This window comes from Protopterus annectens, chromosome 2.part2, assembly GCF_019279795.1.
Source record: "Protopterus annectens isolate FY-2018-M chromosome 2.part2, PAN1.0, whole genome shotgun sequence".
Lineage (NCBI taxonomy): Eukaryota > Metazoa > Chordata > Ceratodontiformes > Protopteridae > Protopterus > Protopterus annectens.
Window position 1 is genome coordinate 107,243,890 of NC_056730.1, and position 72,089 is coordinate 107,315,978.

Consider the following 72,089-nt stretch of genomic DNA (forward strand, 5'->3'; position numbering starts at 1 on the left):
AACTCCGCCCCTGTATGTGTCTTGTTTGTCTTGTCTGTTTACCTCCCCAACCTACCTCCCAAATATACCTACATCCTCAACCTCACATTCCACTCTCACCTGAAAAAAAAATAATAAAACAAAAGGGCAATCTGTTCCCACAAAAAAATTATGCCCCATACATAACTGCCCAATTCACACACATGTCCGCTGGACATGTAAACTGATAATTCTAATTGGCAGTACTCACCCCTCTCTCAGGGGTGGAAGGTTTCAAATTTCACACCAAATTTCATACATATGCACAGCTGTTGCTGGTAAAGAAATGAGCAGCTATGGACCTTCCCTACACCCATCCTGCACATCCTGAGCTGATTTCCCTACTGTCTTTCCCCCTTTGTGCCCCCTTTTTCATCACTTTCCTATCTCCCCATTTTCTTTTCTTTAAAAGAAATTAGTGCGGGGGTTAGCGAGAGTAAGCACTTTTAAGCAGTAGTTAGCGGGTTTAAGTGAGTGTGCGCATGTGTGCACTTAGCTAAGCATTGCTAAGCATCACACAAACCCACGCAAACCCACTTACAACTGCTTAAAAGTGCCTTAGTCACTCTGTTTGACAAGGCCCTTGTATTGCTCAGCAGCAAAATAAAATACCCTTGTCAGTCTCGAACTCAGGACCTTGGACTCACCAGTCTGCATGAAGTACCACTACACCTCAACAGATATACAATAACTTAGTGCTGAAAGCAATATATCATGCATTACCATGAGTGAATGTAAAGGGAAAATAGGAATGGCATAACACAAATCTTGTTCTGTTGGCCTTAACCAGCAGGTGTTGTGGAATTGCATGACATGACTATGAAAAGAGAATCAGCCATGCTAGTAGGGAAGAAGGTTACAGTAGCACCTTACAAACCCCACACAGTATCAGAGCAGGATAAACACTGGCATATTTGCATAGGTCACAGGCCAGACCTCCCAACAGTGACTGCTCTACAGTGATGACCCTGATTTGTAAACAAATGTTAGCTGTGCCCCTCTGACTTCCTGTGGAATGTACTAACAGTAGGCAGAAAGGTGTTGAATCTCACTTAATGACAAATGTCAATAAGTGAGAGTAGACACCGCTTGCACATCAGAAAAGGTGTAGTAATACATATGCTCTGAATCCCCCAAAGTCTGAACTGCAAAATGTCTGAAATATATCACAGGTGTATCCCAGTTATATGTACCTTTCCCTGAGGCTGTTCAAATATATACGTGAGAGTATCTGAGGCCTGGAAGAGTCAGAAACACACAGGGATATCAGCTTGTCTGTTGTTACACACGCTGCAAATACATGTAGAATGAATCCCACAAGCATGCCCTTATGTAGAAGTACAACACAGAAATATCAAAGGATGTAGCCATGTACTGCTAGCAACCACCTGCGACAATGCTATTGTTCAGGTGCTGAAAAGACTGCTGTGGTGCACAGTCAAAGAATACTAGGCTGACCTCTGTCTACCATCTGGATATGTCCACAGGTGGGAGCTACTCAGACAGACTACCAGCCTTCATAGACTTACAGGTACACAGCAACTCTGTATGTTCAGTAAGATAAACATCACACGATAATAAATAATGCACTCTGCACTTCTGAACCCCTACCCAAAGGTACTATATACCCGTGTAGTCAGGCACAACCAAGGGTTTAGGAAGGCATACACAGTAGTGAAATATGTCCAGTTGTCCTGAGCAGACTGTGCTAATGTCAACACAAACAAACCACAAACTGTTCAGAAGTGAGTAATGTACTAATGACAGTGTAGCAGTTCACAAACAGTGCATGTGCCTGATATTCATAATTGGTAGTACAACACACTTAGTTGTCCTCACCCCTCTCTCTGGGTTGGAAGGTTTCAAATATCCCTCCTAATGTATTGCATATGCACAGCTGTTGCTGGTAAAGAAATGGGCAGCTATGGACCCTCTCCACACCCATCCTGTACATCCCGAGCTGGTTTCCCTACTATATTCCTCTCTTTGTGCACCCTTTATCACCACATTCCTATCTCCCCATTTACTTTTCTGTCAAAGAAATGAGCGCAGGGGTTAGCGGGCGTGAGCACTTGTAAACAGCAGTAAGCGGGTTTGCACCAGTGTGCACATGTGTGCGCTTAGCTTAGCATTGCTAAGATATGATAAGCTAAGCCAAGCTTGGCTTTGTATTGCTAAAATAAAACCAGCTAAGCTAAGCTTAGCTTAGCATTGCTAAGTGTCGTGCAAACATGCGCAAACTTGCTTACAACTGCTTAAAAGTGCCTTAGTCACTTTGCATGACAAGGCCCTTGTACTACTCAGCAGCAAAATAAAAAAAAACTTGTCAGTCTCGAACCCAGGACCTTGGACTCACCAGTCTGCATGAAGTACTAGTACACCACAGCAAAGATACAATAACTTGGTGCTGAAAGACATATAACATGCATTACAATGAGTGAATTTAAAGGGAAAATAGGAAAGCCATAGGAATACATTGCAATAACTACTGTTGTATGCCAGTTAATTCACTAATTGGAAAATAAAGTACATACTCCCATGTATTCAGTGTTAGCATTAGGAGGTGTGAGTAAACCTACACACTGAAAAGAGTGTTCTGGAAGAAACAACAGTCAGGTTTCAGTATAACATGCATTTCACTGGCTACAATCCAGCTTCAGATATGAGACATATACCAACCTTCTGACTGAGACAACAGTGTCCACAGCAAACAAGCATGGTCCCCACTTTGCAAAACTGAAAGGGCTATGCCTACCGAACCTATCATTTTATAGCAGTGTCCTGAAATCACAGTGAGAACTGCAATTACCACACAGCAGGCTGCATGCAATTACTAAATGGTGGGCACCAATTGGTGCAGAGGCCATCACATGCACATGTGCAGATACCTAGAAAAGCAGACTGTATCTGCTGTCCACACATGCAATAATATCATTGCAACAACTGGGAGAGAGAGAGCACGAGCGAGAGAGACAGACAAAGACAGACAGACACAAACAGGTAGAAGGAGACAGACACTGAAAACAAACAGTAACACTCAGAGGAAACAAAACCAAAAAAAATAATAAAAAAAATAAAAAATAAAAAAACAACACCTACAACAGACAGAGGTGAGGAATACAAAGGTAAGGTATGTAACAGATATGTATTTGGTGACATCTGAAAGATGTGTCTGAAGGGTACTCTACATACTGTGAATCATCCATATGTGGCAGCAGTCCATATCTATATGTACATGCACATTTGCATAGGGCAAGGGACATACTGCAACTGTTAGTGAAGGCTGGACATAAGTATGTTGTTGAAGGCTGCTATGTGCACATATGTATGTAGGTTGTAGTGTGTGGCATTGCAGAAAGCAAGCAGTGCCAGTATATGTCATGTGGTGTTAAACGCTGCGGGACTGAGCTACAGGCAGTGAGGCCTGCAACAGCTATACGGCCTGAGGACAGCAGAATGCATTCTGCACAACATTGTGCAATAGTATTACATAACCTTATGTCTCACAACTGTTGCATAATTGACATCCCCACCATGAAAGGTGGGCAGTATATGTGCCTATATGTGCAGCTATATGTACAGCAATGGATGTTTACATGTATGTGTATATATACATGTATATATACATATATATGTGTGTGTGTGTGTATATATATATATATATATATATATATATATATATGTATGGATATATGTAGATATATATGGATATATATGGATAAATATAGATATATATCGATATATATGGACATATATATATATATATATATATATATATATATATATATATATCTATATATATATATAGATATATATGGACATATATATGGATATATGTAGATAGATATATATATATATATATATATATATAAATATATATAAATATATATATATATATATACAGATATATAGAAATATATAGATATGTATGGATATGTATGGATATGGATATGGATATGGATAGATATGGATAGATACGGATAGATATGTATATATGTATGTATGTGTACATATATATATATATATATATATATATATATATATATATATATATATATATATATATATATATATATAAATATATATATATGAGAGTGAGGGAGACATGGGGTCATATGTACTGCAACAGGTGCCTGTTGTCCAAGGCATGAACTGAACACTAGTGTTGATACCGCAGTGCCATACCCCATTCAAAAACACCTTATGCAGTAACTGCCACATATGTGGTAGCCTGCCTAACGCTGAAGGTGTCAGAAGGGTACATGGGACACAGGTGGACAGTAGGCTCCCTTTGACAATGACAGTGACAACAGTAGTAATGTAATCTGTCTATGTGGTACATGTCATCACAAAAGTATGTAATCTAGGGAAATATAGGTCGGTGTTCCCCTCTACTCATCACAATGCCCAATGTGGTATGTACCTCACATGACAGCTACAGCAAGTGAAAAGGCCACAGACATACCTAACAAAGAGTAATACTGCCCTCAAACACATGCCCTATGCAGACTGACTCACAAACCACAGCTAGAGTGCGTTGCATACCGGCCACCCAGAGCTTACCACTGCCGGGCATGCAGAGGTATGTCACACACACAGCAGTCAGCCAACCACCATGACAACACCTCACGATCTCTCTGGGCTACATGACCTAGGGCCATAATCCTTGTCACCTCACTAAACAGCACATGCTGGAGGTACCGGTTCCTATCCAAAAATATGCCATCCTCTGGACTAAACCACCCAGCATGAACAAACAAGGTTCCTCATTAGCAGATGTCATACATACCCCTGATGATTATTTTGGAGACAGGTAATATGCCCTGGGAGTCACCTCTGTGTATCTGGTTGACAGGAGCAAGTGAAATCACATTACATGTGTGTCAAAGGCCAGGGTAGCATATGGCTAGGCTGCTCTAGGCCCTAGGGCCAATAGCGTATTACCTACCTATGACACAATGCACACACACATGTACTCAGTGCAATACCTGCTGTGTGAGGTGGAATGAGTGTGACAGTGACTGTGTGCAAGGTTTGTAAAGGTGTGATAGCTTAGTGTGAGGTTGTGTCTGTCATGGTAGTTTGTATCCTAGGTGTGAGGCCGGTGAAAGATGTGTCAGTTATTGGGATGCAGACATAGTAGGATGGCATATGTTGTGATGTAGTTCCTTGTGTACGACTGTAGTGTCCCAATGTAGGCTGAAGCAATACATGTATGCTCAGTACGTGGTACTGCTGCTGACTCCAGCTCACATATGAACTGTTGTACTACCTGAAGCTGTAGGCCTAAACAGCACAGTATGGTGTATGTTCACAGTCCCTGGTAACACTGTCTTATGTGTTTCCTGTAGTCTGCACAGATTACATACTACAGGCATAGGTATCTGTAAGTAGGGGCACACAGTACTATAAGGTACACAGGTAATGCTCATCTGTGTTGGCATACATCTGTGTGTTGTATGTATGGCTGATGTGTGTTTAATGATGCCTGTACCATGCCCGCAATGACATGTGTGTCACAGGGTATGTGTGTGTACCTAGCAACATGTATACTCTGTTACAGCAGTATGCCAGCTATATTAACAACCGTGCACATATGTTAGGTAGGGGTATGGCATCAAAGACTAGGGTGGTTTACCGGTAATACTGTAAATGTATTTAGCGCGATTTAGCACGATTTAGCGCGGAGTTGCCACTGTTGCACACTAGGGCAGCGCCGGGTAAGCAGGTTTAAACTATTCGGGCTACCTAAAGTCCACTCTTCAAATTTTCCCTTAAAACTACCTTCCTCGAACTATACTACTGATCTAATCAGCGTATCCTATAACTAAAAAGATCATCTCTACTTGACTCCAAGTAGACTATTCTCTATCTGTTAAACCTAGCACTTGCTCCTACAGTACTTATCACCTTGATACAGCACTCTTGTCATAGATAGTACCCCAAAAGGCAAACCCCATTTCTCGGTCACCCACATCCCGAATCTCTTTTAAAGTTTTTGTCTATTCCTTCTAGCATGTCGAGGATCAGTTGCTAGTGTCCTCTCCTGCTCAGCTGGTGAACCTGGGAATATTGAGGCAATGTTACAATTGCCTCATGTACACAGACAACCCTCTCCTCCTCCCACAAAACACAAATACATGTGAGCGATGCAACTATACGGCCAAACTGGAGGCTGAGCTCTCTCAACATAGGACTGGCAAGACCAGACAGGAGGAGAAGGTTACCACACACACTATAGACCCAGTCTCACATAGTACCATCACAACCTCGAATCATACACATAAACACACAAAGACATACTCGGAAGCTCTGATCAAAAATCTACCAAAACAGCAGAGGCCACCAAAGCAGACACCCAAACAACCATCACCTCAGAACACAACACCTGCAACACATAGACCTCACAGTCAGAGTGTCAAACAGTCACAGCCCTTAAGGCCAAACACAATGCCAGACACACTAGTCATTGGTGACTCCATAGTCAGACACACTGACGTCCCGCTCACCAGACTGAGTAAGGAGAGAGTTACAGTAAGCTGCCTGTCGGGCGCTAGAATCCGCCACATAACGCAAGCACTCAGGTCTCTCAACAGCAGGTACAAATAGGACTTAGTCATTGTCCACGCTGGTGTAAACGACCTGAGACGTACCTCCTTGGACTACATGAAAAGAGACATTGAGGAGCTCTCTGATTATGTAGCCCAGGCAGGTATGACCCTGACCTTGAGCAGTATCCTACCTTCACCAAGAATGATGCCACAATACAGAGATAAGATGATCAGCTTTAACAATTGGCTTAAACTCTGGTGTCATTCAAAGGGGATCCAATGTCTGTCTGCCTGGGATGACATGCTGGACAAGCCACTGCTTCGCAAGGGACGGCTTGCACCTGTCACCCTGGGATTCGGATATTGGCAAAGGCTCTTGCCACCCCCATAGTGCCTTTTTTGTGCCAGGCCCGAATTCTAAAACTACCACCCTAGAACACAAAAAGGAAAAAACTAAGGGTAATGCTGCTCAATGCCAGAAGTCTAAATCTCAAAATGCATGCACTCGAGGCCCTTCTCAGTATGGAGAACATTGATGTCTGCGCTGTGACAGAAACCTGGTTCAAGGCTCCTGAGAGCACCCCAGCACTATCAGGTTTTACCTCATATCATGCGTTCCGGCCCCAAAATCCGGACAATACCAAGAAAGGAGGGGGGTACCCATATTCATCAAGGACACCCACACCTCAAGACTGGTGGCAACGCATGATGCATCGGAGACCATCCAGGTGCAATTAACCATAGGCAAGACTGCTCTGCAAATTGTAGCATGTTACAGGCCACCCTCACAAACTCAGGAACCTCACATGGCTTTCCTGAAAACACTGGAGGGGATAAATGTATCTCCAAACACCATCATACTAGGTGACTTCAATTACCCTAATATAGACTGGGAACACTACTCAAGCCCAAACACCCTAGCCCAAAAGTTCCTGGAATTCATAAACTCAAATGCCATGGAACAACTAGTCACCATCCCCACAAGAGGAGAAAACATACTTGATCTCATCATCACGAACATGGGAGCACAATGTTCAACACCGAAGTATACCCCTCACTGGTGAGATCAGATCACAAACTAATCGCTGGAGGTCCTCATCCCACCCCCACCTGAAATAAAAGACCACAGTAAAAACTTCTCGAAAGCCGACTTCACTTCTAAAGACTAGTGTGGTCTCCTTTAAGGCCCCCGAGCGTGGAGAACAGTACTCAAGCCGCTGAATCACTTACAAATGCCTTCTACCAGCACCTGCAGGACTGCATGGATAAGGCAATCCCAAGCAAAACAAAGACTCTTTGTACCAAAGGCAAGTGTCCAGTCTGGTGGACCCCAGCCATAAACAAACTCTACAACAAAAGGAGGAAGCTACTACAAGATAGAGCAAAATCCTTAAAAGGTAAGACACCTTTGATCACTATAAGTAAAAAACTAAGAGCTCTCATAAAATCATCCAAAGCAAACTTTGAGAGAAAAATAGCTAAAGACTCAAAAGACAATCATAAGGCCTTCTTTGGCTATGTTAGAAACCTGGGAGGAAACTCCCAGATATGCTCAGAACTAGTTCAAAATGATGTGAAGATTACTGATCCTACAGATATTGCCAACATACTGGCTGACAGGTTCAGTGCAAACTCCCCAAAAGGAGAGATATCTATACCAAATGATTGCAGCCCCCAAACATCTCTAACGCCCAAGTGAGAACTCTCTCCAAAGCAAAAAACACAGCATCCATGGGACCTGATGGTGTCCCCGGCTGTGTGCTCCACGAACTCAACGAGGAATTAAACCCACAGCTAGGACAGCTGTTTAATCATAGTCTCATCTCTGGATACGCATGCCAGGGTGGCGCACTGCACTGTGGTCCCACTTCACAAAGCGTGCCTCCACCGACCCTGGAAATTACCGCCCATTAGCTTGACAAGCCTTATCTGCAAAGCCATGGAGAGAGGATCATAATGGACCTCATAAATAAAGACATAGGGAATTTGCAGACTTTGGATCCAACCCAGTTTGGCTTTGTCAAAGGCAGATCATGCCTTTTAAACTTGGTTGACTTTTTCGAAACAGTCACCAAAGCCGTTGATGAGGGAAAGGCAGTCCATACAGCCTACCTCGATCTGGCAAAGGCCTTCGATACAATACCCCACTCGGGTATCATTGAAAAACTCATCAGCTTAAATGTTAACCCATACATCACAAGATGGGTTGCAAACTGGCTGAGTGACAGAACCCACAGGGTCAGAGTTGCTGGCGCCATGTCAGACTCAAAGCCTGTCACAAGTGGTGTCCTACAGGGCTCAGTCCTGGGCCCGCTCTTGTTTGGCATCTACTTTTCCGAAGTACAAGCAAACACAGGAGGGTTATGGCTGACAAAGTTTGCAGATGACTGCAAACTGGGCGCTGTAGTCGAAAACACATCTGACACAGATATCCTTCAGAAGGGTCTCACAGAAACGGATGACTGGTGCCAGAGCCATGGCCTAAAGTTAAATGCCAAAAAATGCATAGTCATACCCTTCGGGAAAAACAAGGTTACCCCTAGCTACCATATAGGTGGCAATCCACTGAGCACAGAAGAAGTTATCAGGGACCTGGGGACCCAGGTTGACAGTAGCCTGTCATTCGACACCCAGATAGCTAAAGTAGTTAGGAAAACCTTCTACATTGCCCACCTTATCATGAAGGGATTCACATCTAGATCAAGGGAGGTCATAGTCTCCCTATACTCATCACTCATCAGACCAATGATTGAGTACAATGCCCCATTAGGAATGTATATGACCCGACACTTGCAGCAGCTGGAGAGGCCACAAAAGTTCCTCACCAAAAGGATAAAGGGTCTCAAAAATCTGTCCTATGCTGCCGGACTGAAAGAACTCCAGCTCTATTCAGTAAACGCACCGCTTGCTCAGAGGTGACCTTTGCCTGACATACAAGGCCATGTCAAACCCAGATTTGATGAATATGCTTCACCTCAAAAAATCTAGATCCGTCAGAGACACAAGGGCGGGAGACTAAAACCTCGACACGGCTATAAATAGGACATGCTGGAGGGATAGATTCATCACCCAAAGACTCCCTATGCTGTGGAACAAAATCCCGGTATATGTGAGGCAGAGCACCTCGCTGGCCTTGTTCAAGAGAAATCTTGACCAATGGATGGGAGATCGCAGATATACCCCAGGGATTACCTCAGTGTCACTGCTCGACAGAGGCACAGCAAAATAATGGGTATAGTTCCCCATACTAAAGGGGTGGTGTAAGCCACAAAACTATGGGCTAGGCTTGTAAATGCCCTCGGGCAGATAGCCTAGTATGAACCTATGAACCTATGTACATAACATTCATTGCATTGGATGACATATTTCTTCATGCATTAGCTTGATATATACCCCCGGGGTGAGGTTGTGCATTGTATCAAACAGTGTGCTGACTACTGGTGTATACTGGTGTGTTATATGGAGGGTTGCAGGCACTGTCAGCCAATTGTGGGCTGAGCACTGATATGTGGTATTGAATGTCTGTATCCTCTGATAGACAGATAGATGCTATATATGGCAGTTAAGTGATATCTGTACTTCATAATGTTAAGTGTGCCACATGACATGCTCACACATATCATTTAATTGTCTTCCAGGGTTATTGCTCATCAACATAACCCATCCCATTCAGCTGCGGAGGAGCAGGAAATACAGAACAGCCTGGTGCAGCACTATAACCTGCTTTTTTCCAGGGCCAGCCAGCACCAGCATGACCGTACTGCACTGTGGCAAGACCTTGTTTGCCGGGTAAATGACATAGGCATGCATAACCGGACATATGAGCAGGTACACCATCACTGCAGTGATTTAATTAGACATGTCCGGCAACGTGCTTCTGATATCCATAGGCAACAGCTTGCCACAGGTAGTGGGGCGGCCATACATCCCCCCCTCAACAGAGTGGAGGAGCTGCTCTTAAGTGTGGTGGCTCCTGGCCTACAGCAGCAACAGCATCACACGTGTCATCATGGAGGCCGTAGCTGCCCAGCAGGATGACATGGAGCATGCAGGTAATATGCCCTAGCTGTAGACTACCGTTACCTGTATGGTTAGAATATGCATATGCGAGATGTGTACTGTGTGTTTAGCAGTTGTGCTGCCTAATGTGTGCAATACTGATATTTGGAATAGTATCCATACACCTGTGACTGTTGACTGTTGTTCCACTGTCGTTTAGCACACTCACAGTAGCAATGCCACAGTTGTGGCCACTGACAAACTGTGTCGTATTCTTCTAGGTCCCTCTGGTGTGACAGCAGGGCAGACAATACATGCTGGTGAGTGTGTTAACACTTTAATATTGGTAATGAAATGTGCATGTCATAGATGAGGTGTAGGCCATGTACACGTAACACACCTACGCATAATGCATGCTGTGCATGTTTGCTGTGAGACATCAATCATCTCAGTAAAGTCAGTAGCTGCCTCAATCACATGCAATGCACAGTACAGCAGACACAATTGTGGCAACACTGTACTGCACATTGGATATGCATAGTTGCTACAGCTGTACACAACAGAACATGTTTATCATACGCAGTACATGAAAACATGCTACATTTGGCATTACCATACACCCGCTGTAAGGTCACACCAGTATCCCACACATCATGCACCCACACATGATGTACCTTAGGGGTAGAGGCCTATCATGGGGCTGTGCAACACTCTGCAACACATAACACAGTCATGTTAGGCAATGCTCCCTATTGGGCACCTCACACACCCATGTACAAGGTGGCTGTGTAATTGTGAATGTAGCCATGGTACTGCAGTTCAGGTATAGCATGCTAGGTGGTGGTCTTGCACACATTATTAGCTGTGAGTGACCACAAGATGCATGTTGATGATGGCACAGGTTTCTACACCCCATCCAGTTACAGTGACCACAGTACTACTCATAGCAGTCATTGCTTTGCACCTCAGTGTTGTGTGTGCAAACATATGCACCTATACACAATATGCATAGCATGTTGTCTGTATGCTTACATATGCCAGTATACACAATATGCACAGCAGTCACCATCCACACAAAGTGTCACATATATGTCCTGGAATGCTTGTGGGTGTATAGGTCACTTGACACACATTGGGTATGTGTGGTGTTTAATGTTGCAGTCGTGTAGCATGCCATGCCATGTCTGGCACCCAGATATCTGCAATATGTCCCACACTCACCATAACCACTGTACACTGGCCATGTCGAGCATTGGGATTCCTTCACATCAACATGCACCACACATCCCGTGTGTGTACATAGCATGCATGTGCTACACCCATGCTCACTATTATCTGCTATGGACACAGACACTGCACTCAGACATGGATATCTATGTGTCACACAGATAACACATGCAACCATAGCATGTATACTTGTGAGTGATGGTGCACAGGCCATTGCAGAGCTGATAATACCTGCACAGCAATGTTGTGTCCATGTACACATTGTGTTCCAGGGTGTAGCCAATCACTGAACAACTACACAGGTGCATCAAAGCCATGTATACTGCCATTTAATAGGGGCATCTACATTTGCACTGCATGGTCTTGTGCAACACATATTCTGCATGCTGACACATGTGTGGTGACTGTCTACCTTGTGATACTGACACCCACCTTCACCCACTATAGAGTATGTGTTGGATTGCTGGTATGTGTGTGTATGTGCTGTAGTGAGGTGTGTGGTTGTTCATGTGTGCATGTGTGCATGTGTGCATGTGTTCATGTGTGCATGTGTGCATGTGTGCATGTGTTCATGTGTTCATATGTGCATGTGTTCATGTGTGCATGTGTGCATGTGTGCATGTGTGCATGTGCAGACCGTAACATGTGTTTACTGTCTTCCTCTCACAGGTGCTGAGTTAAGGGTTGGCCAAAGCAGCAGGCAACCTGAAGCCACTGCCACAAATAGTGGTGATGATGACACATGTATATTGGCACAGGAAGATTTGACAGGGTCTATCATTGGTCTGCCAATTGACAGTACACAGCATTCAACCCCATCTATGCGCACACTCATACTGTCAATACATCCCTCACCACCAATGGCCATAGGCGAGGGAAAGCATACAGTTGGCATTGACCAGGAGAGTGTGGTACCCATGGCACTTGCATCCCCTCACAGCAGCCATAGCCATAGACCTGGACTAGTACCACATAGGCAGAAGTCCAGGGGTTCTCGGGGGAGCACCACTGGTCGTATTGCCCCTGGCAGGTGTGCCCTCACAGGTCTTACGACGACCAGTATGTTCCTGGCTGAAATGTAGGCTCAGGCCCATATGGAACGGTACACCAGGCAGGGACTTATGGTGCAGAGGACACATTACACTGCTATCAATGACAGCATCCGTGACCTTGCCGGTGCCATCCGGACTTACACCGAGGTCATTGATAGACGTTGGGGGGAGACATTAGATGCCCTCCACAACATGCCTTCCATGAACCAGGGCCATGCGGGACGGTTGCGACATTGACGTGGACGCATGCCAGCAACAGCAACAGCTGGCAGTGGTCGCGGACGGCCCACAGTTCACAGCCGCTCCTGTAGTGGCAGTACCAGCCCCAGCAATGCTGGGGCTGGCCTGTCCATTGACCGTCCCAGTAGACCACATGCATGTGACTCTGGCCAGTCCCAGCAGGGACATGGGTCCAGTCGTCATACCTCTGCCTCTGATGAGAGTACCCAGTCAGGGTTGGTACCCGATACTGTCCGTAGCACCCTTGCCAGGCACAGGTGCTCTGTCCATGGCCGGAGACAGTGATCTGTACAGCCTAGCAGGTACAGTCTGTGGCTATCCCTCAAACTACCGTACATGGCAGCCACATGGTGGAGCTGTGTGCATGCAGACACACACACATTAACCAAACAACTAGGGCTCACACATACACACACACATTACATCAACATTGGCCCATGCTCTACTGTTGTCCCTCACACACACACACACACACACACACACACACACACACACACACACACACACACACAGACATGTCGATTGGATGGGTCAATGTCAGGCTCTGGCAAACAACATAACGCCCTGTGCATATGATGTTACAAGTGTCGCCTCCTGTCATCTGCATAATTGACGGAGGGACAGGCTAACATGGTGCTGATGCATAGGGTGACATTTTAGCAGTGTAGCAATAATAGCAAGTTGTCAACCAGGAAGTGTAACGACATCCTTGTAGGTATATCTGAGCAGACATTATGCATGAAAGCTCTGATTGTCAATGAAGCATTGTTTACACCACTGTTAGGTCTGAGTATGTACTGTCCACCCATGTGCCACTTGGCTGAAGTGTAATGTGTTGCCAGCATGTGTTAGTGAGTGTACAGTACATGTGTGATGTGTGCAATACAGATTAGCAAGTGTTCATCTGTGAACATGGTGGGTGCACACTGTCTGCATGTACATGCATAGTGGACACATGGGACATGTGGCATACCCTGTCGTACACATTGTTAACATCTCATAGTATCTTTCAATGGCCAGTATGCATTCTACTACAGTTATGTACTAACATGGGTAGACGTGTGCATGACATGGGTTGACACTATGCTGTGGGTGATACCGTTAATATCTGTCAATGATTTGCAGTCTGGTAGTATACACAACCTCAACAGCATGACTTTAAGCAATCATTGGATGATGTCCTGACAAATGACACACAGTAGTAGGGAACCCAGTAACAATTGGATCCTTCCGGTGCTACACTATAACACTAACCAGTGGTAATGACCTCCACCCATTCCTGTGACCACACCTGTTTGGCATATAGCCCCCTTAGGTGCATGCAGACACACTAGGGATATGTCCATCCAAATCTGGAAATGCATGGATTGGCCTACAATGCATTCCCTGGATGGGACGCATATCCTACACAAGGGTATCATACAGACAGATACCTGTTGTCTGATACATGCTGTATAGCAGTAAGCCGACTATGGCATAGTCATCCTCATGTACTATACATACTATCCCATCAGTACCACACAGGTGGTAGCCCTCAACATGTATGTTGGGTACCAATGTGTACATACAGCCTCATGTTATGTCATGTGTCCCTTGGTATCCACATATCCAAAGGTATTGTGGAATCCCAAGGTGTATCACATAAGACATTAGAGGCCTGCCTGCATATCCACAAGGCAGTCATACACCTATAAAGACTGTCCATTCTTGGCAGTCTTTGTTGTGTATGACCATGTCTGACATATACCCCAGGCATATATCCTCACTCACACTACTCTTAAGTAACTGTCATGGGTGTGTGTGCCACAGATGACCTTGGCCACAGAACACGACAGTGGACGGCCTTGTCGCATACATACATATGTGACCTATGATCTGAGAAGCAGCGGCACAACCTGTCAATGGAAACAAATGTATACATGTAGTATGCAGGCTTCACACCTATGTACTGATTGAGAGGACATGTACACATATATATTTTCCATGCAAATACCTGATGTGTGCAATGCACTTACTGTTGTAATCATACTATGTCATACCATAGTAAAAGCAAAACCCACACTGCATTGACCAACAGTGACACACACACAGTCAGCATTTGCAGGATTCACACCCCTACCTAGCTATGTTATGATACTAGAGAACGATGCATTAACACGGCACGCTATCTGCTTTACTGGGTGGTTCCCCTTCTCTGGTTGTATTTATAGGATGGTGACATCATCTGTCTTTCCAAAGAGGAATGTACCTCTTTTAGTGAGTTTTCCGAGTCTCCAAAAAGGGGACATGTCTCAAAGGAAATTGCACACATACACACCCTCCCCCCCCCCCACACACACACGCACTGTTTTCAGGATTCAAACTCCTACCTAACTATGTTATGATACTAGAGAGAAACACATTAACACGATGCGCTATTTGTTTTACTGGCTAGTTTCCTTTCTCCGGCTGTATTTGTAGGATGGTGACATCATCAGACCTTCCAAAGAGAAATGTACCTCTTTTAGTGAGTTTTCCCAGTCTCCAAAAAGGGGACATCTCTCAAAGGAAACTGCACACATACACACACACTCACTCACTGTTTGCAGAATTCGAACCCCTACTTAACTATGTTATGATACCAAACATATGCACCTATACACAATATGCATAGCATGTTGTCTGTGTGCTTACATATGCCAGTATACACAATATGCACAGCAGTCACCATCCACACAAAGTGTCACATATATGTCCTGGAATGCTTGTGGGTGTATAGGTCACTTGACACACATTGGGTATGTGTGGTGTTTAATGTTGCAGTCGTGTAGCATGCCATGCCATGTCTGGCACCCACATATCTGCAATATGTCCCACACTCATCATAACCACTGTACACTGGCCATGTCGAGCATTGGGATTCCTTCACATCAACATGCACCACACATCCCGTGTGTGTACATAGCATGCATGTGCTACACCCATGCCCACTATTATCTGCTATGGACACAGACACTGCACTCAGACATGGATATCTATGTGTCACACAGATAACACATGCAACCATGACATGTATACTTGTGAGTGATGGTGCACAGGCCATTGCAGAGCTGATAATACCTGCACAGCAATGTTGTGTCCATGTACACATTGTGTTCCAGGGTGTAGCCAATCACTGAACAACTACACAGGTGCATCAAAGCCATGTATACTGCCATTTAATAGGGGCATCTACACTTGCACTGCATGGTCTTGTGCAACACATATTCTGCATGCAGACACGTGTGTAGTGACTGTCTACCTTGTGATACTGACACCCACCTTCACCCACTATAGAGTATGTGTTGGATTGCTGGTATGTGTGTGTATGTGCTGTAGTGAAGTGTGTGGTTGTTCATGTGTGCATGTGTGCATGTGTGCATGTGTGCATGTGTGCATGTGTGCATGTGTTCATGTGTGCATGTGTTCATGTGTTCATATGTGCATGTGTTCATGTGTGCATGTGTGCATGTGTGCATGTGTGCATGTGTGCTTGTGCAGACCGTAACATGTGTTTACTGTCTTCCTCTCACAGGTGCTGAGTTAGGGGTTGGCCAAAGCAGCAGGCAACCTGAAGCCACTGCCACAAATAGTGGTGATGATGACACATGTATATTGGCACAGGAAGATTTGACAGGGTCTATCGTTGGTCTGCCAATTGACAGTACACAGCATTCAACCCCATCTATGCGCACACTCATACTGTCAATACATCCCTCACCACCAATGGCCATAGGCGAGGGAAAGCATACAGTTGGCATTGACCAGGAAAGTGCGGTACCCATGGCACTTGCATCCCCTCACAGCAGCCATAGCCATAGACCTGGAATAGCACCACATAGGCAGAGGTCCAGGGGTTCTCGGGGGAGCACCACTGGTTGTATTGCCCCTGGCAGGTGTGCCCTCACAGGTCTTACGATGACCAGTATGTTCCTGGCTGTAATGCAGGCTCAGGCACATATGGAACGGTACACCAGGCAGGGACTTATGGTGCAGAGGACACATTACACTGCTATCAATGACAGCATCCGTGACCTTGCCGGTGCCATCCGGACTTACACCGAGGTCATTGATAGACATTGGGGGGAGACATTAGATGCACTCCACAACATGTCTTTCATGAACCAGGGCCATGCGGGACGGTTGCGACATTGATGTGGACGCATGCCAGCAACAGCAACAGCTGGCAGTGGTCGCGGACGGCCCAAAGTTCACAGCTGCTCCTGTAGTGGCAGTACCAGCCCCAGCAATGCTGGAGCTTGCCTGTCCATTGACCATCCCAGCAGACCACATGCATGTGACTCTGGCCAGTCCCAGCAGGGACATGGGTCCAGTCATCATACCTCTGCCTCTGATGAGAGTACCCAGTCAGGGTTGGTACCCGATACTGTCCGTAGCACCCTTGCCAGGCACAGGTACTGTGTCCATGGCTGGAGACAGTGATCTGTACAGCCTAGCAGGTACAGTCTGTGGCTATCCCTCAAACTACCATATATGGCAGCCACATGGTGGAGCTGTGTGCATGCAGACACACACATTAACCAAACAACTAGGGCTCACACATACACACACACATTACATCAACATTGGCCCATGCTCTACTGTTGTCCCTCACACACACACACACACACACACACACACACACACACACACACACACACACACACACACACACACACACAGACATGTTGATTGGATGGGTCAATGTCAGGCCCTAGCAAACAACATAACGCCCTGTGCATATGATGATACCAGTGTCGCCTCCTGTCATCTGCATAATTGATGGAGGGACAGGCTAACATGGTGCTGATGCACAGGGTGACATTTTAGCAGTGTAGCAATAATAGCAAGTTGTCAACCAGGAAGTGTAACGACATCCTTGTAGGTATATCTGAGCAGACATTATGCATCAAAGCTCTGATTGTCAGTGAAGTATTGTTTACACCACTGTTAGGCCTGAGTATGTACTGTCCACCCATGTGCCACTTGGCTGAAGTGTAATGTGTTGCCAGCATGTATTAGTGAGTGTACAGTATGTGTGTGATGTGTGCAGTACAGATTAGCAAGTGTTCATCTGTGAACATGGTGGGTGTGCACTATCTGCATGTACGTGCATAGTGGACACATGGGACATGTGGCATACCCTGTCGTACACATTGTTAAGATCTCATAGTATCTTTCAATGGCCAGTATGCATTCTACTACAGTTATGTACTAACATGGGTAGACGTGTGCATGACATGGGTTGACACTATGCTGTGGGTGATACCGTTAATATCTGTCAATGATTTGCGGTCTGGTAGTATACACAACCTCAACAGCATGACTTTAAGCAATCATTGGATGATGTCCTGACAAATGACACACAGTAGTAGGGAACCCAGTAACAATTGGATCCTTCCGGTGCTACACTATAACACTAACCAGTGGTAATGACCTCCACCCATTCCTGTGACCACACCTGTTTGGCATATAGCCCCCTTAGGTACATGCAAACACACTAGGGATATGCCCATCCAAATCTGGAAATGCATGGATTGGCCTACAATGCATTCCCTGGATGGGACGCATATCCTACACAAGGGTATCATACAGACAGATACCTATTGTCTGATACATGCTGTATAGCAGTAAGCTGACTATGGCATAGTCATCCTCATGTACTATACATACTATCCCATCAGTACCACACAGGTGGTAGCCCTCAACATGTATGTTGGGTACCAATGTGTACATACAGCCTCATGTTATGTCATGTGTCCCTTGGTATCCACATATCCAAAGGTATTGTGGAGTCACAAGGTGTATCACATAAGACATTAGAGGCCTGACTGCATATCCACAAGGCAGTCATACACCTATAAAGACTGTCCATTCTTGGCAGTCTTTGTTGTGTATGACCATGTCTGACATATACCCCAGGCATATATCCTCACTCACACTACTCTTAAGTAACTGTCATGGGTGTGTGTGCCACAGATGACCTTGGCCATAGAACACGACAGTGGACGGCCTTGTCACATACATACATATGTGACCTATGATCTGAGAAGCAGCGGCACAACCTGTCAATGGAAACAAATGTATACATGTAGTATGCAGGCTTCACACCTATGTACTGATTGAGGGGATATGTACACATATATATTTTCCACGCAAATACCTGATGTGTGCAATGCACTTACTGTTGTAATCATACTGTGTCATACCATAGTAAAAGCAAAACCCACACTGCATTGACCAACAGTGACACACACACAGTCAGCATTTGCAGGATTCACACCCCTACCTAGCTATGTTATGATACTAGAGAATGATGCATTAACACGGCACGCTATCTGCTTTACTGGGTGGTTCCCCTTCTCCGGTTGTATTTATAGGATGCTGACATCATCAGTCTTTCCAAAGAGGAATGTACCTCTTTTAGTGAGTTTTCCCACTCTCCAAAAAGGGGACATCTCTCAAAGGAAACTGCACACATACACACACACACACACACTCACTCACTGTTTGCAGAATTCAAACCCCTACTTAACTATGTTATGATACTACAGGGAGACGCATTAACACTGTGTGCTATTTGCTTTATTGGCTGCTATCCCTTCTCCTGCTGTAGTTGTACGATGGTGACATCATCAGACTTTCCAAAGAGGAATGTACCTCTTTTAGTGAGTTTTCCCAGTCTCCAAAAAGGGAACACCTCTCATAGGAAACTGCACACATACACACACACCTCCAACACACACACTCTGTTTGCAGGGTTCAAACCCCTACCTAATTATGTTATGATATTACAGGGAAACACATTAACATGGCGCACTATCTGCTTTACTGGTTATTATCCTTTCTCCTGCTGTATTTGTAGGATGGTGACATCATCAGACTTTCCAAAGAGGATTATACCTCTTTTAGTGAGTTTTCCCATTCTCCAAAAAGGGGACACCTCTCAAAGGAAACTGCACACATACACACACTCATTGTTTGCAGGATTCAAACCTCTACTTAATTATGTTATGATACTAGAGAAAGACGCATTAACACTGTGCGCTATTTGCTTTACTGGTTGGGTTCCCTTCTCCTGCTGTATTTATAGGATGGTGACATCATCAGACTGGACATGGTGATGTGTGTACACTTTGTTTTCTGCCATTCCAGGAATGGTCCATTTGGGTCAGCAGGTGTCAACAGCTTGAACAAGACCTCAGAATCCTTACCTTGTGTGATCTATCTGTGGACACATTGACATTCCTTCATATGTCAACACATAGTTATGCACAGCTTGTTGGTTTTCTGGATACTACATGTGTCTGGGATGCTGATAAAGGGCTATTCAAAGTTTATGTGACACATGTGTAGATGTGTTCATTGAAGTATGTCCTGTGTGGCTGCCTTGCAAACAGTCTAGCATGTTTGGGAACCAAGATCCGCACATGAGCATGTCACAGTTGGTAGGGTTGTGTGTATGTCAGCTTCCAATAGCTCTCTTTATGACTGCAACCATGATGGACTCCATGACCTTGCAGATCAGACTTCATAGGTGTACTGGACTTGACTTCCCATGGTGTGTTGTGCACCAACACTAGTGGGGAGTGCCATTTGTAGCTGTGACACATTCAATGGTTCCACATCCTGTGTAGGGGTGAGGCTCAGCTGACTGTTCAGGTGCATGATCTGTTTGTTCTGTAGTTTGTGCATGACACATATTGGGAATCAATATATTCCACTTGTTGCCATGCTTTTGGCATTGGGGGTAGCTGCTCATCCATTCTACATGTGATATCTCCTGGTATGATGATATGGACTATTGTCAGTGGAAGGTGGGTATGTACATATGGGCCTGTCTGTCATGATGTCGGCATTGTCACTCAGGTACAGCTGGCCCTAATTCAGGACATATATAGGTGTACATTGCTATTTATGACATAGCTGAAGGAGGTGTCATGATTCAGTCTGGACTCCTTCTCAGCTACTCTTTACAAAACACCAATGAACATGAGCACTAATCCCTGTTATACTCTTTTACATGCTTAACACCCTACTGATCCTTTGTGATCAGGCTACAGAGTATGTCATGATAATATCCTGGCATGTCCAGGGGTCGGTTTCGTGTGTACTCTCCAGTCCAGCTGGTGGATATTGTGATATTGACACAATGTCACATCTGCCTCATGTACACAGACAACCCTCTCCTCCTCCCGACAAACTCAGATATATGTGTGAGATGCACCTATATAGACATACAGGGTGCTGAACTCTCTCGACCCATGACTGGCACAATCTATCAGGTGATGGCGGTAACCACACACACCACATATCAGTCTCACATATCCACTAGGAACAGCACTCAATCCACATTGTCACACATAGACATACTTGGATGCTGTAAATGTACTCTACCTAAGCAGCAGAGACCTCGAAAGCAGGCACACACACACCTGCTACCCCACTACAATACCCACATATCACATAGTTCACAATGTCAGTGCGCCACACAGTCACTGCCCTTCAGGCTAAACAACACACCTAATACACTTGTAATAGATGACACTTATTGTCAGACACACTGACATACCACTCACCAGCCCTAACAAGGGAATAGTCACTTTGGGCTGTCTGTTGGATGCCAGGATCTGCCGCATAACACAGGTAGTCAGGTCACTCCAAAGCAAGTACAGGACTGGCACCATCATTGTCCATGCTGGTGTGTATAACCTCAGATGTTACTCCCTGGACCACATGATATGATACATGGAGGAACACTCTGATCATGTAGCCCAGGCCAGTATGACCCTGACCTTGTCTAGCATCTTACACCCACCAATTATGATGTCACAGTAAACGGACACACATATCACATTTAACAGTTGCCTAACAAATTTGTTTAATTCATAGGGGATACAGTGTCTGTCAGCCTATGGTGACATGCTCAGCATGCCACGTAGCTTCACTATGGACAGCTTGCACCTGTCTCCCTTGGACTTTGGAATGCTGGCTAAGGCTCTTGCTACCACCATAGTGCCTTTTTTTAAGCAGGGCTCAGAAGACAAACCCACCTCCATAGACATTACAGGTTAAATGAAACTAAGGGTAATGCTGCTCAACAACAGTTGTGTTAACCTCATATTGCAGCCACTCAGGACTCTCCTCAGTATGGAGGATAGCGATATCTGTGCACTGACAGATGCCTGGTTCAGGCTCGCTTATGCACACCAGCACTACCAGGTTATGTTTCATACCATGCTGTCTGACAACAAGCCTTGGAACAAACAACACAACTAGGGGGAGTATCCATATACATCACAGATACACACACCTCCGGGTTAGTAGCACTGCACAAAGCATCACAGACCATGCATATACAACCACCACTGTGCAATACTGCCTTTCAGTTTGTTGCCTGCTACAGAATACACTCCCAAACCCAGGAACCACACTCGGCTTTCGTGGGAACTATGAAGAATATGAAGGTCTCCACAAACACCATTATATTGTGTGATTTCATATACACAAATATTGACTGGGGATACTACTCAAGCCCCAACACCCTCACCCAACAGTCGCTACAATTTGTAGACACATATGCTATGGCACAACCAGTCAGCACAGCCACAAGGGGGAATACATATTGGACCTGATCATCACCAACATGGGGACTCTATGTTCCACAGCAGCGATATACCCCTCATTGGTAAGGTCAGAACATACATGTATCTCACTGGACATACATATACCCTCCACACACCCATCCTGGGTAATCTTGGTGAACTTCTCATGAGCCAATGTCTCACTTCACCGCAGCAAGGTGGTATCCTTCAGAGACCCTGAGACAGTGGCAAATACAGCTCACACTGCTGCATCCTTTACATACACATTCTATGGACACCAAGTGGACTGCATGGATTGTGTTATCCCAAATAACAACAGGACTTACTACTCCAATGGCAGGGGACCTGTCTGGTAGACACCAGCCATTAATAAGCTGTACAACATCAGGAGGAAGCTACTACATGATAGAGCACGATCCCAGACTGAGAAGGCATCTGTAATCTGTACTAGCAGACAGCTACGATCACTCATGAACTTTTCTAAGGGACGCTTCTACCGGACAATTGCAACAGACATGTAGGACTATCACACGGCCTTCTTCAGTTATGTCAGGAACCTGGGTGGACACTCACTGATATGCTGTGAGTTACTGCATACTGACTAAACCTACCCTGAACCCACTGGCATTGTCAACATCCTGGCAAACAGGTTCAGTGCAGATGTCTGCCACCCATCCCCCCTAAGGAGCAACTATCCATCCCAACAGAGTATAACCTCCCTAACATCATACAGTAGCAGGTGAGTGCTGCCCTCCCCAAAGCGTACATCACAGTATCAATGTGACCAGATGGTGTCCCAGCCTGCATCTTACACGAGCATCATGACAGACGTAACCCTCACATTACATCACTGTTCAATATCGGAGTTACCACAGGATATGTACCCAAGGAATGGCATACTGCGACAGTGGTCCCACTCCACAGAGTTGGTGCCACAACGGACCATAGACAATATTGCCCTATAAGCCTAAGTAGCCTGTTCTGCATAGTTATGGAGTGTATTGTCATGGGACTCATACACATAGACATCGGGAACCTATGGACACTGTGTCCTACACATTTCAGCATTGTTGTGGGCAGATATTGCCTCTTGAACCTGTTTGTATTCTTTAAACGGCTAACAGGTCCATCAACATAGGGACAGCTATCCGCACAGCCTACCTGAACCTTGCAAAACCCTTCAACACAATAACCCACTGAGCCATTATGCATAGGCTCACCAGCGTCGATATGGACACATATCTCACACAATGGATTGATACCTGGATCAGGGATAGCACACACATGGTCAGACTTGCAGGTGCCATGTCTGACTATACACCAGTTACAAGTGGCATCCTACACGGCTCGGTCCTGGGAACTCTCTTGTTCAGTATATATTTGTCTGATGTACAGGCTACCACAGGGGGAATATGGCTGAACATGTTTGCACTTGACTGCAAACTAGGTGCCATGATCAACTCTCCAGCTGCCACATGCATACTCAAACAGGGTCTCACAGAGATGGATGACTGGTGCCTGAGCCATGGCCTACAGCTAAATGCCATTAGTTGCATAGTCATCCCCTTTGGGAATAACAACATGCCCACACATTAACACATAGGTAGTACTCCATTACATATGGTAGGAGTTGTTAGGGGTTTGGGGACATGACAGGTACGTACTGTCGCCTTTGACATTCACGTTGCCAAAGTGGTTGGACACACCTTCTATGTGGGCCACCTTATCCCATTTTGTTTCACATCTAGATCGAGTGAGGTCATTGTGCCCCTATACTCATCACATCCATGCTTGGTTACAATGCCACATTGGGGCATACCTTACCTGACACCTGCAGCAACTGTACTGGCAATGGAAATTCCTTACCAAGAAGATCTAGGGACTCACACAGATGCCCTGCAGAATTCAGATGCAGTAACTCCAGTTCTACTCAGTCGCTTACCACCTACTCAGATATGATGTGTGCCTGTTGTTTACAGATATACCCAACCCAGAATTACTGGACATGCTCCACCTCAGGATATCTGATTCCCTTGGAGCTACACACTTCAGAGATGTATACCTCAGCACAGATGTTAATAGGACATTGTGGAGGGACAGATTCTTATCCCAGAGGCTCCACTCACTCCAGAATGTAATCCCACTTTCACATAGGGAGAGCCACCCACTGACCACCTTCTGGAGACATCTTGATGACTGTATGTGTGATCGTATGTTTACCCCTGGGATATCTTCTGTGTCCCTGCTAGACAGAGGCACACTAGCCTAAATGTACATGGGCTATCTTGTGTGACCTACTATTCACACACACAGTGTAGTAATCTGACAGGGTTGCAAATGCCAAACACACTCTGGCTAGGCTTGTACATGCCCTAGGGCAGATAGCCTAGTATCGGCCTCTAAACCTATGCTAATGTTCAAGATGCACAATGTTTATTGCTGATACTGTTTGCAGGTCTTTATCATCTTTGCTTTACCAATTTCTATGAACAACTTCGGTATCTGCAGAACATATTTGATTATGACAGGGTTCCACTATATTATAGATGTGTCTGTTGTCATATAACTGTGTGCACAGGGCAGATTGCTGTATATTGACAGGTTCCTGGGTTAACACATGCAACTACCAGATATGCGTGGCCCACTGCTGTACTCAGACATAGCCTAAGTGTGTGAGCATGCCCAGTTTTGCATTCCGTGTTTTGTTGCCTGACATTTGTCTCATTTATTCAAGTGTGTGAGCATGCCCAGTGTGACCTTTCAGTATGTTGCTATCTGAGGTCCACTACATTTGTTGATGTGTGTGAACATGACCGATATTAACATTTATACAGTGCGTGTTGGAAGTCAGGTTCTGTTCTCACTGCAGGACTCAGCTTTGTGTCATAACTCGACAAGGATTATGCTGTGCCTGCAGGGTTTCCATGAAATACTTTGCATAGACTTATCAACATTCCTTCATACAGGCTGACCACTGCAATATTGTCATGGGTTAGTGGTTCAGTACTTTGACTATAGTGCACAGTATCCTGGGTGCAAGGCCCAGCACTGCTTTATATTTTCATACTGAGCAGACCAGACTGCTTAAGGGCCAGTTAAGCAAATATTAACATGTTGGCTTTTGTTCAGCTATGCCCTACTTAGACCAGGCTTGTCCGACATTGCGCAATATTCACCAACATTGCTGGACGTTGCCCAATATTACTGAACATTGACCACAGTTGTGCTAGTCGGTGTGTGGGATTTTGTTTGCATATACTGTATGGTAAATGCTGTTTAGCAGTGCTTTATATTGCTTAACACATGGCAATCTGCCTTAGGTGGTGCTGCAGGGCTGTCTATGTCGGATGCACATACTACACTCCCTGTACATGTTTGAAAGCAGGTAGTGTCAACTTAGGCATCCCTTTTACTATATGTACGAGTCGGAGACAGGTATCATTTCCAGAGTTCCTACTGAGCCAGTGTATGTGCTATGCATTGCCTCTTTGCCAAGGCCAAAGCATACTGGACACGCCTTCTTCTGCCTACTGGGGCAGGCTCAGGTTGTTCCTCCTCCGAGTCACACTCTGCCTGTGATGGCCTTGGCAATGGTGGGGGGCTGTTTGGCCCAGGCCTATGCTGGTCCTGCTGCAGCTGTTTTCACAGGATCATATTATGTAGCATAGCACATACCATGTCAATTTGGGTACATGCAGTTGGTGAGTACTGCAAGGCTCCAACAGATGTGTCCAGGCACCGGAACCATGACTTGAGCAGCCCAAACACACGCTCTATTACATTACGTGTTTGTGCGTATGCCTCATTATGGCATTCCTGTTCAGGTGTGTGTGCGTTTCTGATGGGTGCCATCAGCCACGGTTCCAGTGCATAGCCAGCATCCCCCACTAGGTGACCATGTGGGATGTCCCCATTGGCAAATGTCTGGTACAGCTGCGTCAGATGCCAGATATGGGAATCATGGTAGCTTCCAGGGCAGCCTGCAGACACATTCAGTATTATGCCCTGGGTATCACACATGACCTGGCAGTTGATGGAGGGGAAGCCCTTGCGGTTGAAGTAGACTCTACCCCGCTCACTGGCTGGTGCTTTGATGCATATGTGCGTGCAGTCTATTGCACCCACTACCTCAGGGTATTCCACTATTTGCTTGAAGAGACGCATATTGCTGGCCAATACCTCATGGGAATTGGGGAAATATACATGATCACCGACATGTGCTGACATGGCATCCAGGAACTGGTGTAGTACCCTGGGTGCTGATGCCTGTGATATCCCCATCATATCACCAGTTGGTCTCTGGAAGGTGCCTGTTGCTAATATTCTTAGGCCAATACATACCTTGGTTTCCACTGGGATGGGTTCCCCTCTGTTGGTTCTGTGTGTGAGGCGTAGCATGCACAGCTCAACAATTTGCTGCAGGAGGTCTCTGTCTACTCTATAGTGCTCCACTATCTCCAGCTCATGTAGCCCCTGGTAGGTTACCCTGGGCCTGTACACTTTTCTCTGTCTCCTCACTGTGGTTTGTCCAGCAGCATTTCCATTGTCACCACCCTCAGCATGTTGCATATGTCGTCTTATAACAGCAATGGCAGCCCCTAACATTTCTTTGTCTCAGTAAAGCTTTTTCAGTTTTCACTTCTATTAGCTTACTGCAGTGTCTGTTGTGAGAAACATAATGGACTGTTGTTTGCAGAGTTTTAAGTGCTAGGCTGAGCTGGGCTAGTGTACTGCCTATGTAATTGCCTGATTCTGATTGTTTTCACCTGCTAGCTCTGCTAGTACTCCCTGGTAGCTTCCTACTATTTGTTGTGCTTCCTTTTTCCTTTCTGTTTCCTGAGGGGGGGGGGCACCATGCACACAAGCACAAACATGCGCACAGCAGCTAACACGATTGCACACATGCTTACATGGAGTAAAACTTGCTTATTCAGGTTAAAACGCACGCACATCAGCGCAAACATGCTTACAACTCTTTAAACAGCCTTATACATGCTTACTCCGGCTTAAACGCATGCACTCACGCTTACACGCGCGCACTCTGTTTTACTCGGGTTTACACTCGCGCACACATATGCATACCCGCTCAGCAAGAAACTTTGGTGTTATCCATGGCATACACCTTCCATTTCTTGCCTTTCCCTAGCCTACCTGTTGACACATCTCTTTCCATGATGTGTAAATGACAGCTGACACATGCCACTCTGCTCCAATGAGCTTCACCTCTTTAATACATACCCCCTCATGATGTCACCTATCTTCTACTCTGTTACTCCCCATATCCTTCTCCTACACTCCACTGACTGTGCTCATTTGCTATGTAAACCTGCGATTCACTATCCTAATGCTCATTTACATAGGATTGCCTACTAATGCTTGGTTATATGTCTTAGACTGAGCTTCCCCCCTTGGCAACCTCTACTCAGTGGCAATGTTGTCTTCAGCCTGCCATTCCCTTGCATTGTACATTGACAATTTCAATAAAATACACATTTGTGCATTTTAATTTTTAGTATTCTGGGTTTTAGAGCACAGCCCATTTGCGTGGTACTGCACTACACTTAAACATCAGAAATCGGCTAAAAAAATGTTTTTATTTTCATATTGCATCAGGAAACATTTGACATAGCCATATATTTGGCCAATGGCATCCTTCCTGCACTGGATGCAACCTTTATTTGGAGCTGTCATGGCTACGTTTTGCTATTTGCAGAATGGTACTCAGCTGTCAACTGAGTACATTTCTGCAAATAACACTGCTCTTACTCGTCGGGTTTCCTGAATCACAAATCTCCATCATTTGCATGCATTTCACCTGAAATTGAGGTAATTTGCATATCCCAGCCCTGTCCATGTAAGAGCCATTTTAGAAGCTCTCTTACAAGCCCCTACAGGCTGTTCCTGGATCGCTCGTCGGGCATGATGGCTGCATGGAGTCTTACTCTACTCTAAGACTCCGTGCAAGCCTTCGTGAATCCGACCCTCTGTCTTTACATTTTTACTAAATGCACCTGGTAACACCTATTTCGTATTTGTAGCTACCAACATATTTTGTAAATACTATTGATTGTTTTTATAAATTCTGTCTTTGCATTTTTACTAAATGCACCTGCTAACACTACTTAATACCTGTACTTCTGTATTAATACCTGTACTTCTGTATTTGTGTTCTAATAACTTGTTTTAATTATATAATTTGTATTTTTTAGAGCTTTTCTCCCCAGGACTCCATAGAAAATGTGTTCCTCCAGGCCCAGTGGACCATCCTGGCAAACAAACTGCAAATAAATGAATAAATAAAATATATTTTTTTACTTTGCGGAGCTTTTCTCCCTGGGTCTCCACTGAAAATGGATTTCTGACCCACTCGGACTTTCCCGGTCAACAAATGTCAAATATATACATAAAGACAATTGTATGGTGAGCTGTAATGAGCAAATGTGAGGCTTGTATACAGGCAAAATTAAAACACTTTTAAGCTAATCTATCAATAGGAAAGCACACTCTAACATTCCTCCAGCAATCCCCAGTTCACACAAGGCTGGGTCCACTCTTCTGCCACAAGAGTGCCAGGAGACCTTCTTAATGAATGATGGCTGGTTTATTGCTTGAGTGTACCAATACCAGTCTAGATTCATGCAGGTCTGAATCTAGTCTATGCTAGCTAGGTATCAGAACAGTGCAAATCAAGTGCAGAGAATGAAGCAGTCACACATAGTAAAACAGTAAAAAAAACCAATACAAAAATACAGTTCAAAAAGTGCAGAAGAATCACAAAATATACTTATTTTCTTGTTTTTTTTTTTTTTTTTGCCTTGGATGCCTTGAATTAAAGCAGAAATACTTTAGACCTCTGGCAAAAAACACCAAATGTAGAGCAGCTCTGGTTAACTGAGTGCAACCCATGCAAATGTGAGGCTTAAATAGAGGTGAAATTAAACATATATTAATATCCAATTGCATACAAGTGTCAGAAAATATCTGCTTTCTTACTCAAAGTCATCCTGCAAATCTTGAGAATAATGTAGCTTCCTCATGAAAAGTGAAGCCAAATAGCTAAGATAATATATTTTCCATATTATCAAGTCACGTATAAAATAAATATAAGCATAAATGTATATCACTTTAGCACATTTAGTTAGAATATTCTTCATGATTTTATTAGAGAAAATCTGTTGTATGTGTAGTGTAACAATTTATGTCCTGACTGAAATCACTGTTTTGGTATTCATAACAGATGGGTTTTAGCTTGCTGATGTCTGGCAAGGTTATCAAAACTTTACCTTCCTGAGGGCATATGTCTGGATGATAACCTCAGCTTGTTGGTGTAGGGGTATATAATTGGACTTATGCATGAGGTCCCCAGACTACCTGGATACCACCTGAATGCAGGTCATTGCACATGATGGCCTGCTGTTATTTGGTCATTTGGTATGTAGCTTCGATTGTCAGATTCAGGTAAGTGTCCATTGAGTTCCTTCCTTGCTAAACTTTTGACAGTATTTTAACTGTTATTAGATGTCAGCTAGGAGAGATAACTTAGAGTGCGGTAAGCAAATTCCATACAAAGACTTGAACAGTAAGTGATTGTTCTGTTTGGGCCCTAAACCTGACTATAAAGTTGCACCATTTGTCAGTCATCTGTCCCTAAAACTCTCCAGTCTAGGCTCTCCAGCCTTAATAGCTTCCAGGAAATCCAACACTTAAAATGCTTTGTTTACTTCACCATGTCAGAAGGCCTTGACATTGGACTCCCACCCAAGAAAAAACTTAGAAGACCTAGAGATGATTCACTTTGCATTGTCTTAGAATTAGATGGACCTACTGAGGTGGTTGAACCTACAGTACAGCACTCTTCACCAACCCTCTACTATGACCCCACAGGAGGCTGATATGGTTCCTGAGGCTTTGCAGATGTCAGAATGGATGAGAAACCATTCCTCATTATCTCAGATGGCTGTCACAGAGTCCCTCAGATCCTTGTGGGGGAAGAGATTGCCAATACTCTTATCAAAATGCTCCAAGGATCTGAACCTTCTAAGATGTTGCAGGCAGACATCACTCCTAAGAAGAAAACACAAAAACTTAAGCATACAATGTACCCTTCTACATCCAGAGAGACAGAATGGATTGATTTTTCTCAGGCGTTATTTAAGGGCATTATGTCCCTGAAGCCTCCATCCTTTGTGACCCAGACTTTTCAGGCCACACCACAGAAACATGTTTTGTATTCTTCCTCCTCTGGTGAGAAACCAGAGGTGGATTCTGACTATTCTCTTGACTACTCTTCCCAGTTACATTCCCCTGAACAGATACCCTCTGACGAGGGAGACTCCCTCTCTCCAGATTCCCCCCTGGAAAAGACTTCATTTCAAATGGCAATATAAACAGATGTCAGAGATGCAAAAGAGATACTACAATGTATTAGTGATGGGCACTCATTCACCTCCTCCATTTCCCCCTGTGCTAGAGGCTTACCTGGACTCATTTCAGGCCAAAATGACCAGAACAGATTCTACAAAGTTCCTGATGAATTTACTTATACAAAAACCTTATGGTATACTATGCTGCAGTATCCCTGCCATTACTCTAACATGGCTTCCAAGCTGATTCCTAGCACTAGTGATGTCCGTCCATATCACTGTTGTAATATTCTTTAAATAAGGGATCTCCTGCCAAGGATAGCCCAATGTCAGGTAGGTATACCAAAATGTTTAGGTCTTATAGGTGCTGTACATCACACATATGCTCCTCATTCAAAGCATAAGGCATAAAAGTGACTTATGGATGAAATACTCAGAACTTCTCTACTGGTAGTCTGAATGCCATTATCAAACATCAGTCTGAACACCTTTCTGCTGTGCTGGTTAACAAGCCACTTTCAGATAAGTGCCCCATCGGGGTTTCTTCTCTCCTTTTTTTCTATTTTGATTTGGTATTTATGCTCGTGTCATCCAGGAAGGGAAAGTGTCATTGTGTGAGGCAGATTCCCCATCACAACCAGTGTCTTTTTTGCTTAAGTGCTTTCATAACCATATGCGGGGCTCTATTTGCCAAGCATTTGTACCTATGACCCTACATAGCCATCTATGCTCCTTGTCCCTATAACTTGCAAAACAGTCACCTAAACTGCTGGCTAAAGGTGCTATGGCAGAATCCTCTTTCTGAAGGGCCAGCTGTCTGCTGAGAAAAAGGTCAAAAAGATTAGGCCTGATGTGGATTCTGTTCTGCCTCCCCTGGACATCTCTCTAGAGGTTAATGAAACCCTTAAATGCTGCCTGGTGCTTGCTTTGGATCCCTCTACTGTGACCCTGTCAAAGGCCTGCATGGATCCAGTTTCTTGTATGTCCTTGGAGGGTTTTCCAACATCTGCACCTCATGTTGAGGGAGTACTATGGGTGATTATATCCAAGGGACCAAGGGGATGCCTCAGATTTTAGTAAGGGAGGAAATACCTACTACAATTACTGAATCTTGTCAAGAGTTTGAACCTCCTAGGGTTTTTAGGGTGAACATCCCCCAGAAAACGAAACAAAAAACTAAGCATATCTCCACTGTTGTTAAAGATCCACAGTGTGAATTGCAGGATTTTACTCAGGATCTGTTTAATGATTTAATGGCCTTGAAGCCTCCTCAAATGGTGTCTGTCCTTGGCCCCCAAGTCTTGTATTACTATTAAGAAGCCTAGGGAATTGAATTCCTTGGATAAGAACTTGGATTCTGAAAAAGAATTCCTGCCTTATTCTTCCCAGTGGGCTCATTAAGTCCAGACTCTCCCTTAGAAGAGTTGTTCTTTGGGGATACGATTACCCACATGATGGTGCATTTTAAATGGGACTGTTCCCAGGTCTCTGCCATACAAAAGAGGTTCTATGAGCCTGTACAAAAGGAGATTTTTTAACTATCAGCTGCCCATTCTGTTTTAGCTGCTGTTTTGGGCACCTTTTCCACTGCCTCTGTAGCTCCTGACTCTCAACCTGCAGCATGCAAGAAACCTGACAGGTTCTACAAGGTGCTTGAGGACTGCAAAGTTTTTGTGTAAGTGCCCTTCTGTTGATCCTTCAGTGTTCTCAGTTTCTTCTGACAAACATTCTAAACTGTTGCCTTCTACTAAGCCCCTGCCTTCTGATAAGGATAGTCGAGTCATGGAAATGTTGGGCAAAAAAGTTTATACTGCTGCCACCCTCTTTTTTATGGCTATTACATACTAGACCCATAAGACATGGTATGATTTGGCCCTCTTTTCTAACGCCAGTGGAAAGGTTACTGCTCTTTCTCTGCTGGGGTCCACTTCTCAGGTTGCCTGTCACTAAATAAAATGTAGCTATGATGCAGCTGATGCTTCTCCCAGTGCTGCTGACTTTGGTTCAGTGATGAAGTATTATTTTTGGCTATGTCTTCAGGCTTTACCTGATGATATTAAGACCTAGTTTTGGTTGCCAATCTGGATAACAAAAATCTTTTTGGGACAGCTGCTGCTGACTTATTTAAGTCTCTACAGGATAAGGGTAAGGCCTTGCAGGAACCCAAACATATTTTATATCCCGATTCTCAAATTCTAGAGGAATTATCCTTATAAATCTGCCTTTGTTTGTAGACAGACTCACCTGACTCTTAAAGGTAAAAAGGGTTCTAGGTGTGTTACTCCTGCTAAGTCTACTCAAAGTCCTTCATCCCAGAAGCCTTCTTTTTCAGGGCAAGCATGCTTTTATTTGACATTTGGTCATGTCTTCCCTTCAGCCAGGTCCCCTTGTCTTTCCACCTTCCTTATCCTTTACAAACGTGCTTTGTATCACGTCAAACTCTTGGGTGCTGTCTGTTATTCATCTGGAATATTTCATGGTTTGTAAATCCCTTTCTCCCTTTTCTGGCATTCCTGAACCACCTTGAGAACAGCTTCCTCATTTTCCTAAGGTTCTGCAATCCCTTTTGGATCAGGACACCATCCACCCAGGTGGGGAAGGAGTTTTACTCCAGAATGCTTCTGGTCCCTCAGAAGGAGAGCACATTGAACCAATTCTGGATCTTTCTCTGCTCAACACTTTCCTTAAGCTTCCTTCTTTCTAGATTTTGTCTATTCAGACTTTTGTTTCCTATTCTTCTTCTTACTTCACATCCTCATTCACCCTCTGTTCAGAAAATGTTTACATTTCTCTGTTTCTTCCTTGCATTTTCCATTCTCTGCTTTGCTCTTTGGCCTTTCTAGTGCCCCAAGGGTATTCTCTAAATGCTAGCTGCTATCATTGCTCATTGCAAGCTTCTGGAGATACAGATTTTTCCCTATCAAGACAACCTACTCATTCAAGTTCCTTCTCACAGCAATCTGTTGCAGGATCTCAAGTTTACCATTTGTCTTTTACACAGTCTAGAGTTCACCATAATCCTCCAGAAATCAGTCCTGATGACTTTCCAGGATCATGTTTTCTTTGGTTGCAGGCTTCATACTGTTCTCATGCTGGTATCTCTCCAAGGTTCTATTTCTGACACATTTTTTCCAGTCTCCTCTTCCTCTGTCCTCTGTCTCAGCCAGGAAATTTCTGAGGGTTCTGGGATTTATGACCTCCATTATTCCCATGATCCCTCTCACCAGGTTTCATAGGAGGAAATTTCAGTGGTACTTCAAATCAGTGTGGCTCCAACACTGACATCCCCTGGAGTTCCTTGTTCCTTTACTTCCTTGTCTGAAACTCTCTCTCAGTTCAGGGCTTCCCTTACAGGCTCTGGTTCCCTTTGTTCACTGACACCTCAGATTTGAGGCAGGGAGCTTCTTGTGGGACCTTAAAGGTCCAGGGTCATAGGCCTCCTCATCAAAGGTCAGACCATATCAACATAAAAGAGTTGAGAACTCTGCTCCTGTATCTACAAACTTTTCATTTCCTGTTTCATCCCAAGCTCCTCAAAGTCTTCATTGACAATACCACTGTGATGTGGTATGTTAACAAGCAGGGGGCACAAAGTCCTATCTCCTTTGCAGGCTATCTCTTCAGGTTTGGGATATACATATCAAGTATCTAATGACTCTTAGGTTCATAGGTTCATAGATAGGTACTAGGCTATCTGCCCAAAGGCATTTATAAGCCTAGCCAGAATGTGTTGGCTTTCACCACCTCCTTAGATTAGTTCCCTGTGCCTCTGTCCAGCAGAGCCACTGAAGTGATCTCTGAGGTAAACTTTCTGTTTCCCATCCACTCGTCAAGATTTCTTTTGAAGAGTGTTAGCAAGGAGCTCTGCCTGATGTAGATTGGGATCTTGTTCCAAAGCATGGGAAGTCTTTGGGACAGGAATCTATCCCTCCAGCACATCCTATTTATTGTTGTGGTGAGGTTTAGATCCCTGGAGCGAGGATAAGGTTTTCTGTAGGTGGAGCATGTCCATCAATTCTGGGTTGGACATGGCCTTGTATGTCAGGCAGAGATCACCTCTGAGTAGGCAGTATGCAACCGAGTACAGCTGTAATTTCTTCAGTTGAGCTGCATAGGGCATCTGTTTGAGGCCAGTGATCCTCTTGGTGAGGTACTTCTGTGGTCTTTCCAGCTGTTGCAGGTGTCTTGTAAGGTACATCTCAAATGGGGCGTTGTACTCTATGATGGGTCTGATGAGTGATGAGTAGAGGGGTACAATGACCTCTTCTGATCAGGATGCAAACCCTTTTGTAATTAGGTGGGTCACATAGAAGGATATTCTAACCACTTTGGCAATGAGATTACTATCTACTTGGGTCCCCAGATCCCTTATTACCTCTTCCGTATTTAGGGCACTATCACCTATGTGGTAGTTTGTGGGTACTTTGTTTTTTCCAAAGGGGATGACTATGCACTTTTTGGCATTTAGCTTGAGGCCATGATTCCGACACCAGATATCCCTCTCAGTGAGACCCTTTTGGAGGATGTCTGTGTCAGCTGGAGAGTCAATTATAGCCACTAGTTTGCAGTTGTCTGCAAACTTGGTCAGCCATAGTCCTCCTGTGCTTGCCTGTACCTCTGAGATGTATGTGTCAAACAGGAGGGGTCCTAGGACTGAGCCCTGGGGAACTCCACTTGTAACCGATTTTGAGTCGGACCTTGTTCCCACAACTCTCACCATGTGGGTTCTGTCCATGAGCCAAATGGCAACCCATCTTGTGACGTAGAGGTTTATGTTCAGGCTGGTGAGCTTGTCTATAATACAAGAATGGGGAATGGTGTTGAAGGCCTTTGCAAGATCTAGGTAGGCTGTGTGTACCACCTTTCCCTCATCTATACCCTTGGTAACTGTCTTAAAGAAGTCCACCAGGTTTAGGAGACATGATCTGCCCTTAACAAAGCCGAACTGGGTAGGATCCAGTGTTTGGAGGTTCCCAATGTCTCTGTTAATGAGTTCCATGATGATGTGCTCCATAGCCTTGCAGACCAAGCTAGTCAGGCTTATAGGGTGATAGTTCTGGGGTCTGTTGTGGCTCCACCTTTGTGGAGCGGAATAACCACTGCTGTGCACCACTCTATGGATATGTAGCCTGTGGAGAGGCTGAGTTTGAACAGTGTGTTTAGGTGAGGGGTTAGTTCGTCTTTGAGTTCATGTAGGACGCAGCCTGGGACACCGTCCGGTCCCATTGATGCTGTGTTTTTGGCTTTGGAGAGGGCTGTTTTAACCTGAGTGTCTGTGATTTCAGGGACTCTACATTCTTTTGGTATGGTTATGGGCCCTCTTGGGGGTGAGTGGGGGGTGAAGTTTGCGCTGAGCCTGTCTACTAGTATGCTGGAAATATTGGTCAGTTCAGTGTATTTTGTGCCATTCTGCACTAACTCTGAGCAGATCTGAGCATTGCCACTTAGATCATTGACATAGCTAAAGAATGCCTTGTGGTTATCTTTGGAGTCCTTGGCAATTTTTCTTTCAAAGCTCGCCTTGGATGATTTTATGAGGGATCGTAGTTTTGTGCTGATACTGATTAGGGATGTCTTCCCTTCTTGGGATTTTACTTTTATCTGTACTAGTTTCCTCCTTCTATTGTATAGCTTGTTTATGGCAGGAGTCCACCAGACTGGTTTCCTTTCCTTGGAGGAGTGGGTCTTGGTTTTGCTTGGGATGGCATGATCCATGTATTCTTGCAGGTGCCCATAGAATGCATTAGTAAAGAGTTTTGCATCTTGGACAGCATTATCCTTCAGCATGGGGGCTTTGAAACTTTCCACCTCGGTCTTAAGTAACATGAAGTTTGCTTTTGAAAAGTTTTTCACGGTGGTTTTCTTGTCCAGGGGTGGGGGTGGAATGTGGATATCCAAAGTGATTTGCTTATGGTCAGATCTAACCAGCGAGGGGTTGCCCTCCAGTGTGGAACACCAGTCACCCATGTTGGTGATGACCAGGTCCAATATGTCACCTCTGGTGGGAGTGTTGACCAGTTGAACCAGGACATTTGAGTTTATAAATTCTAGGAAATGTTGGGCAAGGGAGTTAGTACTTGAGTAGTTCTCCCAGTTAATGTTTGGATAATTGAAATCACCCAATATTAGGGTGTTTGGTAGGACCTTTATGTTTCCCAGTGTTTCCAGGAATGTGGAATGGGGTCCTGGGACATGGTGGGTGATTTGAATTTGAATTGCAGTTTTGCCCATTGTTAGTTGCACGTGGATGATCTCTGAAGCATCATGCTGTGCCACTAACCTGGAGGTTCGGGTATCCTTGATGAATATGGATACGCCCACCTTTTGTATTTTGGTTTGGGTTCTGTGGCCAAAATGTATGGTATGTGTTGTAGCCTGGTAGTGCTGGGGTGCTCTCTGGAGCCTTAAACCAGGTTTCTGTTACTGCACATATATCAATTTTCTCCATACTGAGGAGTGCCTCGAGTGCATGCATTTTGAGGTTCAGACTTCTGGCAGTCAGTAGCACTACCCTCAGTTTTTTGTTACTTGTGCTATTTACTGTGGTAGGTTTGTCTTTTGAGCCTTGCCTAAAAAAGGCACTATGGGGGTGGCAAGAGCCTTGGCCAGTATTCGAGAGCCTAAGGATGAAAGGTGCAAACTGTCTCTAGTGAAGCAGCATGGCTTGTCGAGCATGTCATCCCAGGTGGACAGACACTGGATCCCCTTTGAATGACACCAGAAACTTAGCCAATTGTTGAAATTGAGAATTTTTTCTTTATACCGTGGTATCATTCTTGGTGAGGGCAGGATGCTACGCAGGGTCAGGGTCATACCGGCCTGGGCTAATTGATCGGAGAGCTCTGCCATGTCTCTTTTCATGTAGTCCAGAGAGGTATGGCTCAGGTCATTCACACCAACATGGACAATGACAGAGTCATATTTGTACTTGTTTTGTAGTGATCTGAGTGCTTGTGTTATGTGGCGGATCCTGGTGCCCGACAGGCAGCTAACAGTAACCTTCTCCTTATTCAGCCAAGTGAGTGGGACGTCAGTGTGCCCGACTATAGAGTCACCTATCACCAGTATGTTGGGTATGTTATTTTGCCTTAAGGGCTGTGATTGCATGGCACACTGGTTTTGTGAAGTATGTGTTTCATGGTTTGTGTTGGCGACACAAGGCTGGTTACATTACCTCAGAGCACAATCTTGTGGCAGAATCTTTCAGCAGGTCCAGAACACATGCTCACAAATGAATACTTTACAGACATGTGTTCCTGGACATAGTCCATTGGTGGGGTATTCCTCGGGTAGACTTTTTGCCTCCCCTTTGAACAGACAAGTTTCTCTATTCTGTTCCAGACTCCCAAGTCTTCTGACTTGGGAAGTAGATGCCACATCTTTTCCTTGAAAGGGGATGTTTCTGTATGCCTTTTCCCCCTTCCTCTTTTGCCATGAATTCTGCAAAAGATCAGGCAGGACTCTCCAAAAATATTGCCAATAACTCCTTTTTGGCCTAGAGTATTGGTTCCCCCTTGTTGATGAATTGGCCAGGGGCAATCACCAGAAGTTACCTCACTGGATGGATCTTTTCACACAAGACAAGTAATCTTCTTACACAAGAAAAGGGATCTCTTATTCATCCTCACTTATCCACTCTTTAAATGACACTGTTGGTGATAGAGTTTTGATTCCTTTTAAGCACCTCTTATCTGAAGATGTACTCTGGGTTCTGCAGGAAGCCAGAAAGCCCATTAGCAGAAAATCATATTTGTCCAACTGGACAAGATGTTATGTCTGGTGCTTCTCTCACCATCAGGATGCCCTATCAGTGGATTTTCTTCTAGTTTTCTCTTGTATGTGTGATCTGTTCCATGCTAGATTGGCATATTCTTCAGTTAAAGCTCACCTATAAGCCATTTCTGCTCATCTCCACTTGACTCCTCCTCTGGCCTCTCAGTTTGAGGCCAAACAATTTCATAATTTCATAAAGGCATCTTTCATATTTGGCCTCTCGGGAAGCCTATTTCACCTTTTTTCATAGAGATCTAATTACACTATGAAAGTGTAATCAGTTCTCTCATGTAACAACAAACCAGACATCAAACAGGTTGTTAGTGCACACACTTCACCTCTCACACAAAATGAGGTCACTACACAAAACCCATGTTTCGTACCCGCACTGGCCCAGTAATCAAGGAACCTCAATCCTCAACACTGGCAACAGTGGAGGATGTTCACACTGGGAAGGGAGGATAACAAGTACACACACAGTAAAGTACAATTCCCCTTAAGAGCACACAGAGACCACAGTCAGTCTGGGGCTGGTTTCTCCCTCTTTCTCCAGATCCCTAATAAGACTCCCCACTGGCACAGCTATAGGGTTGAGATCTCAGCTGAAAGGTCAAGCCAGAACCTCCAGCACCATCTCTGTCCAACCAGTGCTTTGTGTCCCTGCCAAAGTAGCTGACACACACACACACACACACACACACATACACACACACACACACACACACACACACACACACACACACACACACACACACACACACACACACACACTCTGAGATTAGCTTTATATACAAACACACACGCACCTGGGAAATGCTGGCACAGGTTTACTAGCTATGCCCCCTTCTGCCCAGACTATAAGGTAGTTATCACTGCCACCAACCACTCATCAGTTACTATTAGGCCCTTACAAAGGGTGCCCGATCCTACTGTGTAATGTTACTATTAACCAAATGGTAGTCTGGCCAAGACTTGCAAGGCTATTTTGGTCTGTACAGTGTCATCAAATACATATGCAAGTACTCTAAGATCTTAAATATGTCTCATGAATATCATCCACAAAGATAGGTTTAAATACATTTAATAATAAATAATAAAAGAACAAGACAATACTCAGACAATCAACACAGTGACTTCATAGTTCAAAATCATAGGACATATTTTAAAACAACATTACAGGACAGTCTTAAAATAAATACAGAAAACATCTAACCTAATCTTTACTATATTTCTATCTATATCTAAAATAAATTACTTTACCCTAGTTACTATTAGCAAGGCAAGTGCAGATGTTGTTGATGAGTGGATGTTCATGTTAGGTCCAAGACAAAATACAAAATGCACAGTCTCTCTCTGACAGAGTTCCCAAACTAATATAAAATATTACTGCTAGGTTAGTTTGTATGACATCAAATTTTGTCACCTGACTTCAGTTCCCAGGCTAAACAGAAACTAAAAGAATTTACAACTCTGTGTGAGAAATGCATATCTCTCAGATCTTTACAGCAGTTAGGAAGTCATAAAGCAATAAAACACTTTTACATTTGAAACCTAGTAATTACTTCTCTTTCAAGACAATACAAAAACTTCTAGCTCTAGAAATTGTGTCTGCTACTGAACTGAAACTGAGAGCTAACATCTTTTTTTTTTATGGCCCAGTTATAAAGTAACTTAACCTCAACTATTCTTAAGTTTTGCAGGTTAATCTTCTATGTTCCAGCAGGTACACTACGGTTACATCTTTGTTAGTTAGCTCAGTACATAACATACAGTTCTGTATAAATCATATCAATATTCACAAATGACACAGAATTATTTACAAAATTCCAGATAGCTGGGCTGGCAATATTTCCCTATATCACAACCCACATATGCAGAGCTGCTCACTAGAAGCCTACCAAAAGATCAGAGATCTCCCAAACATAAACCATTTTCCACACACTGCTATGCAAATAAGAGCTACCACACATAATAACACATACACTGCTGCCTCAGCAAATAAGTCCCTAAGGTGAAACACCTGAAAACCTAATATTTTGGTCATAGGTGACTCCATAGTGAGACACACAGATGTCCCCTCACCAGGCTTGACAAGAAGAAAGTCACGGTTAGCTGCAGCTGCCTGTATGGTGCCAGGATCCATCAAATCATACATGCAGTCAAGTCACTCAACAACAAGTGCCAGTCCTTTGTTATGCCTGCATTCGACACTGTTATTTTTTTTTTACTATGATAACCTGTAACTGGCACTGTAAATAGATGTATTTGTCTTCTATATCCGTAGATAGAATTGTGTTAAATTCATTGTATTACCTAGGAGCTTTTCTCCCCGGGCCTCAACTGAAAATGGACATGTATCCAGTTAGACTAGCCCGGTAAACAAATGTAAAATAAATAAAAATAAAAATAAACATTATGACTCTGTCATAGTCCATGTTGTGGTGAATGACTTGAGATGCATCTCTCTGGACTATATGAAGAGAGATATGACTGAGCTCTCAGATTATGTGCCCCAGGCAGGTATGGCCCTAGCCCTAAGCAGCATTCTACCTTCACCCAGGATGATGCCACAATATAAACAAAATGTGATCTACTTCAACAATTAGCTTAGCTTGTGGTGTCAGTCCAGGGGATCCAGTATTTGTCAGCCTGGGAAAACATGGTTGACAGACCATGCTGCTTAGGCCAGAGATTGTCTGCATCTGTCTCCTCCAGGCTTTCAGATACTGGCAAAGGCACTTGTCTCACCCATAGTGCCTTTTTAGGCAATGTCAAAACAACAACATTTCGGACTCGACAAAATCCAGTCAAGACAAACTCAAGGTTCTGCTGCTTAATGCTAGCAGTTTAAATATGAAACTGCACTCCCTGGAAGCACTTCACAGCTTGGAAAATGCTGACATCTGTGTAATCACAGAGACGTGGCTCAAAGCCATGGAGAGCACCCCAGCCGTGCATTGCCTTCCACACCTTCAGGCCTCAACAAGAGCATGAAACAACCAAAGGTTTAAGTGTATCCATCTTCATTAAAGCCAAGTACACCTTGAGACTCTTCAAACAGTATGAATCTCTCAAACTACTCTATGTCCAATTAACTGTAAGCAAAATACCCTACCACATCATTGCTAGCTATAGTTCCACTACCATGAACCAAGAAAAGTACACCGCCTTCCTAGACTTACTGGACTCACTTGCCAGACAGCCCTACACCTTAGTCATGGGAGATTTTAACTATCCTTCCTTCGACTGCATGACATACATGAGCAGAAACATGTTCATCCAGAGGTTCCTACATTTTGTCAATGCAAATGTTCTGAAACAGATAGTCTGCTTCCCCGCAAGGAGCTGAAATGTCCTAGACATAGTACTCACTAACATGGGATGTCATTGCACTCCCCCCTATGTGATGCCCTCCATGGTAAGGTTGGACCATAAATCCATCTCGTTCAAAGTAACTATTGAACCTGTCACCTGCACAAGAGCAAAACAACTAAAAATCTTTTCTAAAGCAAACTAAAGCCTACTAAGCGATGGTTTTATGCCCCCTGCAATCACAGACAACAATGACTTGTATACAGAGGTGTACATAAATGTCCTGTATAAACACTTAAACAATTATATAGACTCAGCTTTACCTGACCATGTTAAAACCACGTCCTCCTGAAAAAACAAGTCACTCTGGTGGACCTGAAGTATAAACAGGTTATATAACAAAAGGAAGAAACTGATGTCTAAGAACAAGAGGAAACTGACTCAACAGAGGAAGAATTCCCACCACAGCTTAAAAAAGCAAATCAGAAATCTTGTAAAGTCATTTAAAGCTAATTATGAAGCTGAAATAGCATCCCTAGCTAAGGATAATCATAAGGCATTCTTTAACTCTGCCCAAAATCTAAAAGGGAATGCCCAGCTATGTGCTGAACTTGTAGTAGAGGTGTACATAAATGTCCTATATAAACACTTAAGCAATTATATAGACTCAGCTTTACCTGACCATGTTAAAACCACGTCCTCCTGAAAAAACAAGTCACTCTGGTGGACCTGAAGTATAAACAGGTTATATAACAAAAGGAAGAAACTGATGTCTAAGAACAAGAGGAAACTGACTCAACAGAGGAAGAATTCCCACCACAGCTTAAAAAAGCAAATCAGAAATCTTGTAAAGTCATTTAAAGCTAATTATGAAGCTGAAATAGCATCCCTAGCTAAGGATAATCATAAGGCATTCTTTAACTCTGCCCAAAATCTAAAAGGGAATGCCCAGCTATGTGCTGAACTTGTAGTAGATGGTATCACTCATACTATAATGGAGGAAATTGCCAACCTGCTAGCTCACAGATTTGGTGCAAACCTCACCCTGCTGTCCCCACCACCCATACCCCAAAGCAGACCTGACACTAGGGTTGCCAACTTTTGTTGTGGCTAAAAATGGAGTAAGGCCACACCCCTCACATCACCAGTAACCCCGCCCAGCCATGCCCTCTCCCCCACCCTTAAATTGCCCATTTTGTGACATCACTATGACATTGCATGGCGGGGAGCTCCCACTTTTTCCTTTCCTGATGCCAGCTTTTGGCTGATTTACTATGCTTTTCTGTAAAAAAAAGCATAGTAACTCAGCCACTTTACAAATTCTAATAGCCTGTTTCCTTTTTTGAAACAGAATACCAGAGTTTGTAGAGTGTTTTCCGGACTACCACAGAATTAATTTGATTTCCAAATAGTCCAAAAAAATGGAGGGGTGGCAATCCTACCTGACACCAGTCATCTCCATAGTATGTCTAGAGATCAGGTCACATCTGCACCCTCCAAGGCCAAAACACAGCCTTAATGGGACCTGATAACATCCCAGGTTGCTTATTAAGCAGTCTAAAACAGGACCTAGCAGATCTACTTGGCATTCTCTTTAATCATAGCCTGAGAACTAGATTTGTTCCAGCAGAGTGGAAAAGAGCAACAGTACTCCCCTTGCATAAAGGGAGGGCATCAACTGACCCTGGGAACTATAGACCCATAAGTCTAACCAGCTTCATCTGCAAGGCCATGGAAAGAATCATCATGGACCTTATCAACAAGGACATAGATGACCTTCAAACTCTAGACCCAACACAGTTTGGCTTCATTAAGAGTAAATCATGCTTATTAAACCTAGTAGACTTATTTGAGAAAGTCACCAAAACGCTGGATGAAGGTAAGACAGTGCATGCTAGCTATCTTGACCTAGCCAAGGCTTTTGACACAATTTCCCCCTCAGGTATCATTGAAAAACTCTCCCAGCTGGGGATTAATCCTTATATCACTTGATGGGTAGCCAGTTGACTCACTGACAGAGCACATACTGTCAAAGTTGGTGATGCAACCTCTACCAGAAGACCTGTCACCAGTGGTGTATCACAAGGATCTGTGCTGGTCCCTTTACTATTTGGATTCTATTTCTCAGAAGTCCAGGCTAAAATAGATGGACTTTGGCTTGCCAGGTTCACTGATGATTGCAAATTGGGTGCAATCATTGAGTCCCCCAATGATGTTAACATATCACAGGAGGGTTCACTTTAAATCAACGAATGCTTAAAATTGTGAACGCTGATTTATCGACCCCATTAAGGGTGAAACCTTAAAATCTTGAAGACATGGAACAGCGATTTTTTTCTCAGAGAAAAAAATTGCTGGGCCATTTTCAGGAATTTGCCATTTCATCCACTGTGGTACAATCTCAAAGTTGGTATATTTAAGTAGGGGGGTGTGGGGGACACAGTTTATTTTGTGTTTTGAACTTTTTTTTTTTGTGGAACAGCGATTTTTTTCCCTGGGGAAAAAAAATCACTGTTCTGTGTTTTTGAGATTTTAAGGTTTAATTGTTAATGGGTCGATAAATCAGCGTTTACTATTTTTAAGCATTCAGTGATTTAATATTGACCCTCACAGGAGGGACTAACACAGAGAAAGGAATGGTATCAAAATCATGGACTAAAACTAAATGCAAAAAAGTGCTTTATTATCCCCTTTGGCAAAGCAGAATTCCCTGCTAATTACAATATTGACAGCACTCCCCTAAGTTCAAACCTAGTGGTGCAAGATCTGGGAACACAGGTAGATAGCTATTTGATCTTTGACCACTGAGTTTCCACAGTGCTAAGAAAAGCCTTCTGTGTTTCACATCTTATAAGTAAGAGCATCTAAGGATATTATAACTCCACTATACTCGACCTTCATCAGATCATTAATAGAGCACAATGCTCCCTTCTGCATGTAGCTCACCAGACACCTGCAGAAGCTGGAGAGACCACAGTGGTTACTCAGCAAGGAAATACAGGGCCTCCAAATCATGACTTACTTGGATAGACTGAAAGCCCTGTCACTGTACTCTGTTTCATATACATTGCTGAGAAGCAACTTGTGCCTGGCCTATAGGGCAGTCTCAGACCCTGCCCTGATCGATATGCTGGAACAAGAGCCACTCACTCTAGGGTTCTTAACCTAGCCTGTGACATTAACAGAACATGCTGGAGGGGCAGACATATCTCTCTGAGATTGTTGCTACTCTGGAATAACCTTGCAATTCATGTGAAGCAGAGATTCTCACTGACCCTATTCAAGCGCAACCTTGACAAATGGATGGAAGATTGCAAAGACACCCCAGGGGTGGCACCTATGTCCCTCATGGACAGGGTTATTCTGTGGTTATCATAGACTTTCTTTGCATTACAATTACATCCATCTAACAATTGAGGCAACTAGAGATTAACATGGCTAAGCTTGTAAGGTCTCTAGGGCCGCTAACCTAGTAACCTCCTATGAACCAGTGTAGACACAAGAGAAGCAGTTCATGTGTATACGTATATTTGTGTGCGTGTGAATGTGTGAGTGAGTGAGTGAGTGAGTGAGTGAGTGAGTGAGTGAGTGAGTGAGTGCATGAGTACGTGTGTGTGTGTGTGTGTGTGTGTGTGTGTGTGTGTGTGTGTGTGTGTGTGTGTGTGTGTGTGTGTGTGTGTATACACATATGTATACATAGTTATAAGTCATTTAGTTGAACATTCAGAACATTAACTGTTGGTATGGCTATCTTAAAAGACTAAAGAATTACTAATGAGCATTGCCTGCAGCTGTTGTATAGTCTCAGAGTTGGTATACATAAGTTGCAGGGTGTCATGGAGTGTAGAAGGGTTGCACCCATGCATAAAATTGTTTTTAAAGTTCTTTTGTTTGTTTTGTTTGTTTTTCATTGTTGAAGTTTTAGATCTTTTAAGATTTTTTTAGTTTTTGAACATTTTGTTATTTGATGTAATGACGTAAACACAAACATACATACACACACACACACACACACACACACACACACACACACACACACACACACACACATGCACACACACGTGTGTGCACATGCATGCATGTGAATGGGTGTGTCTGCATAACATTTTCATGTTTGTAGGTGGAAGAAGTGCCCCGGGATTCATGAAGCTTGCACCAGGCGCAGGCGTAGCGAAGGCGGTATAATGCCAAATATGGCCATCGAGCGATTCAGGTACAATCCACTTCCACGTGCACTACCAGCGTATGCCAGATCTGTGCAGCTCTCGGCTCAGGTATGCTATTCACCCCATGCGCAGTACTGCAGCATGCAAATGAAGGTACATAGCGATTCATGAAGTGGCGTAGGTGTAGCGTAAGCCTACAGAAATGTAAACCAAAAAAAAATGATTTACATTTTGCCAAACAGAACATCGGAGCCAGGAAAGCAGACCAGACTCATGTATTACAAAGTTAACATATGCCAATGGCTAAATATACAGCCAATGACATGAGAAAAGATGCACAACACATAAAAAATAACATTTGATGTCATGGCCACAGTAACGCAAAGTACAACCGCAGAGCATGTGTGCACAAATGGGAACACAAGGAAAATATATACAAATGTCATAAAATTGCAATCTATTACAAATCATGATTTCACCATAATAGTCAATGGTATGCATGCTACACCACAACCAAGCTACAAGGGTTGTTAAGGGTCTGTGACAGTGTTCAGCGCTGTAACTATGAATTAGTAGTCAATGCCATGCAAATGAGGCAAGTAATAGTGAATTGCAAAATTCCCGCCGGCCTAAGAATGTACCATACGGCGCAGCGCTACAACACCGAGGAGTGGTCTGGAGGAATACATGACATCAGCAGTGGAGTGTGCCACCGCAGCTGTAAGCACATTGGAGCAATGCAAATCCAGGCTGCCCATTGCTAAGCAAAGCCGCAGGACAGGGGTGTGGATGTAGGTATAGCTTTGCTTAGCTGAGAGCACACATGGTGCCCGAAAGCGCATGTGCACGTGGATGAAAACGTGCCCGAAACCCAGTAAGCGGCTGCATGTGCCACGCACCACAGCTCCAAAAGGAAGTTTAGGGGAAGACAATAAGGAAATGTCGCAGTAGGGTAATTGGAGTACAGCTGAGCAATTAACACCTATTAACTCACAGTGGGCCATTGACGGCAGCTAACAAGGCTGCTAGCAGCAACCTGCAGAACAGGATAGGGGAGGTGTCGGATTGCAAAGAAAAGAGAACTGTAACCGCAGAGCAAAGCAAACCTGCAGCAGATCAGCTATAGAACACATTTCACAAGAAAATCCTGGTTCGGGAAAGTACAAAACAAGAAATCAGGCTGCTGGATGCATGCCAGACAATGGGAGGGGAATCGTTAAGAAACGTTAAGGCAAGGGCAAGAGGTAATCCATGGCAGCTAAATGTAATTCAACACCAAAGGCACCACAATAGCAGTACCTGTGGTAAAACACATAAGATACCCTGCAGCTCTGATTGTACATACACACCCTATGACATCATCAGTGTTCAAAGCACAATAGTATAAACTGTGAAGGCACCTCACACACACTTGTGTATTCCCAAACACTGCACCATTGGTGTAAACAGATGGGGAACTTTTACAATGTACTTGTTGGGAGCTGCCATAGCTGTGATTCATCACCATGTGTTGGAGAATGAAGGTGTTGTGGAGGATGATGCTGACAACCACCTCAGGCACCGGAGGAGGAGAAGAGTGTGCAGACCAAGGGTAACCTACCAGGGGCTACATGATCTGGAGATAGTACAGTGTTACAGGGTGGACAAGGACATCATACATCAAATAGTTGAGCTGTCCCGGCCATGCCTGAGATCCAGAAACAACAGAGGGGAACCCATCCCAGTGGACACGAAGGTATGTGTAAACTTGAGAATACTAGCCACAGGTATCTTTCAAAGGCCAACTGGAGATATCATGGGGATCTCACAGGCATCAGCATCCAGGATACTCCACCAGTTCCTGGATGCCATGTTACCACACGTCAATGAGCATATATACTTCCCCCGAACCCAGGAGGAGATGGCCAGCAATAGGCATCTCTTCCACCATGTGGCACACTACCCGGAGGTACTGGGTGCAATAGACTGCACGCACATACATATCAAGTCACCACCCAGTGAGCATGGTAGGCACTACATAAACCACAAGGGATACCACTCCATCAACTGCCAAGTCGTGTGCAATGCCCAGGGCATTATCACAGATGTGTGTGCTGGCAGCCCTGGAAGCTACTATGACTCCCACATCTGGCATGCCTCACAGCTGTATCAGGTATTTGTCATGGGGGACATCCCATATGGCCACCTTGTGGAAGATGTTGGCTATGCACTGGAGCCGTGGATGATGACTCCCATCAGAAATGCACACACACCCATGCAAGAACGCCATAATGAGGCACACGCACAAACCAGAATCATCATAGAGTGTGTGTTTGGGATGCTGAAATCACTCTTCCATTGTTTGGACATATCTGGTGGAGCCTTGCAGTACTCTCCAGGCACATGTGCCCACATCTTAGTAGTATGTGCTATGCTACATAATATGATCCTTCGGAAACAGCTGCAGAAGGGAGGGACATAATGGTGAAGGCCCTCACAGCCCACCGCAATTGCCAAGGCCATCACAGGCACAGAGGGATTCAGACCACAAACACCCTGTGCCAGCCCCAGTAGGCAGATGGAGGCATGCCCAATATGCCCACGCCTTGGCAAAGAGGGAATGTATAGCACATACACTGACAGTGTAGACCCCTACGGACTGACACACTTCTCCACCTGCACACACAGTAAAATGGATGGCACACACACATGACCACCTGTAAATTGTAATGTATAGGTGGCCTACTGTGTGAATCCTACATAGGCAGCCCTCAACTATTGCACACACAACAGCTATTGGAACAAGGAAAGTCAACACCTGAACAGTATACGAAGCTAACAGCATATGTTGATGCTGTATGTATAGGTTCCTAGGTACATCGGTAGGTACATGCCCAATTGTTAGAGGCCATTCATCAGCCTAGGCAAAATGTGTCTGCTGTCGCCACTCCATCAATTAACTAACTGTCCTTCTGTGAAGCAGAGCCAATTGCGGGATTCATGTGTGTAACCACTGTTCCCCACCTACTCTGCATGGATTCCCCGGTGTGTTAATGAGGGCTTCCATATAATGTAATCAGTGGTGTAGTGCCAAAGCATGGGGAGTACCCATGACAGGTATCTGCCACCCAGCATTCTCCAGTTATGGTTGTGTCAAGGTGTAGCACATTACAGTGTGTGGCTCACTGTGACATAGATTCCCAATGCTGGAGCACTTCCATTAAATATCACTTGGACATACCATTAATAGGTGTCATCCATATGTAAACTAACTGAGTTACACATTTGATTGCAGTATGGAGGAACAGCCGTAGTACAGTCCACATACAAAACACCATAACACTTGTACAAATCCCAGATGGCCAAGTGGTAAAACCACTGACTGTGTCGTGCATGTTCCCGGTTCCACGTCCTGCAAGGTCGGTTACGTAATCCTGATGGCACGAATAATGGATGTTGGATGCAGGTCATTAGAGCACATTTAAGCACATGTTAGCAGGTTTATGTGGTGGCAAGTGACGGTAAGCATTGTTTAAACATGACTATATGGATATGTGCAAAACAGGCCTAAGCTTTATTGAATTCTGCACAGATCACGGTCAAAGATGTCCAGAACAGGTGAAACCAGCATTATTCACCCTTGTACTAATAGTGCCTGCTCTGAGAGTTAAAACGATCACTGCCAGGAGTAGAACATGCAACCATGTACACAATCACCTAACACTAAGCTACCCAAGATGTACCAACGGCAGGTGTGTATTGTGACAGGCTGACAGGTTAAAACACAAAAGGGCAGAGTTCAAGAAACAGTATACACCACCATGTACCCAACGAAAGGTGTGTGCACTCTCTCTCTCTGTATAGACCGAAAGACCACAATACCGGAACACAAGAACCACGAGTAATATTATCACGATGTTAAGGGGCAGTTATTGCTGCTGGTGCTGCGGTCCAGGCAGGTACTGTGTTTAAGTGTGTTTCTGATTGCTGTAGTGTGTGTAAGTGTGTGTTGAGAGTGCTGTGTGTGTTTCTGTGGGACTGTAATGTGTGTGTGTGTGTGTGTGCGTGTTTGCATCATGTGTCTGCTTGTGCTAACTCGGAGGTAGATTATTACAGTAGGTGTGGTCATAGCCGGCCTTAGGCATACAGTTGCTAACTGTCCCACTTTGAGAGGGACAGTCCCTCTGTGGGCAGTTGTGTCCTGACAAAAAATATTAAAAAGGGCAAATGTTCTGAGATTGTAGGACATAATTATGTCCCATATATTATGTAATAGTTGCATTAAATAGTTATTCCAGTATCTAAAATATGCAAATGTTACAAGAAACATAATAAGCAACTAAAGTGCTACAAGAATAAGGTTTTATTTAGGACAAAAGTAAGTTCTATCCTTTGTACTGACAGTGGGTATGTGTCAGCCTCTAAACCCCGATGTGTGTCCTGCAAATGTCCCACTATGGCCATTTGAAAAGGTGGGAACCCAAGACAAAGAGGTTCAGTCACCAACACAACTGCAATGAGTGCAAATATCTGTGACAGAAATACACGAGACAGCTTTCATGTAGCAACATTTCATTACATATCAATGTATTTCTGGAGGGATTGAAGGATCAACATCACCTGCATGCTATATAGGAACCAATTAACAATGGCTTAATGAATAAGCCTGCAATAACCATAGTATTAGTCTACTAAATGATAGGTCTTCAATTAGGGAAGGAGCCCCCACACACATATGGAATATGTATAAATGCAGTCCCCACAAACCTTTATCTGCTATATACACCCACCTACATCTCCCCCACACCAGAAACAATTGCAATACAGACTGTAATAACATCACAAACATCCACTCACTCAATGACATCTGCAGAAGTGTTAACATACCTTGTGAGAGACACACTTGTAATGGCGCCATGTGAAATCGTTGCTGTTGTAAAATGGAACAGACGTCGATGGTACAGGTTTTGTTTGCAATAGTCCTGTATCAGATGGTTGAGATAACAGCTACACTCACATGTAGAACTACATATTCTAGCCATCACACACTATCCACGGGGGACATGAATTAAAAATATCTGTGTCTCTCCATATAGCAGTTGCAATTCATCACAGTAAAACACATCTAGACCGTCTTCCTCAAAGGTAGGGCAAAAGGACAATGCCCAAGTGGAGTATTCAATTATACCCCAATGTTGCCATGTAATTGGCCAATGGAGTAGCTGCACAGCTGATGTGCATGTAATAATTTACTCCGGAACACCAATTGGTGGCAGGATATCACATGTTACAGGTATCTACATATAAAATGATGGCTTGCCATACATTCAAACCATATGCTCATACCATAGAACTGTTGAAACAGGAAAGGAGTAACACAGATATTATCGTAAACTCGGACCACTAAGAAGGTATGTAGAACACTCAGTATGTTAGTGTATGTAGTGCCTGTTCTGTATTAATGAAAGTGTACGCAATGCACACAGTGGGAAAAGGTATTATGTAGTGATGTATTGTTGAGCATAGTAATGTTTGTAGAAATTGTGTGTACTGTTGTAGCCCACAAGGTAAATACCTCATACACCACAAGGGATGTTACATAAGGGCTTTAAACATAACAATTCCACTCCAGCCACTGTCAGTGGTAGGGTTTATCCAACAAGTACGTGCCATAACAGGGGATAGTATATGTTGATATACTGTAACAGTAGGCATATGTGTGGGTGTATAACGAGAATGACATACCTAAGGTGGTCCTGCTGTGCAATTATGCTTTGCATTATGGGATATTGTTTAAAAAATGTGAAATGTGCAGTATTGTAGGCAGATATGGCAAATATTTTACATAGCATTACTGTTATATTATGCAAACATAAGGTATGTCTATTGGAATGTACAATACACAATAACAGGATACATATGGCTTGCAGTCAGCAGACAGTGTAACAGCATGATAGCTAATTTAAATGGAAGATCTACTCAATTATCCATCCACAAAGGACATGTAATAGCTTCATAGGTTCATAGTTAGGTACTATGCTGTCTGGCCAAGTCCATTTGTAAGCACAACTACAGTGTTTTCACTGGCGGCACCTCCCTAGGTTAGTGTCCTGTGCCCGTGAACAGCAGAGCCATTTGTTTCCTGCACCTGTGTACAGTACAGCCACTGCAGTGATCCCTGGCGTACATGTCTGTTCCCCATCCACCCATCGAGGTATCTCATGAAGAGTGCTAGTGAGGGTCCCTGCCTGATGTACATAGGAATCATGTTCCAAAGCATGGTGAGTGTCCGGTTCAGGAATGTATCCCTCCAGCACGTCCTACTCATCATTGCGTTTGGGTACATATCCCAGAGCATGTTGCTCTCAGTGGCTTTTGCTTATGTTGCTTATGTGGAGCATATCCATCAATATTGTTGTGGACATGGGCCTTGTATGTTCAGCAGAGGTCACCTCTGAGTATGCAGTATGCAAATGAGTACAGTTGGGGTTTCTGTAGTTGTGCTGCATACGTCATCCTTTGGAGGTGAGTAATCCTGTTGGTGTGTTAATGTTGTGGTATTTAAAGCCATTGCTGTTCCGTAAGGTACACCCCAAATGGGGTGTTGTACCCTTGAACGTGTTTCATAAGTCAGGAGTATAGAGGTACAATGGCTGCCTTTGTTCTGGCTAGAAACCCATTACAGATTAGGGTGGCCACATAGACGGATATCCACGCCACCTTGGTAATATGGTTATCAAAGGAGTGGGTGCTATCTCCGTGTGTAGTAAGATCCCTTATAATGTCTTATGTATGTAGGGGACTACCACCTATGTGATAGTCAGTGGGTGATTGGTGTAATCCAAAGGGGATGTCTATGCACCTTGTGGCATGCAGCTTGAGGCCATGTTATCGACACCAGGTATCCATCACAGTGACACCCATATGGAGGGTGTCTGTATCAGCTGGTGAATCAATCATGGCTCCTAGTATGCAGTCGTCTGGAAACCTATTCAGGGAAAGTCCTTCTGTGCTAGCCTGTATCTCAGGGAAGCATATACCGAACATGAGGGGCCATATGACCGAGGACTGGGGTACGCCAATTGTAACTGATGTAGAGTAGGAACTATGGTATGCTACCCTCACTGTGTGTGTCCTGTCCGTGAGCCACTTTGCATAACATCTCGGGACGTAGGGGTCGATGTGCAGGTGGATGTGTATAATGACAATACCAGAATGGGGAACATTGTTGAAAGCCAATGAGAGGACAAGGTAGGCTGTGTGGACCTCCTTACTGTCATCCATTACCTTGGTAACTGTCTCAAAGGACTCCACCAGATGTAGGAGCCATGGTCTGGCCCTAACAAATCCAACCTGGGTGGTATCAAAGGTTTGGAGGCCACCAAGGTCTCTGTGAATGACTTCCATGATGATGTTCTCCATAGCCTTGCAGAACAGTCTAGTCAGGCGTATAGGGCAATAGTTCCTCCGGTCCATTGTGGTGCCACCTTTGTGGAGTGTGATAACTGTTGCTGTGTGCCAGTCAGGGTCCACAATGTCTGATACAAGGCTATTAGTGAATTTGGTGCCCAAGTGGGGAGCCATGTCATTCTGAGGTTTGTGTAAATCGCAGCCTGGGATGTTGGACGGTCAAATGGAGTCTGTATTCCAGGCTTTAGAGAGTGCAGGTTTGAACTGCATAGTTGTGACCACAGGGACTTTGCATTGTTCCTGTATAGATATGGGCCCTTTAGGGTGTGAGAGGGGTGTAAAGTTAGCATTGAACCTATCTGCCAGGATGTTGCCAATATCAGTCGGTTCTGTAATGTTCCTGCCTAACCATTGTATGTCAGAGCAGATGTGGGTATTGCAATCGAGAGTAGTGACATACCTCCATAACACTTTGTGGTAGTCCTTGGAATGTGTCGCAGTAATGTTTACGTAGCTAGCTGTGGAGGATGTGATAAGGGATCTCAGATTCCTACTGAGGCTGACCAGGGAGCTACCCCACCCATGGGATTGTACCCTACTTTGCAACAGTCTCCTCCTTCTGTCGTACATTATGTCCATGGCAGTGGACCCCCAGAGTGGCGTTCGTTATCTGGTGGGTACCGTCATGGCTCTGTTTGGGATAGCATGATCCATGCAGTAGTGTAAGTGCTAATGAAGTGCAGTTGTGTATGTTTCAGCGTTTGTCACTATATTGTCCATCTGCACGGGTGACATGACATTTACTACTGCTGTCATAAGAAGCCTGAAGTTGGCTTTGTAGAAATATTGTACTGTGTTTTCCATGAAGGGTGTGGTGCCGGGATGTGGACAACAAGGGTGATTAGCATACGTTCGATACTGACCAACGAGGGGATAACCGCAGGTGTGGAACACCAGTCACACATGTTGGTAATGTCCAGGTCTAGGATATTGTTGGCCTTGGTGGTGGTGTGTATAGGTTGATCCAGCCAATTGGAGGTTATGAATCCGCGAAAGTGTTGGCCTAATGTGTCCGTACATGAGTAGGTATCACAGTTAAGTTTGGGGTAGTGTCAGTCTCACATCAGTAGTTCCTGTTTGAACCCTACTTTCCAGTACACCAAGAAATGAGGGCCATTAACTGTGGGGTATGGTGTGGAATCCATAGCAAGCTACAATTTGTATAGCAGGTCTGGCCACAGTTAGTTGCACTTGGATTACCTCTGATGCATTGTGCTAAGCAACCAGCCTGGAGGTGTGTATATCCTTGCGAAATATGGACACACCTCCATCGTGGGTGTTCCGGTCCTGGTTACATGACTGAAAGGTGTGGTCTGTGTAATAGCCTGTCAGTGCAGGGGTGCTCTCTGGAGCCTAGAAGCAGGTCCTAGTCGCTGCAGAGATATCGAAGTGGTCCATTATATGGAGTGCCTCGGCTGAGTGCATTTGAGATGAAGATGTCAAGCATTGAGTAACATTACTCTCAGGTTTTGCTTGCCTGTACCTGTTCTGGTGGTGAATATGTTATTTGAAATGTGTCTAAAACAGGCAGTATAGGAGCAGTAGAAGCCTTAGATGTTATCCATAATCCCAGGGCTGACAGGTGCAGGTCATCTGTACCAAAGCATTGTGTTTTTTCAACCATGTCATTCAAAGCAGACAGATACTGGATACCCTTGGAATGACACCAGAAGCATAGGCAACTGTTGAAGTGAATAATTCAGTCGTTGTACTGTGGTATCAGTCTGGATGAATGCAGAATGCTTCTCAGGGCTTGGGCGATACCTGCCTGGGCTACAAGATTGGAGAGCTACTGCATGTCCCTGTACATGTAGTCCAGGAAGTTACATCTCAGGGCATTCACACTAACATGGAGAATGACAGTCATATTGCACCTGTTGAGGAGTGACCTGAGTGCATAGGTTATGTTGTGGATCCTGTTACCCAGCAGCCAGATGTAAGTGACTATCACCTTCTGTAGCCTGCTGAGTCACATCAGTGTGACCGCCTACAGAGTCACCTATGACTAGTGTGTTGGGTATGTTATAACACCCTATTGGCTGTAGTTGATGGGCACACATGAGTCTGTGGGCTATAAATAATTGGTGTTGTGTTTGGTGATGGGGGCTACCTCTGTTGCCTACATAGAGTAGTATGGAGAGGCTCCGCAAATGTTGTAGTCTTACTATGTGTGGCCTGTGGTGGTGGAGATCTAGTGAGACTATGTGATGAGTGGGGTGTGGTGCAAACTTTTAACATCCCCACATGATTGTCAGGTTCAGTCGGGGTTGGAGAGAGCAATACCTCCAGCATGGCTACATATTTGCATCTCCCACAGGCTGTAGTGTCATATGTTAGGAGGTGAGCATTGACTGTGTACATGAGACAATTGCTATATTGCCTCATGTTGCCCATATTCATCATATAGACAGGCAATAACACTGGTAACTAACACTTGGACATGCCTGTATATTCAACCATTTCTCACAAGATATGTGAGGTAAGTGTGTACAACAGCTGTTGTACTGTAAGCAAGCTGGAAATGTAAGGACAAACAGTGTTTACCTGTAGGAAATGAGTAGGATTGACTGCTATAGTAATTAGTAGCTCATGAAGTGCTTACATGTTCTGAACAAGTGCTGAGCATGAATAAGCAATACAGATAGGGTGTTGGATAACATAAACTCACTGCCCCCCCAACAGGTACACAATCACATATCCCTTTACACTACAGAGCCCCTGTAACCATAACTATGATGGTACAAGGTGCACTCAGGCTGCATGTTCAAATCCCTGATCATATAATACACATATGGCAAAACAGTTTGCTCTACATATACACTTCCATGTAAAACATAGGTTCATGTCAGTCTGTGAAAACACTGAATGGAGCACACCAACAGTTATCACAACCCACAAAGTGGAGACACTACTCATAACGGGAGGCACTGCACTATTACCCTGCTGAGTATGGTCTGAAAGTCTATGAACCTTAATCAACATAAATGTTGTTAGCAGTACAGATGTAGATGACAGTACGGATGAATTCACACTGCATAGCATACCTGTGACAGGTCATAGGACATCATTACCCATACTGTGTTCTACCTACACTCAGTATACTAGATGTACCTTCGTATGTCACAGGAGTGTTCTACCTGTGGCCTGTTGACAGAAGCAACACTACAAAAGGTGTCTGAGTGACATGTGCATATCACACCAGTGGCAGCTACAGTAAAACAGGGTTAATGTTTTGTACTCCCCCCTCATTGTAGCCCATACCACACAGACAAATGGGAGGCATCTGCGTATGTAAGTATGTGAATGGCCATGACCTAGGAGCAATAGCTAACTCAGTGTTGTGGACAACAAGCAGAATGGGCTTTGTGGGTGAGGTGCGTGACATATGTGCACAATCTGACAGCTGCTTATTGCATTGTCACCACTATGTTAATAACCTAGGCAGTGGTCAACATTATGGACACTGTGTGTAAGGGATGGTGCTGTGCAGTTTACCTCCCTGAGCTAATGACATCACCAGGCCTATTAGGTAGTCATAAAAGTCATGACAGGGTGCCATCCATGAGCATGGAGATAATTGGACAGCCATACTCAGCACTCAAATGACCAATATCGAATCACATATCACCTTTAAGGGGTATTGGCCATGCTTGGATGGGCAACACCAGCCTTCACAATCCTCATTTCCACTATGCAGCATGCTGCCTACCCTGCATAAAGACATGTGCAACACTGTGATGTTGGACATGCTACACGTACATATCCTGATCTGAAAGACATACGTAATGGACAGCCGCCTTCCTAGCACAAGGGTTGACACATGCTGGACAGATCCCTGTGCCATACATGTTACATACTCCTGCCATACCATGCAACCCTGTCCTGCAAAGCTGCACATGTCATCTCTGTCATACATGGTGCGATGACTGCATGGTAGATATATCATTAACTGTCTGGATCAGTTATGTGGCACTGATTCACCTGTCGGCGGGAACATGGCTGTCGGATACAGCTAGAAAACCTTACATCCTATGCCTATACATGGCCCAGGGCATACACACTACTACATGATCTTGGCCGTACATGCTATAGTTGATAACCATCCCTGCGAATACCATCCGGCTAGCCATTGTCCCATGTGTATCACATGTGCAACACAGGCGATACGTGGCAGGATGCTGAACTGTTGTACAGTGCCGTGTAGATGTATATGGCAAAACACATGCATGTAAAGGCTTCCGTATGCATGTCTGCATTGTCACTGCTCATGTCCGTTAAGGCAGTGTATGTGATGATATGTGACATATACACAGCATCAAGGTCAACAGCATTAATGTGCATACATCCAGACATGTGCTGATAGGTAAGAACACCAGTAAAGGCAAACAGACATGCCCACATCAAGACAGCATTCACATGGAGTATGAGCAATGTAATGAGGTGACCCACATATATGGTGATAATATCCAATCCCCATCGGGTGTTACATGTGTGTGACACAAACATGTCAGTCATGTCAGTGTCATGACAATTTGCAAAGACAGCTGTGCATATGTACTAAATGTAATACACATGTATGTGCAGCTGTATCTCTGTGCATCTCTGAGATGTTGTGACCTGTCTCCATCATTATGTCGTCCAGATAATGCCTCGATCACGACTGCCTGCATATAGCCATTTGGAGGATGATGCCCTCATACCATACCTCCAGGTTAACTATGAGGTATTGTTCAGCCATGTGCCACAGCATGCCCAGCAGCGTGATTATCTGTGGCAGGAAGTTCGCAGGAGGGTTAATGATGTGGGTGGCCATAACCACACCTACCAGCAGGTGTGCAGACAACACATGAACCTGATCCAACATGCGAAACAGCGTGCAAATGCAATCGCCAGGGAACAAGGTAGAATGGGTGGTAGGTCACCAACCCAGCCCCCACTCACACCTACCGAGGAGCTACTGGCCAGCCTGGGGACCCCATCAGAACAGCATCCACAAACTCTAGCTGCCATCATGGAGGTGGGTGTCTCCCAACCACCGAGCCTGGAGTTGCCTGGTAAGTCACTACTGCACATATAACTATTATATCCCATTTAGTCACATGTGCCACTGTACAATATGTAATGTAACATCATATGCAAGGTATGTTGACACACATGCCACATACTATAGTATGCTACCCTGTGTATGCACACATGTGCATACTCCATAGTATATGCTATTGTACTGGCTAATGTGTTAACATGCACAGTGCACCCTGTAGCTGTCATACAGTCATGGATAATGATCAAACTGCTGTGTCACCCCTATACAGGTACCTCTAGCATGCCGCAGAGACAGCAGGCCTTTGCAGATGAGACAGTTATCTGTATCAGGCATATGAATGCACAGATCTATTCGCCATGTGGCCAGTTAATGCATGTACACATAATGTATGGTCCAGTCACGATATACAGTTCGCATCTTTCATCAATCACACTGGCTACCAATGTGCAATATATACAAACCAAATGAAACACCAACATGAAACCACAGTAACTGTCATTGCTAGATGTGTGGACAGCTGTGCATACAATGGTGGAGGTGTTGTTCAATGGAGGAATATCCACTATACATCAGAATAACACATGTGGGGTAAGCAAACAGTACTACACAGTGAGCTTGGATATCAGCAGCCCACATGATTCACCATTGTGGAATATGCCCCTGCAATGAGTGCAGACATTGTGATGTGCCATCTGACATGTCCCAGACATGTAGTGGTCTGGCTGCAACATTGTCTCACTATCCCAGAAAACATACCCCACATACCAAACATACAACCCTTTGTCTGCATAACCCTGTGGACAGTGGAGTATCTGACATCTATGGGTGTATGTCATATGGGACAACACAGACATGTGAGATAGACGGCCATCACAAACATTTGGCCAACACATGTTCACACATGGCCATGGAGGATGGCCAGAGACATGTGGTAACACACAGTAGATGTGATGTGAATGTGTGTACACCCTGTTGCACATTGTCTACACATGGACCAACTATAGCCTTTGTTGAATGGTTATATAGTAGATGTGAAACACTGGACATCCTAACAGCCTGTGCACAGCTTGTGGAGGTGTCACTTAATTCGACCACATAAGATGTGTTGAACATCATGACTGTGTCACAGCATGACAGTAGTCACCTGTACAGCTTCCACATACATACACAGACACCACATAAGGCCAGAGATACCGTACATTTCCCTTGCTGCTGTTGGACATCACTGTCAGCCATGCACCTCATGTGTGTGGTACATAAATGTCATGTGGGACATGGTGTATTGACAAGTCTGCCATGTGTGGAGACGGTTGCCAGGCAGTTAAGAAATGTTAGCAGTTGTGCAGGGGTGTAATCCATATGTCTTCCGTGACCTGTCACACATGACACAGCATGGTTTAGTGTGTATACACCTCAGCGACGTGGGTCACAGTCCACAGTATTGATGTATTGTGTATGCATGCAGTCATGGCTATGCACTGTGTGTATTCCATACTGTATAGCAATAGAGATGCCTCATGATTCTATGCAATGGCACTGTGTCTGTACTTCACACTGTATAGCAATATAGATGCCTCATACTACCCTTCAATGGTCATGCACATCTGCTAAAAGTGCATTCTATCTGTAGGGCATACAGACGACACTGCAATGTGACACCATTACACAGCTGTACATGTGTCAGGACACTGTTGTGTCCAACATGTATGCATATCAATGCACACATCAGCAGATTACATGTCATACTACATGTTAATGTCAAGGACATATGCCTCACATCAGCCATGTGTACTGTTAACCTGTACTGGTCCACATGGTGTATCACAGGGATGCATGCTTACTACCATGATTGTGTGAAATGCATGGTTTCTGCTATGACACATGCTTGCTGTTGTGTGCAACCCAGAGATGTATGCTAACTAACACAATTAATGTCTGAGCTGCATGCCATCTGCTGTATCACATGCATGCTGCATGCCTTCTGTCATATCACATGCATGGTCTGTGTGTGTCTGTGTGTGTTTGTGTGTGTCTGTGTGTGTCTGTGTGTGTGTCTGTGTGTGTGTGTCTCTATTATAATATTGTAATGTAGAGTCTTTGTTTGCCTTCACAGGTGATGTAGGTGTGTTACCCTCCTGCGGTCCATCTGATGTTAGTGTCCCCACAGACTCTAGCAGTGATGAACATATGCTTGAGGTACAGGCAGGGTTGTCAGGGGCTGAATCTGTGCCATTGGTTGCCATCCCACCTATATCCTCCTCTTCCCCGCACACAGTTCTCATGCCAACACATACCCCATCACCAGTGGCCATAGAGGAAGGACAGTCAGCGTGTGTTAGCTTGGAACAGGAACATGTGGTGGCTATGTAAGGTGTGTCTTCACACCATGGTGTCAGTGAAATGACTGCAGATGTGCCACACAGGCATGTGGCCAGTGCTGCTCATAGGAGGACCTCTGGCCGACATGCACCTGCAGGACAGAACGCAGCAGCTGGTATCACCAGACGCATGTTTCAGACTGTAATGGTGGTACAGGCACGTGCTGAATGGCAGAACAGAGAAGGGCCGAGGCTTCAGAGGGCTGCTATCCATTATTTAAATGACAACATTCAGGCATTGGCAAATGCTCAACAGCAGATTGCTGATGTTTTGGACAGGTGATTGGGTGACATGGTTGGAATCCTTGACCGTGGCATGGCAATCCGCGAGCATGAGCTGTCTGTGCTGGAACATCTGGTAGGAGTGAGGCATAGGCCACGTGGATGTAGGCCAGCTACACCACCTGGTGCAGGTCTACGTGAATGAGCTACCTCACATGCCCGCTCCCATAGTGCCGGTAGCAGCAGCAGTGCAGCTGGTGCTGCGCTGTCCACACCAGGACACAGCAGGCCATGTGAACGTGGCCTTGGATGGTCCCAGCGGGGACACGGTTCCAGTGGACATGTGTCATCGGACAGCACCCAATCTGTACCTCTGTCTGGTAGTGCCCGTGCAACCCCTGGCAGGCACAGGTCACGTGGCCGTGGCCGACACAGTGAGCTGTAAATCCTGGTCTGCACAATCTGGAGCTGTCAATAATTCCCCTGTGTAGGCCGGACACATGACAGAACTGTGTGCACACATACACGCACATACCAGAAACATCTGTAGGGCACCGCAACACCCACATGCATAACAACCACACATGTCCAATTAGATCACAGGCCCTAACCCACACACATGATGTCATCCACTGGTGCAGCCTAGGCCCCTTGCAAACATTATAACCCTGTGCATATTATGATGCCTGTGCTGCATCCCTGTCATCCACACCATCGGTGCAGGGACATGATCATATGGTCTGATGCACAGAATAGTGAGATAAGTGTATATTACAATTGTTGTGTACTGTTGACACGCAGCAGACATACCATGTAGTACAGGTTTAGAATGCATTATTTTATGTTCACAGTATGTGTCTTGGTAATAACAGTAACAGCATGTTGGTAATGATACCCTGCATCCCTCTTTAAGGTCTAATTGCACGTGCCATTACATAACAGTGTTTGCAGTTAGAATGCATTGTGTTATGCTCACAGTATGTGTCTTGGTAACAACAGTAACAGCATATTGGTAATGATGCCCTGCTTCCCTCCTTAAGATCTAATTGCATGTGCCATTAAGTACCAGTATTTGCAGTTTCATATGTGTAAATGTGAAGTACTCACAGGCATGTATGGCAATACTAGCATGCTATACATAGCCTCAACCTCACTGTTAGAAAGGCTGACATTCCAAAGATCTCTGTACATCTACTGATCCAGGAGCATGTGAGCTGTGTACTAGGCTACAGTGGCTAGAGACGTGACATCCATACTGGGTGACATCACAGGTACAGTAACATGGTGCGGGGGGTTTACACAGCAGTCTAGCTGATGTCAAGGGTAGAGGCCAGTTGATGGCATGAGGCCTCACTGTGTAGCAGTAATACACTTTCACATTACAGGATGAGAACACACAGACATACACAGACACACACAGTAACACGCCCACACTCATGGGGTCAACGACACTATAACACACACTTGATAGTGTTGAGGTGAGGACCCCTGCCTATGTGGTAATCACCATTACAGTACTGTGCACCCACATGACGCGACACAGAGAATGAACATGTACAGGCAGTCAGTAATGCCTAAGACTGATTGTATCAACAGGGTAGTAGATTGCATCACCTTGAGGGGTTAGGGGCCCTATCTGTTCTCGATGGTAGCATACATCCTCACTCCATGCACCAGACAGCCATACATACATACACACACACACTAGAGTCCACAAATGTCATGCACATACAGATAGCTAACATGTGTGTGATATACACACACACCTCTGCCTATGTCTTGCTTTCTATACTGCAGTATGTACAGATCTCTACAACAGTGTACAGGGGTGTGTAACAACTGGGATGTATTCCCCACCATACGTGGCATATATGGTCACACAAGCAAACACACATGGCAGTACTGTGAATCAAACACCTGATATCTTATGATACGTCTGACAGACATGCAGCAGTATTGCCTGCATTACAATGTGTACCGACGCTACCTTCGGCAATTGTACTGCTATATACACACGGGAGGACTTAAGTGTTACAGGTGTCAAGTAATTTACAGTTAGTGACACCCAGACCACTGTGTAGGTTGTTTGTCTCCACCTTCAATTAACAGAAACATAGCTTACTGTTTGCACATGTTATGGTAGGACGGCTTGTGACACACCTGTGAGCTGTCTTCAGCAAACATCCATCTGCAAAGATGGCCCACCACTTTATGTACACACATCCATCCATACCTGATGTACATCTTACCATACTGTCAGTATTTCACCATATACAGGTGTCAATGATTGGGGCTGCATTGCAACTGCATGTTGTAGTAAGACACAGATGAACTGCAAACATCAGCTACTGCACATGCATGGTAGCTGAATGCACATCACTACATGTACATGTGTATAGGTCCTACATTCCTGTCATGTAGCCATGTTTGTATGCATTGCAATTGGTGGACATGTGTGATGACATACATGACACATGGACTGTTGTATGATATGATAGTTGTCATGGATAACCAGTACAGAGGGAATGTTAACTCAGTCAACATTGCTACCTTATGTACTGTTAGCATTCAACAGCCATGGACATACCTTCCATGTGCATGTGTGTAATCACTGTAGCCTCGTGTCTGCACGAAGGACAGCAAAAGCTATGCTATGTACATATGTGTTGTGTGTGTGGGGGGCATGTACATATCCATGGCAGTTACATGTATGTCATATCCAAACATGAGTGTGTTGTTTGGTGTACAGCAACAGTTATCTGTTACAGCTGTATAAGACCCAGGGCCCCTGTTATGTGTACAGCCGACCTGGTTATGAATAGTGGTATCAGTGCATTGCATAACACATAATGGAACCCTGTCAATACATGGGTAGTCTGCACAGTTGCTGTAGAGCTAGGTACAGTCCACTGGTCATGAGTAACATGGTGTTGTACTAATGTATGGATGTGTGTTGCTGTTCCAAGGACATGGTGATGTCTGAGGGCTACATACTAGAATGCGGCATTTACCACTGTGATCTGCACCTAACACATCTGTGATGGCTTTTGAGAGTGTCCTGGTCAGTACATGTGAGTGGCCTTCATGTACGTGGGGAACACTAACACCTGGAGCGGTCCGTAATGGTCTTATGGCCCACATGTCTGTATCTGCGGTATACAGTGGTAGTGCTATTCTGCACAACTGAGCCTTAAGCCAGCTGTTCCTCACTGCACAGATATCAGTATTCCCCATTGTTGGATCTAGATTGGCAGCTATGATTACGAACGCTACACATCTAGCACTGTTTAGCATACACATACAATGCAGTTGTCCTGTAGGTGTCAGGGTGTTTACCTGGTCTCAGGTTCTTCGTCTATATATGGTACTACATGTGCGAAGTAGCCACTCCTGCCAGGACATCACCACGGGTGGTATTAGTGTGCCAGGTTTAGATTGGTACAGCTAAGGTGATGGACAGCAGCAGACGTTGTGTAGAAGACCGGTGTCAGACATATGTCGTGCAGTGTTCATGCTAACAATGATGACTATCGACTCACTGTGCCCTTCCGTGTTTAGAATTTGTGTGCATACAAGACAGCCCTTGGCTACTAAGTGTGTGAGCATGCTCAGTACGCCATTGTGTAGATGGACACATAGTGCATTCCAAACGGACGTGTGCTACTAAGTGTGTAAGCATGCCCAGTGACACCTTGTGTCGGTTATGTGCCTCTGTGTATGGGCATGACGATTGTAATCCTGTATAGCGATAGTGGTCATCCAGGCAACAGATGGCCATACCCCACTTCAGGATTGATTCCTACATTGAACACACTGGTTCACAGGTATGTACACCATAACTGCCAGCATGCATGTCAATGTCTGCATTCCTAGAAGGTCATATTGACTGTCTTGAAAGGTGTACTGTCTGTGGCGCATCTCGTATCTATGTAGTGTTGTAATAGTGCTCCATAGATAGGCAGTTGTCCTGCTCACACCACTGCTGTGTGTTTGTCTCCATCTGCCTTGGGACAGTAATATGCTTTTAGACTGCTCACACTCCATACAATCCCTATAGGTTCATAGGTTCATAGGTTCATACTAGGCTATCTGCCCGAGGGCATTTACAAGCCTAGCCCATAGTTTTGTGGCTTACGCCACCCCTTTAGTATGGGGAACTATACCCATTATTTTGCTGTGCCTCTGTTGAGCAGTGACACTGAGGTAATCCCTGGGGTATATCTGCGATCTCCCATCCATTGGTCAAGATTTCTCTTGAACAAGGCCAGCGAGGTGCTCTGCCTCACATATACCGGGATTTTATTCCACAGCATAGGGAGTCTTTGGGTGATGAATCTATCCCTCCAGCACGTCCTATTAATAGCCGTGTCGAGGTTTAAGTCTCCCGCCTTGTGGCTCTGACGGATCTAGATTTTTGAGGTGAAGCATATTCATCAAATCTGGGTTTGACATGGCCTTGTATGTTAGGCAAAGGTCACCTCTGAGCAGCGGTTTACTGAATAGAGCTGGAGTTCTTTCAGTCGGGCAGCATAGGACAGATGTTTGAGACCCTTTATCCTTTTGGTGAGGAACTTTTGTGGCCTCTCCAGCTGCTGCAAGTGTCGAGTCAGATACATTCGAATGGGGCATTGTACTCAATCATTGGTCTGATGAGTGATGAGTATAGGGAGACTATGACCTCCCTTGATCTAGATGAGAATCCTTCATGATAAGGTGGGCAATGTAGAAGGTCTTCCTAACTACTTTAGCTACATGGGTGTCGAATGACAGACTACTATCAACCTGGGTCCCCAGGTCCCTGATAACTTCTTCTGTACTCAGTGGATTGCCACCTATTTGGTAGCTAGGTAACCTTGTTTTCCGAAGGGTATGACTATGCATTTTTGGCATTTAACTTTAGGCCATGGCTCTGGCACCAGTTATCCGTTTCTGTGAGACCCTTCTGAAGGATATCCGTGTCAGATGTGTTTTCTACTATGGCACCCAGTTTGCAGTCATCTGCAAACTTTGTCAGCCATAACCCTCCTGTGTTTGCTTGTACTGAAAAGTAGATGCCAAACAAGAGTGGGCCCAGGACTGAGCCCTGTGGTACACCACTTGTGACAGGCTTTGAGTCTGACATGGCGCCAGCAACTCTGACCCTGTGGGTTCTGTCACTCAGCCAGTTTGCAACCCATCTTGTGATGTATGGGTTAACATTTAAGCTGATGAGTTTTCAATGATACCCGAGTGGGTATTGTATCAAAGGCCTTCGCCAGATCGAGGTAGGCTGTATGGACTGCCTTTCCCTCATCAATGGCTTTGGTGACTGTTTCAAAAAGTCAACCAAGTTTAGAAGGCATGATCTGCCTTTGACAAAGCCAAACTGGGATGGATCCAAAGTCTGCAAATTCCTATGTCTTTATTTATGAGGTCCATTATGATCCTCTCCATGGCTTTGCAGATAAGGCTTGTCAAGCTAATGGGCGGTAATTTCAGGGTCGGTGGAGGCACGCCTTTGTGAAGTGGGACCACAGTTGCAGTGCGCCACTGGGTAATGCATCCAGAGGTAAGACTATGATTAAACAGCTGTCCTAGCTGTGGGTTTAATTCCTCATTGAGTTCGTGGAGCACACAGCCGGGACACCATCAGGTCCCATGGATGCTGTGTTTTTGCTTTGGAGAGAGCAGTTCTCACTTGGGCTTGGAGATGTTTGGGGGCTGCAACGCTTGGTATAGATATCTCCTTTGGGGAGGGGAAGTTTGCACTGAACCTGTCAGCCAGTATGTTGGCAATGTCTGTAGGATCAGTAATCTTCACATCATTTTGAACTAGTTCTGAGCATATCTGGGTGTTTCCTCCCAGGTTTCTAACATAGCTAAAGAAGGCCTTATGATTGTCTTTTGAGTCTTTAGCTATTTTTCTCTCAAAATTTGCTTTGGATGATTTTATGAGAGCTCTTAGTTTTTTACTTATAGTGATCAAGGGTGTCTTACCTTTTAAGGATTTTGCTCTATCTTGTAGTAGCTTCCTCCTTTTGTTGTAGAGTTTGTTTATGGCTGGGGTCCACCAGAGTGGACGCTTGCCTTTGGTACAAAGAGTCTTTGTTTTGCTTGGGATTGCCTTATCCATGCAGTCCTGCAGGTGCTGGTAGAAGGCATTTCTAAGTGATTCAGCGGCTTGAGTACTGTTTTCCGTCGGCTCCGGGGCCTTAAAGGAGACCACACTAGTCTTTAGAAGTGTGAAGTCGGCTGAGAAGTTCTTTACTGTGGTCTTTTTATTTCAGGTGGGGTGGGATGAGGACCTCCAGCGAGATTAGTTTGTGATCTGATCTCACCAGTGAGGGGTATACTTCGGTGTTGAACATTGTGCTCCCATGTTCGTGATGATGAGATCAAGTATGTTTTCTCCTCTTGTGGGATGGTGACTAGTTGTTCCATGGCATTTGAGTTTATGAATTCCAGGAACTTATGGGCTAGGGTGTTTGGGCTTGAGTAGTGTTCCCAGTCTATATTAGGGTAATTGAAGTCACCTAGTATGATGGTGTTTGGTGATACATTTATCCCTCTAGTGTTTTCAGGAAGGCCATGTGAGGTTCCTGAGTTTGTGAGGGTGGCCTGTAACATGCTACAATTTGCAGAGCAGTCTTGCCTATGGTTAATTGCACCTGGATGGTCTCCGATGCATCGTGCGTTGCCACCAGTCTTGAGGTGTGGGTGTCTTTGATGAATATGGATACCCCCTCCTTTCTTGGTATTGTCCGGATTTTGGGGCGGAACGCATGATAAGAGGTAAAACCTGATAGTGCTGGGGTGCTCTCAGGAGCCTTGAACCAGGTTTCTGTCACTGCACAGACATCGATGTTCTCCATACTGAGAAGGGCCTCGAGTGTGTGCATTTTGAGATTTAGACTTCTGGCATTGAGCAGCATTACCCTTAGTTTTTTCCTTTTTGTGTTCTAGGGTGGTAGGTTTAGAATTTGAGCCTTGCCTAAAAAGGCACTATGGGGTGGCAAGAGCCTTTGCCAATATCCGGAATCCCAGGGTGACAGGTGCAAGCCGTCCTCATGAGCAGCGTGGCTTGTCCAGCATGTCATCCCAGGCAGACAGACATTGGATCCCCTTTGAATGACACCAGAGTTTAAGCCAATTGTTAAAGCTGATCATCTTATCTCTGTATTGTGGCATCATTCTTGGTGAAGGTAGGATACTGCTCAAGGTCAGGGTCATACCTGCCTGGGCTACATAATCAGAGAGCTCCTCAATGTCTCTTTTCATGTAGTCCAAGGAGGTATGTCTCAGGTCGTTTACACCAGCGTGGACAATGACTGAGTCATATTTGTACCTGCTGTTGAGAGACCTGAGTGCTTTCGTTATGTGGCGGATTCTAGCGCCCGACAGGCAGCTTACTGTGACCTTCTCCTTACTCAGTCTGGTGAGCGGACGCCAGTGTGTCTGACTATGGAGTCACCAATGACTAGTGTGTCTGGCATTGTGTTTGGCCTTAAGGGCTGTGACTGTTTGACACTCTGACTGTGAGGTCTATGTGTTGCAGGTGTTGTGTTCTGAGGTGGTGGTTGTTTGGGTGTCTGCTTTGGTGGCCTCTGCTGTTTTGGTAGATTTTTGATCAGAGCCGCCGAGTATGTCTTTGTGTGTTTATGTGTATGATTTGAGGTTGTGATGGTACTATGTGAGACTGGGTCTATAGTGTGTGTGGTAACCTTCTCCTCCTGACTGGTCTTGCCAGTCCTATGTTGAGAGAGCTCAGCCTCCAGTTTGGCGATAGTTGCATCTCTCGCATGTATTTGTGTTTTGTGGGAGGAGGAGAGGGTTGTCTGTGTACATGAGGCAATTGTAACATTGCCTCAATATTCCCAGGTTCACCAGCTGAGCAGGAGAGGACACTAGCAACTGATCCCTCGACATGCTAGAAGGACTAGACAAAAAACTTTAAAAGAGATTCCGGGGGACGTGAGTGACCGAGAAATGGGGGTTTGCCTTTTTGGGGTGCTATCCATAAGAGTGCCGTATCAAGGTAATAAGTACTGTAGGCATTTGTTCCATTGTTGATGATGTCACCCACCTAAAAGTATGCCTCTGGGAGTGCTATGCTCCAGCAATCTCGGTAGTACGTTCTGTAACTGCGTAATGCTGTAGTGTGATAAGGAAGTTAGGTCTATGTTCTAATCCCAGCCCTGTTGTGTGTGTGTTTCCAGCTGCCTGAAGACAGAGTAATGCTTTTAGACTGCTCACTCTCCATACAATCCCTATTGGCATTTGTTCAATTGTTGATGATGTCACCCACCTAGAAGTATGCCTCTGGAAGTGCTGTGATGCAGCAATCTTAGTAGCGCGTTCTGTAACTGTGTAATGCTGTAGGGTGATAAGGTATTTAGGTGTATGTTTGAATCCAGCCCTGCCAAGTGCGTGTGTGATTTCAACTGCCTGAGAACAGAGTAACGCTTTTAGACTGCTCACTCTCCATGCAATCCCTATCGGCATCTTTGCCTTTGCTGATGATGTCACCCACCTAGAAGTATGCCTCTGGGAGTTCTATGATCCAGTCATCTCGGTAGCATGTTCCATAACTATGTAATGCTGTAGTGTGATAGAATAGACAGGTAGGTGCTCAATTCCTAGGCATGACAGGTGTGTGTGTTTGGCAGTCATATCCTATGTGTTGGTATCTGTGGGGGGCTAGCATCAGGATGTGTTGAGTGTGTTCTGTTGCTTTCATATATAGTGTCCACAAATGTCATAATCGCCCAAGACACTGGATTGTCAACACATACACATACATTCGCCAATAGGTCTGGTGAGTAAATGTCAGCAGCCCTACTCTTACCCTTACTACAGTCTGACCAGTGTGACGCAATGAAACACACTTGCCTTGATAGTAACACCACTACATAATTCAGGTGGCACATGTGGTTTCCTTTTCATGCTTGTCTAATGCTTTGGTGCCATGTGGTCCGCTGTTGTGATATAAATGCAATATCTACGTATGTGTGTGTATATGTATATGTGTGTGTGTGTATGTGGACATTAGCACTATTGAATGTTTGTGCTGGATGATCTGTACGTGATCACCTCAGATGTATGTATGTCTGCCATGGCTTAGTGGTAAAGCACATTGTCTGTGGTGTGCAGGGTCCTGGGTTCTAGCCATGTCGAGACCGGTTATTTTGTTGCTGGGAAGAACAAGGGACATCGGATACGGTGATAGTAAGGCATCTTTAACCAGTTGTGTACAGATCTGAGTGACAGTAAGCAGTAGTTATTAATTTGGAGGATCAGTATGGGTCATATAACTATGCATTAGAAGACAATACTATGCAAATGAGGTTGACAATAGTGAATCCCATTTATCCCCAGGGTGTGATGCAGATCCCAAGAGTGTATGTGTGTAGATAGCCAGGTGCAGGACTCGAATATAGGTGAAAGCATGGGAGGGGGGTCAGGCATACTGTACGTACATTGGAGACCTGTGCCTCGGGATTGCTCCTGCCTTAGCACGCCTAAGCTAGGGGTGTGTCTATACCTGCCTGGTGAAATTGGGAGGGACAACAGCAGTAGTGGAGTAGTCAAGGTGAACAAGCTGCACAAACAGGTGATAATCAGCACAATCAGCAGATTACATAGCCAGCCCACCCCAGAACACTACAGTAAAGTAAGCAAGCACCATACACACAGGTTTCTTCCACACTCTACACCACAGGTGTATACATGCGGGGACATTTCTCTACACAATACAACCAAATGAGAAGGGCTGCAGCAGGCAACATAGACCAACATGTGCAGGAGGTGAGAGTGGTGAGGATGTGAATACTGCCGAACAACCCTTAGTGAGGTGACATAAGACTTTACAGACCCAGGGTAACCTACCAGGGGCTACATGAGCTGGAGATGGTGGAGCGCTATGGGGTGGACAGAGACCTCCTACAGCAGCTTGTTGAGCTGTGCCGGCCACACCTGACACATCGAACAGGCCGAGGGAAATCCATCCCACTGGATACCAAGGTATGTGTTGGCCTAGGTATACTAGCCACAGGTACCTCCCAAAGCAAAACTGGGGATATCATGGGGATTTCACAGGCATCTGCACCCAGAGTATTGCACCAGTTCACAGACTCCATGTCACCGCAGTGAGCACGTGCATGTCCTCAACACACGTGATTTGTTGACCAGCAATATGCGTCTCTTCCACCAAATGGCAGACTACTCTGGGGTACTGGGTGCTATAGCCTGCATGCACGTATGCATCAAAGCACCACCTGGTAAGCGGGGTAGGGCCTACATTAACTGCAGGGGCATAACCTCCAACAGCTAGGCCGTATGCGATGGCCAGGGCATTAAACTGAATGTGTGTGCTGTCTGCCCTGGAAGCTATGACGATTCCGATATATGGCATCTGATGCAGTTGTACCACACCTTTGCCAATATGGACATTCCCAACAGTCCACTTTTTCCCTTAGATCTGCTTTGTCTCTCAAGTAAAGACCCTATTTTCAATCTATAACCCAGCACTTGTTCTTACAAGCGATTATATAAGTTAGCACTAATAAACTAATAGCACTATTTCCTCATATACTCCCTTGGAGTACTCGTCCCCTATTGGTCCTTTTTGTCAGTCATAAAGGAGTTACTTATACTATACCGGCATGTCCAAAGGTCAGTTGCTAGTTTCCTCTCC